A 67,299-nucleotide genomic window follows, 5' to 3' on the forward strand; every position below is an offset into this window, starting at 1 on the left:
GGAGACTGACATTAAAAACGAGCGTGTTGGTAAATATACTTGTGTGTATTCTGCCCGGAGACTAGTTGGGTCGAAGTCAGCCTCCTTGTCAATTATAACCGTTTGTGAAGAGTGGGCTTCTCCCGAGATGAAAAGTTAGCGCAGGCTGACGTGTTCTTTTGAAAAAGGGAAGGGGAAATAGAAAGTTTGAGTAACTGCAGTAACTACCTCGAAAGCTCCTCTCCCGATAAGAGGCTCGAGGCATGTTACGTCTCGGTTACCTTCTCGCGCATCGCTGCTCGAATCTATTCTTCACTTTGTTCCGCGCAACCACTGTTCCGCACAGCCGTCGTAGATGTGCGTAATAGAGTGAAGAACAGATTTGAGCATCATCTGGACACCGTCATCCTGCCAGGCTTCAGTGTCGCGGGACTGGACTCGGCGTCGGTCAGTTAAGACTTTTTTTTTATTTTTTTTTTTTCGTGTGTGTTTCTTCGCCCCGCTGAACTTTGTTTCTCGGGAGCGGTTTTGCTGAACTTTTTTTTTTTTTAATGTTTTATGACTAACTGTTTGTTAGCATTGTTTTGATGGGTTTATTTCTTCATAGTGTAGTGGCCTGATGGTGCTGTAGAGAGCGTGTTCGCACGCATTCGGTTCTGGCCCGTTTAGGGATTGGTTTTTGTTCTTGCCATGTGCGGCTGAGGTTTTTCGTCTTTATTAAATCTTTGTTTCTTTGCCTTACCTTTACGTGTCGTCGACTTATATATATATATATATATATATATAATGGGTGGTTTCATCTCAAATCGTGCAGGCAAAAAGGGTCGAATTCTTAATTTCGCTGAAAAAAAAAATATATATATATATATTGAACGAAGAAGGGATAAGTGATTATTATAATTTTACTGCTTTAATACTAGGCAAAGTAAAAAATTGAGTCCGCCGAAACCAGTGGCCGGGATGGTCTAATCGGTTAAGTCCTCGCCCTGGACAGGCGAAGGTTGCGAGTTCAATCCCCGCTCCTGGCCCAATTTTACGCCAGCTCTCTTTCTCTTTCCCTTTTCCTAACTTTAATAAAATAAAATTCAATAATCACCTTCTCCCCTCTTCGTTCAGAATATTAGTACGGCTGCACTTGTCAATCTTCACTTATGACATAAAAAAAAGCATTCCGCAGCAGGTGAAGGATCATTTACGGAGATGCACCAGCATATTTTTCTCAACCAAAAAATACGTGTCTCGTGCAGCTAATGAAACTGCAAAAAATCTGGAAACATGAGCAAGCTATAAAGATTTCATAATAAATAAGAATACCAAAGCTACCTTATCTAGCCCCGAAAATAAAAATCCTGATATAACCTATATTCTTCTAGACTGCTCACCTATTGAATTTCGAAACACTTTTAAGACTTCAGGGGCGCTTTCTCGTGGCAGAGTCTATGGACCGAGCATGTGGACTATATCATTTATAAACACGCTTGCATTACTGGTTTATTGTATAGACATTGTCATGTTCTTAAAAAAAAGAGCCGAATTGCAGTTGTAGGACTCAATATTTTTGTCGCGAATAAACTACTGTCATTTGGTCTGAGAAACAACAAACACTGATATGCAAAAATATTTCTATTGCAGAAAAATGTTCTAAGAATTGTGTCCAAGGTATCATATGATTATCACACTGAACAACTTTTCGAAGGGCTGGGTGTTTTGAAGACATTTGAATATTATAATTTCAGACTCAGTGTGAAGTATAAACAAGAATATAAAGATAAAAAATATCGTTATAATATTTTTATCGTCACTTAGAAAAAAAACAACGTTTTGTCATATTCGATTCGTTACTCTGATTGCTGGGTGGTAGAAGTATCACACACAACTTTTGACCTCGAAATGATCATAAGGACACTATTGCCCAGATTATGACCTCGAAATGATCCCAAGGATGAAAGCACATTACTGGATCACCAATATTATCGGGTTCTTTCATGCGCTTTGATCTTGATATAGGATCTTGCAACATTGGCGACATTTTGCCATATTATCTTTCAAAGTAAAGATTTCATATATTTATCAATTGTCCAGTCGATTGTGTGTGTATATATATGTATGTGTGTGTGTGTGTGTTTTAAGCATTTGATTTTTTTTTTTACCTGTTGTGTGCTTGTGATGGGGCTGAAGACCGGTCAAGCTGCTTGTACCGCTTTTTCTTCCGCTTCCAACATATATGTATATATATGGTAAATAAAGATATTATTTTTATTATATATTCACATTTTTGAATGTAGTAACAATGCGAAAGTTTCTGTTAAGACAATACATGAATTCATCGTCTGAAGAGAAAAAATCTAGTGCATGTTACATAAATGTTTAAAATTATTTAATAACCTATATTGTTAGAATAGAAAGCATTGTGGTGTCGTCTTTATGTTTGCTCATAGCCCGCCATACAGAAGAAACATTTCTTAAATATTGAAGTTTCTTTTGTATATTAAGTTTTTTGTGCAATTATGCTAGCTCTTCCGTAAATTAGCTCAAAATATAAAGCTACCAAAATTATTATAATTCAATTATATACTAATCTAACGGAAAGGTCTTAACGCTTGCATTATGGGTGGCGAAATGGATAATAGGAATTATGAAGCACATAAGCTGGGTACTTTTAATAGCTTGCCCAAGGTTTGGAGGGCAAATATTTAGACTTTATGTTAGTTGAAAATTTCAAATAATAAATGTCTATTATAATGTAAGCGTTATTCTCAACGTTCTTACGGATTAATATATTTTTAACGTCTTTTGTTGCCATGCTTTGCCATGAAATATTTTGTTTTTATGTAATGTTCTTTGAAGGCTACCATTTTGAGACCTTCAGAATATTTGTGCTTTGAGCATACTATTTTGTTCCGTTCACGTCTGTTTCAGTTTTGTTGGCGGCAGTTTTCAAACTATTCCAATTGAAGGCCTTCACCTCTGACATATTTCTTTACTTCATTTTTATATTTTTATTTATTAAATACTGCAGACCGCACGTGGTCCAAGCAGGATGGGCAGGGTACAAACTCAAGAACCCGTACAAAAACAAAACAACAATACAAGAAATAAGGCATACAAATCAGCAAAAATAATGAAAGAGGCGGTACGATACAGCAAAAGAAAGCTAGCCAAGAAGCACAATACCGAAGCATGTAAGCAGTAAATATAAAAACACCAAAACACATCGAAATGCAAAAACAGCACTATAATAACTGTTCCAATGATGAAGCAAAATCCGAAGATGAAATAACCGAGGAAAAAACGAAAATTTAAACAGTTTTGTGCGTGCAAAGTTGTTAAGGAATGTTCATGATGGTGCCTAGTTCGTCTTGTAGAAAACGGCTTTAACTAGTAATCTGGATCCAAGGACAGTTTTCGTATAAAAAGAGAGTGCAGAAACTTCAAACGGGCTATTCATCGACGGTGCTCTAAAGTTCGTATTTTGTTGGTTTGCATCAAAAGTGAGGGCGAATCAGTTCTCTTAAATTTTCCGTATATAAACCTCACAGCACGTCTTTGAACTCGTTCCAATATTTCAGAATTAGATTTTGTATGAGAATCCCAAGTAATAGTACCATATTCTAGTTTAGATATAATGAATGAATTGTAAGCCACTTATTTCACATTTGGAGTAGCGTATTTCAGCTTATTCCTTAAAAAACCCAACTTCTTGAAGGTTGCCGAGGGTGTATTTTTTATATGGGTCGTCCAATTTAAGTTTTTATTTATGGTCACTCCGAGGTACTTGTAGTGGTCACTACAAGTCACTACTACATTTATGGTCACTCCGAGGTACCTGAGCGATGGAAATGTTATTTAGTCTGTATTGGAAGTTGAATGGCTTTTATTTGTAATTTGCAGATAAACAGTTTTTTTTTTTCAAAATTTAACTTCATGTCCCGCGTACAGCACCAACTTTGAATGTCATTGAGGCTTGAGCTCATTAATTGTTAAACGTCAGGCTTTCTTTAAACAAGACGCAATCATCTGCAAATAAACGTATGTTCACAGACGGGCGTGGGGCGGAAAATATTTCGTTTATATAACTTAAAAACAGCAAAGGACCAAGAACGTTCCCCTGTGGTACTCCAGATGTTACGTCTAATATCTCTGAGCAGCTACTGTTGATTTCTACAAATTGTTTACGACGCTGTAAGTAAGAACATACCCATCTAACAGTAAAGGGATGAAGACCTACACGTTCACGTTTGCTAACTAGCTTTCCGTGGGGAACCAAGTCGAAGGCGTTGCTAAAGTCAAGAAAAATAACATCAACTTGGCCTGATCTGCCTAGAATGGATGCAAATTCATGAGCAGTGGAAACAAGCTGGGTAACCGTAGAGAATCCCTTTCTAAATCCGTGCTGATGAGGTGAGAGTATGTTGTTCGCGTTCAGGAACTCATTAAATTGGTTAGCGACGATATGTTCTAGTAGTTTACAGGCTGTGCGTGTCAGAGAAATAAGCCGGTAGTTGCCTAACGCAAGTCGGTCACCTTTTTTGAACACAGGCACTACTCGCGCCATTAACCAATCATTTGGCAGATTGCCCGAGGAAAATGAAACACGAAAAATGACTGTTAGAAAACGTGCCAGCATTTCAGCATACCGATGCAAAAACGCGTTGGGAATCTTATCAGGACCACAAGCGGTTTTTGCTTTTAAATTTAACAGCATTAAAAATACTCCCTCGTAAGATATGAAATCGGCGTGCATGAATGACGGCGCGCTTTCGTCACGGTTGATAACGTCACGATCGGAAAAACCCGACTGAAAGTAGCCACTGAAGTGCTGCCCAATTTCACTCTGGTCAGTAACCAATGCGTCATTAACCTTGATTTGATCGATCGGCTTTTTCTTGCCACGGAGATAATTCCAGTATTTCTGGGCATCATTGGTTATGAAGCTTGTTAGTGTATTGGAAAAGTAAAATTCCTTGTCGGGGGTGTTGAACTTGGGTGGAAAGTTCGTTATTCAATTCTTGAATCAACCCTTGATTACTGTTTTTTCTTTTCTTTAGTCGCTTAACTCTACGGTGAAGACGAATAATTCCGCGGTTAATCCAAGGATTTGTTTTACCAATCCGCTTGCGCTTGGTTGGAACAAAGTTATCCAAGCAATAAGTACACATTGACTTAAACTTGTTCCAAAGGACATTTACACCAGAATTTTCAAAGTCATCCAAACAGAGCTCCACATAATCTAGAACACTTTCATCATTAGCTCGCGAAAAGATTTTAACAGTGATAAAAGTACATTAATTTTTTTCTGACTGTTTGATTAGAGAGCAACTAAAAGACGCACGTTTATGGTCAGAGAGACCTTGTTCAACTGTTACCTCGTAGTCACTTAATTATGCAACGACTAATAAATACAAGGTCTAAAATTTAGCTACTGGAACCTTGCTCGCGTGTCACATTATTCCCAACTTGAACTAAGTCATAGGCAAATATAATATCAAAAACAAACTCAGCATTTTGGCATTCTTGAGAAAATAAATGTGACCAGTCAATACTTGGGAGATTGAAATCACCAACCACGAGAAACCCAGAGTTACGGTAAGCTGGCATGCGGTTGTATAGTTTACACAAAAAATCAAGGGGGGGAATTCGGAGGCCTGTACACAGCCTATAAAATAACAGTGTTTCCCCAACAGCTCACTTTCAAACATAAACTCTCGTGATCATCTATTTGGTTCAAAAGCACTGCATCAATGCCATTCTTAAGTATAACAGCGACACCACGCCTACGGGAAAGACGATCTCTGCGGAACATTTTGTAGGAATTAGATATGACGCTGTCGTCGCTAATGCCGTCATGGAGCCAGGTTTCAGTAATAAATGCTATATGAGGGTCGTGGGTGAGTAATAAAAGTTCAAGCTGCTCCACTTTGTTTACTATATTTTGGGCATTTATATTCAGAAGCCGTAGCTGCTTTCTTACAACACTCGCTTCTCGTCATTCAACGGGTTAAGGTTGTATGAATGAAGGGAGTTTCACCCGCTCATTGGTTAATTCATCCCACACGTAGAACTCATTGTTTACCCGAAGTTTATCGTTCACGAGCGATACTCTTTTTCCAGTAGTCTTGTCTGCTTTTGCAGTCTCCCACAATAGCCTACGCTTAGATAACGTACACTGTGAGTAATCGGTTCTTATGTAGATTGTAGTACCTTTCCGGGTGTCTGACGTTTAGGAGAGCGGCCTCTTTTTCGGTGTAATCTTTGAAAAACATGATAACAGGCCTTTTCCCACTAGTCCTGCCTAGTCTGTGTATTCTAGCGATCGATTAACACTGTACACCCAACTTGCTGACCAGGACATCAACTATAACCTTGCTTCTCCATTGTTCCTCAGTTTCATCGGGAGCCTCGGGAATGTCGTAAACTAATAGATTGGAGCGCCGACTTCGGTCTACCAAATCTTCAATCTTCTGGTTTTGTACGTTTATGGTTCGCTCAAGAGAAGTTATAGTGCATTCGAGAGCATCGATTTTATCAGCCTTAACCCTGAGCTACCGCAGAAGCTAGTCCATGCCATTAAATGTTTTGTCAAGATCACTGATCAGGCTATCAGCTTTTCCCTGTTGTGCTTTAATATCAGCAATTTCAGTGCGTATGGCATTTTGGCCGTCCAATATTTGGGTAAACATTTCTTCAGTTGTAGGACCAGGATTGCTTTCAACGGTCCCCCCAGACCAGTAGTTTGCACACATTCACGCAATCATACGCAGTACTAAGACAAGTCCGTGGGCACGGCACAGTCAGGAGGAACACATTGCTGGATCGAAGGCAAGAGGTATTATGACTAACCTGTACGAAAAAGAGCGAAGATTTGGCAAACAAGCTCCTGTCGGTGTCGCCGTGCCCCATGAAGACGAACTGGAGAAGAACCTCTGCCTCAAAATCATCGCGAATCGGAAAGAAAATTCAAGTGTAGGACATCTCCACATGTAGGTAATCTCTCTAGTTTACGTTCCAATGTCACGGTTCTACTCAAACTTCAAAGCATACGCAGGTAAAGGCAGATGATATGCCACATACTTTGTGTTCCGCCGAAGAGAACGTTTAAATATGGACGTAAACAATTGAGAATTGAAGGATATTTGTTTTAAGCTTTAGTTTGTATTACGTAGAAAAATATAGAAATGCCGTAACGATGGTGCAGATTCACCTGAAAAATGTGGAAATTATATACATGGCAGGAATATATGTTGAAGCCAGATAAACTCGAAGCGAAATCAAGGCCTCCTCACGAAGTAAATAAAAATGCTTGCGACTTAGCGGCGTTAATTTTGAGAGGGTATTTCTCGCGGTCTTCGCTCATGTAGCAAAGTATCAAATTCAAATCCAGTGTTTAAAGATGTTATTCTTTTTAGTACTCATTATACAACTAAGAATGCTGTAGTTCGATATTTTGTCAGTGACACATCTGAGAAATAAAATGCCACATGGGTTTGCTGTGTTAGTATGTAATATCGCTGTTCAAAATAATGCTTTTATCCTTCCTGCGCTTCTAGGACAAAGTACAAATTATTGTGATCACATGTTTCGTAACTGTTATTTCGGCAAATATGATAAATAATTAAATAGTTCTGTCTAAGGTCAGGCTTTTCAAAAGCACAGTTGACGTGCTAAATAATAAGAGTATGGTTATAGGTACAGTGTAATCCACTTATAACGATACCAGATATAACGATATATCGCTTATAGCGATCAAATTTTTTAGATTTGATCGCTATTTTTTTAGATTTGATTTGATCCAGATATAACGATAATCGGCTATAACGATTGGATTTTGCGGTTTTCTCAATATCGTTATAAGTGGACTGCACTGTACTAACTTTTCATTTCATAAAGCACGCTAGAGATAATATTAAATTCAAACTAGAATACTACAGGAAAGAGAGAGAGAGCAGTTACAGAAACAACGACCTAAATGTATTTAGTTACCACGAAGCATTAAAGTTATTGCCATTTATGATATATATATCATACTTAAATTTAGATGTTTCAGTCACCGCACTGCCGGAACGAGCGGTAGAGAATGTTTTACGTTTAGTTATTTGTTATAAGATTTTGGTTACCACGAAATCAATTATTAATTAACAGGGCAATGTATTTTTACGCCAACAAAATCCACTGTTCAGTTCAGTATACCGCTACATTAAACAAGACAGAAATGCTAATTCTCATTTTATATTAATATTTGTTTTAAAATTATTCGATGCATTAAAATTAACTTGTTTAAATCTTTTCAATACTAGATACATATATGATTTCACTTGGCCGGTATAATTATGCAAATACTTTTCACTCTAGAAGAAACATATAGTTATTGCTGCTATAAAAACATAATATATCAGGCTATGACGTCAGGTTCGACAATTTCTCTTCTGCAATCGAAACCGGATTTCTAACCGTAAACCTTGCTCTAAATTAACAAAATTATTATTCTGAGCGAAAAATAATTTCCCGGGGCAAATTTAGTTTTTGTGTCTGCTGCGTAAGAAACGCAAGTATATTCTTTTAAACAATTTTAACTTGGACGTTTTTTTCTGTTTTTTGTTTTTTTTTTACTCTGCGTTCTGACCCAAGTGTGAGATTAAATGCGTTTCGATAACTTCAAACTAACTGGCCTGAAGCGCCAGAAGAAAATAAACAGTAGCCTTAAATTAAATATATGTAAAACGCGAAAGGCGCTGTAAATATGACTGTAATTGTTTATGATTTTTAATACATATCTTAAAAATACATTTACTTTTAGCTTGTTGCCTCTAGTTTTTATTTTTTTTTTCGTTATCTCTAATCCTAGATCAGACTAAAGGCACACTTCCTATTTTCTGAAGTCCTCTCTCATTTAATGGACATGGCAGCTGCATTAAGTTTAAAACTATTAAATATATGTTCTTAATATATTCACAAGTTACCCCTAAAAAAACCTCCAGTGACAAGCTGTGTAGTATTTGTACCGGTGTGTACTCCAAAGTAGTTTTTTTTTCCATTCTTCTAGCGGCGGGAGGATTTCTTGCAACTTATGATGGATGTCGAGGATGGTAACATTGCAACCACGACTGAAAATGCACAATCAGCTGTCGATAAGCTCTTCAAGCTCGACTTGTAGATAAAGAAGAACAAACTTATTGGAAGTTTTAAAGGTCTGCTTTTCTTTCTTGCTTTCGAGCATAAACTTCAACGCAAAAGCGTTAGCTTTGTTTAGCATGTTTTAGGCATGTGAATCGTGCACGCCTAAGCATTTTTCTTTGTGCATGGAATTTGCTTAGTAGTTCTATTCTTCACATTATTAATTTTATTCAAATGCATTTTTATCATCCCTTCTGTGCTTCTATTTCCCTTTTTTATTTATTTTATTTTCACTCTTCTGTGTAACTTTCCATCCAGCAGGGTCCACTCATATCTCTTTTTTTTTACGTTTTTTGGTTTTTCATTGCAAATAATTTGGCCCTTCACAGTGTCATTTGTTCCTTTTACCCGATTAACTTCCTCTCGCTCTTGCACGTGCTTCAAACTGAACAATAAGGAGGGGGTTGAACCACCTGTGATTACACGAGACGACACGCACCTGCATTTCTGTGGACAGCATTAATGTACCCGACGCAAGAATTTCTTTTTTTTTTTTTTTGCTGCATTTTAGTAGAAGCTAACAAAAAAGGAAACACGATAAAAAGAGCTGGGTAAGCCGACAGAAAGGACCTTCATGGCTGACAATTTTAGAATAAAAGCTAAGAAGGTTACTTATCTCTTTTTTTTCATTTTCTTCATCTCTTTTAGTTTTAACTAAAAAAAAGAGCCATGGAGCAGTGCGTTTTCTACGTTTTCGCTGGTTAAGATACGACGTCAACCAGTGGCGTACCAAATTGCTTTTGAGTGGGGGGGGGGGGGGGGCAAACCAGCGCCCCCCCCCTCCTTCCAGGGCAGGGGGCCGTCCCCTTGGTATCCTTTGGGCGCCGCCGCCAGTGTTTGCCCTGCCCAGCGGTGGCTGTTTCAGGGGGGGGGGGGGCACATGCCCTGCCCCCCCCCCCCATCCTGAGAACTGGGGGGCAAGCGCCCCCCTTGCCCCCGCCCCCCCCCCCCCCCCCGGGTTGGTACGCCCATGACGTTAGCCTTGAACATGTCCGCTATCTACCTTCTCGCTTTGCATCCCGAACTTCAAGCAAAGCTGAGGAAAGAAGCGGATGAATACTTCACACGACATATCGGTTATAAACAAGTCATTTGTCTTGCGATTAAACTGCAGAAACCGCAAAAAAAGGAATGTTTCAATCTTTACCAAGCAATGAAAAAACTCTATCGATGCTATATGAGCGCAGATCTTATATTGCTAGAATATTTATTCTACGCATCACCTGTCAAGATTACATGTAACAAGATTACTTTCCAGGAACGGATACTAAAGTTGTTAACGGTACTGTATTGAAATTGATTGATAGGGCTTAATGTACAGGTTCGTCTTAATGGGTTTGTTATTCAGGTGATGTACATTTATTTGCGTTAATCCAAGCAGCAACTATGAATCGTTAAAAAAAAACGAAAAAAAAAACTACGAATTGTTCAAATAAGATTAGCAACATTTTACAATCCACTCTAATATCTAAAACTGATTACATTACTGAAAAACGTAATGATGCGATTCCCATTGACGTAAGGCAGACAAACCTTAATATTTGAAACTCAAGAATGTGACAACTCCATTATTAGTTAAGAGCTAATTTTTGTTCGAAATTTGAACAAAATCTATTTGAATTGCAGATTGAACTGACCACAAATACATTTACTAGTTTTGCTTTCGGATTCATTAGCGAGCACATTTCAGGTTTTCTTTTTAATCAAATATACAACGTTTTGAAGATGATTTGGATTAAACCTCACGTAGAAAAATATATACTAAAAAAAAACGGTTTATAAATGAAGTGAATTAACGATTCTGACAAATGGTAGTAATTTTCGCTTGGGCTTGAAAGGTTTGACGTGTTTTCATCATGGTATTTCGTCGTGAACGTCGTTTTACTCGTTTTTAAGAATAATATTACGCTTCGCAAGATCACGGCAAAACGAATATGGAAATTTCTAAGATTTTTCGCCAGATATCAAATTCACGTTCATTATTTTAGATCTTGCATCAATAGCTTCTGTGAGATAGTCGGTATGCAAGAAGGAATACTCAGAACAAAGGTGGCTCGATCAATGTCGTTGTTCATTTGCTCTATTACGTGGAACTCTCAAGCTTTTACCTTCCGTTGCCGCTATTCTGTCAACATGTATTATTTTTCTTTTACAGAGGAATAAACTAATCTTTTATTTCTTAAAATTAGTCAGTAAACTAATTAACATGTTGTCATGACGGGTCCAATGAAGTAAGGTACTTGTTAACACTAGTCTCGTTCATATGTGAGCAAACATTTTAGGTAATATAAATAATACTAAAATCTTCAATGCATGTCACAAAAAAAGACTAATATTTTGCCGGTAAACACATAGCGTTAGGCGAAAACTGTATGCATTTTTGTTTCAAGAAAAGTGAGTAAAATTAGTGTTAGCCTATCAGTGCTTTCTAGTTCGCTATTGCCGAAGGTTGCTAAGAACGTAAGCAATCAAAGCACATGGGTACACGCACGTTCTGCTTCCTGAAAAAATAATATTCCAGGTGGATATTAGTCACACATGCCTTTCCTGAATTTATGCCTCTCTGCGCAGTATAGTAAAAGCCTGCGACCTGCCAGAATACCTGTTGTGTACTGAAGTGTAGCGTGAGAGCGCGGTGCGCGCGGGAGCACGGGTCAACGCACCTGCACGTGCCAACGCGAGTCACGGACACTTCTACGCCGAGCCTTCTCGAACAGGACATGTTTGTACATATCTGAGCTAGTGAAGCGGGGCGCATGGCGCTAAGCCCACCAAGGTGTCCTGTCTCGCTCGGCACTTAACAATGTCATATCTAGAAAGTCGCAAAACTCACTCCAAAGAGCAAGAGGTTGGAGACGACACGCTATATTTACGTCCTGCTGGAACAAAAACACTCGTAGCACTTGTACTGATGTAACCGAAAAATGACAATCAGATATGTTTTGTGGGTACCTAAGGTGCGAATGCGGAAGCTCCAATTGCTTAGTAACGCTAGCCCTATCACAGGTACAACTTCCCGTCATCTTTCACTAAAAGGCACGTTTCTGATTGCATTTTTGGCGGATCCACAGTGAAACAGGAAAGAAATCGTATTCGTACGGGAGGGCTTTAAATGAGTCATATAAGAAAACTGCGCGCAACATATTTTATAACAGTCAGGTTTCTCCCCAAGGAGCAAGGTAGATGGTAACAATCAAAACGTCCTTAGAATGAAATGCCATTAAAAAAATGGCCTTGACTAACCATCCTCGGATGACTGTCACTACTCACGGAGTAAATGAGCGGCCATTCGAGTGAGCCTACTTACAAGAAAGGGAGGGCATTGTCAATAAAGAAAGTTAAAAAAAAATCTACAGGCATTTGCGTTCCGTGGCGCATCTGTAGAGCTGAGCAGCATTGTTACCCAAAGGTTAAATATTTTGTGATGAAATTAGATGTTCGGAACCAGTACAAAGTTCATTTTCTATATCCCCCAAGTCAAGAAACTAACGAAGGTATCTCAGAGGTCGTTGCGATTCTACGTAGTTAAAAGAGTTGGACATCGACCGCTAAGTAATTGTAATAAAATTGTTTCTTCATTGCAATAAAAAAAAAAAACTCGTACGATAAAAAAAAGTACCTTCGAAGTGAGAGTATAACAGATTTTGGAAATACATATGCGTAAATTTAAACCAGTTTGATTCAAGTAACACTGACCTTAACTTAAATACATTTTTCTTGTAACTTTGGCATCCCGGCCTGCTCCTCTACGTCCTGAAATGAACCAAGCATCGGAGAAACTGGATGTTTCCGCTAAATCTAGCGAAGAAACTGAATTTCCCCGCTAAATTTAGCGGTGAATTGAATTAGGGTTGAGGTCACGAAACGTCAATTTACCCGTTAAAAATTAGCACGGTTACGCCTACGTCGACGCTGTCGCTGCGAAACACGGAAACGGGCGCCTAAGAGCTGCGCTCTAAAATGAAAGACGTTTACGAATATCTGTAATGCAAATTTAGAGCGCAGCTCTTGAGGAGAAGGGGAGGCTACGGAGGGGAGGTTATACCCCTCCTTCTCCTCCATATCCTCTCCTCCTCCCCTTCTTCTTCTTCGTAGCCTCCACTCCTACTGCGTACTCTCCCATGCTCCTCCTTCGTACCCTCCCCTCCTCCTCCTCCATACCCACTCCTCCTCCCACAGTTGCCCCACTAAATTTAGCTGGAAAATTGGCGCCACGTGACCTCAACACCAATTCATTTTCCCCGCTAAATTTATCGGGGAAATGACGTCACATTACTTGGTGTAATTTCACCTATGAACAAATTTTGTTTGAACAGGTGTTTAGGTCACGTGACGACAATTTTCCCGCTAAATCTAGCGGAGAAACTGAATTTGTCCGCTAAATCTGTCGGAAAAACTGAATTTACCCGCGGCATTCAATTTGTGCTGAGATCACGTGACGTTAATTTTCCCGATAAATTTAGCACGGTTACGCCGACGTCGCGAAATCCGGTAACGGGCGCCTAACAGCTGAGCTCTAAAACAAAAATGTTCGTTGCGCCGGAAAGAACTGAAAACACTGCTCTGTTACATTATTAGAGAAATCTTCTCTATTGTTGCTCGCAACCGACCAACACCCGTTACGGTGCCAGGTGTCCGAATTGAATCTTCTGTTTTACAATATAACATGCGACATGGCCGCCATTTCATTTTTTTCTTACACATAGATCGTACAATTGTTTTATTCAATTACCAGCTCAATGTCCAACGCAGTGTCCATCAGACAGTCTGTTTCTTTATCAACCGGAGAATGGTCGCAGTATTTTGTGAGCATATTTCTTCTCCTCGTCCCTCGTGTATGCGCTGTTGTTGCTTACGGGACATGAACCGACATGCACAACCTCATTACCACACCAACAGGCGGATTGCTCACGAGTCCGCAGGCCGCCCCCGATAGACGTAATGCCCAGCGTGTGCGCAGATAAACACATCTTGCGCAATATTGCGACATCGCTCAATAGCCTGTCCACTTTCGTCGGGGCCGAGGGTGAATCATACGTCGCCGCCGCGCAGACGCATTCAGCCCTAAGCTGACAGTGCGCTGGAACCTACGCGCTCGTTGAACCACTCACGCCTCTATCGCTTCCCCCCGTGATCCTGTTCTTGCCCTTATTTAAGCGCAGAGAGAGGAGCAGGTGACGAAAAATCTTCGGTTGATTGGTCCGGCGAGCCCGTAGCTTCCACCGTACTGTCAGCTTATGGGTGAACGGAGTTTACGTTTTCCTCCTTTCCCGCGCTACCCTTCGCTGCCACCACGTAGCCCTCGCCCATCACAAGTAAATAATGCCACCGGCAGCTCTCCCGCGCATCCACGCTTGACTTAGAAGGCTAGTGGCGTAGTTCTTTGCGGACTGCGCCTGCGGTTTCGCCTGCTGCGTTCATTTTTGGGCTCTTTACTCTTGCCAAGCTCGGTTCTCTTTGCGACGTAAGCGCGAATTAATATTAAGGAAGAGCGCAGGGGAAACCTTATTTCTACTTGCAGAAGCTTGTTCCTCATGATTGTTTCTCTTTCGCGCTAGCTCAACGAGGCGTCGTCGGGTGCAAGATGAACTTCCTGGGCGTTCCGGATTGGGTCATCTTGGTGGTGACGGCACTGGTTCTGTTGTACCTGTAAGTGAGATTTCACTTTCCTTTTTTGCTGGAAAGTCCACAACGTACATTTTCAAGCTAAGGTCCCTCCGCGGGGATCGTCAAAATGCGAAAGCTTGACTTTTTACATTTTGTGTTGAGGTGTTAGAAACATCAAATATCGTTTTTTTATCTAATAAATTCAATGACGGAAAGCATGATAGCAAAGCTGCCTGTGGTGTCTATCATAATGCATAATGAAATCATAACCTGGTTTCTCTCCACTGAATTCTGAACCATTTTAAGCTGGTGATAGGACATTTTGCTACAAGAGTCTCAACCAAACATTAAGATGTCTCCCGAGGGCTAGGGTTATCATTTTTGCGCGTGCCTACAAGGAGGGTACGCATAACGTGAAAGAATGTGATAAGCCAAATTATATGTAGTAACACTTTCCGGGTTTGGTATGTTCTGGGACATAAAATAAAAATTACAGGGTGCCAGTTCGCCGAGATAGTAAAGTGTCCATTGCTGCACTCAGAGTATATCAGGCACTGTATGATTCGTTCTGGCGTTAGTTGACTGACACGGTTAGGCACTCGAGGCGAACACCGCCGTGAACGTAAGGAATAAAAATACTTTTTCGGGAAACAATCATGAATTGTTGTTGTTCGTTTTCTTTTTTTTTTTTTGCATTGAGAGAGTTTAATTAATGGGTATTGGAGAGGCTATGAGGGATGCAAAAATTCCAGAAAGAACAAATGCATTATTGGAGGATAAATGTTAGACATTGCTAGGGTGACGTTCCATAGTTCCATGGTGAGGTGTCCCAAGCCGTACGCGTGAGTTCATGTGATTTGTAAACATATTTTCTTGTGAGGCCATTGTGCGCCATCATGTTTCCTGCTAGTGTCTATATACTACATATATCGCCCGACCTTTAAGCCTTGACAACAGAGCTCCACCGTTGAGTAGCAAATAAAGTTTTATCTCTATTCCTGGAGCCCTGATAAGGAATTCCGGTAGTGGGCAACCAAGCTTTTTTTCTTTCTCTTTTTCAGCGGGAGCATACAAGAGTAGAGACAATACAGTTACACTATTATTAGATGTTTTTGTCTTGACTGCGAAAAGCTCCAAGATAAATGCGAACACGACAGTGGACACTATTGAATTGCACGCTTAATGAACTGAGCAAATTTGCAAACAGAAAAAAATGAAAGACGTTCACAACTCCCTGTAACACCAAATTGGAGCGTAGCTCTTGAGGAGGAGGAAGGGAGGATACGGAGGGGAGAGTAGGGCCCTCCTCCTCTCCTGCTCCCCTCCCATTTAGCGGGAAATTTTCGCTACATTTCCCGCTAAATTTAGCGAAAGAAAATCCTTGCTAAATTTAGCAGAAAACTTTTTGCGCTAAATTTAGCGGGGAAACTTTCCGCTACATTTAGCGGGCTTTTTTCCCGCTAAGGTAAGCGGGGAAATTTTTCCGCTAAATTTAGCGAGAAATTTTTTCGCTATATTTAGCAGGCATTTTTTTTGTTAAAGTTAGCGGGGACATTTTTTCGCTAAATTTAGAAGGGAACGTTTTTCGCTAAATTTTTGCGGGGAATTTTTCCGCTAAATTTAGCGGGGAAGTGCTTCCACTGAATTTAGTGGAGAACTTTTTTCTGATAAATTTTGCGGAAAAGTTCCCTCCTCCTCCTTCCTGACCCTCTTGACGTCACTCGTGACGTCACATGCATACCTCGGCAAACCTCACTCATGAGGGCCCTCACTCACCCTCACTCACCCTCATCTTCACAGGTGAGGTGAGGGTGAGTGAGTTTCTGAACCAGGAAAATTCATGAGTGTGAGGGTGAGTGAGGGCTGTGAGGGCCGTGAGTGCGTGAGGGGCGTGAGGGCTATGAGTGCGTGAGTGGTGTGAGGGCGGTGAGTGCGTGAGGGGTGTGAGGGCCATGAGTGCGTGAGGGCAGTGAGTGGCATGAGAGGCGTGAGGGCCGTGAGGGCGATAAGTGCATGAGGTGGTGTGAGGGCCATGACTGCGTGAGGGCGGTGAGTGCGTGAGGCCCCCTTTAGATCGAGCATCTTTCTCAGCAATTTTGGTGTTAATGGCGGGTTGTTCTCTAGCTTTCCTTAGATCGACACGAATTGCTGAGATCGGGTCCGGCTCGAAATAAGCAAGCAACTCGGAGCAATTCGAATACGTTTGAGGCGGCTGCATCCAATCAGGGACGCAAAATTTTCTCGTGATACCTCGTGCCGGTGATGATGACACCGAAAGACTTGGTTCTGGTTTGAAATCGATCGTTTTTTTTGGAAATAAACTGTTTCAGAAAGGTGCATTAGTATTCTTAACGAGGTTTAAATGCATAAAAACACGTTTAAAACGCGTAATTGTGTCTAAATAGTGCAAGAAAAATAAAACCCATGTTGCTGGTGTTGCGACGTCAAGTTTCTGGGCGAAATTGCCCCATCTGAAGCTGGCCTGAGTGGCGTGAGGGCCATGAGTGCGTGAGGGGCGTGAGGGGTGTGGGGCGGTGAGGGGCGTGAGTGGCGTGAGGGAGGTGAGTGGCGTGAGGGCGGTGAGTGGCGTGAGGGCGGTGAGTGGCAAGAGGGCGGTGAGTGGCGTGAGGGCGGTGAGGGCCGTGAGGGCGGTGAGGGCGGTGAGTGGCGTGAGGGCTATGAGTGCGTGAGGGCGGTGAGTGGCGTGAGGGCCATGAGTGAGTGAGGGGCGTGAGGGCGGTGAGTGCGTGAGGGCCGTGAGGTTCAGTGAGGGTGAGTGAAGGGCTGAAGGTGAGTGTGACTGTGAGGGTGAGGGTGACTGAGGGGCTGAAGGTGGAGTGTAGCTGTGAGGGTGAGTGAGGGGCTTAGGTGAGTGTGGCCGTGAGGGTGAGGGTGAGTGAGGGCGACCTAAAATGCCGACCTCTGGTCACATGTGACGTCATTAGAGGAAACTTCTCATAATGCAACGCGCGCTGACGCCGACGCCACTCAGGCCGGACACGAGCGCCTAGAGGTGCGTGCGCTCTAAAACTTGGTTTGAATCGGTCACCCTAATATCAGTAGCCGGCGAGTTCTTATTAGCTGCACAAAATGAGGCAATATGGGAATTTGCATTGAAATAAATATGTAAATGCTCACATACTCCTTACACAAATGCCCAGGAACTTGAGAATGTATCATATTTGGTCATATTTTGTTATGTTTGTTTTTTATCCTATCGGCATGACTTAACGTGTTCCTCATGGTGTGCTTGAGTTTTTATACACTGAATGGTTGAGAGGAATTTAATTAATATTTCTTTGCCTGCCGTTAAATTAATAAATTTAAAAAGTCACGTTTTATTGAGAAAAGGTATCTTTGAATAGGACTAGATTACAATCAACCTTTAAAAATTCAAAATTTAAAATTTCTTTCTGAAGGTTATTGCTTTTGGCCGTCACACAATCATCCCACGATATGATAGCAAACCTTGCTTCTCTGCCAGCACTATTATAAAACTAGCAATGAAATAAATTGAATTGATCTTTATTTTTCTGGTAGCAACCGAACATAGACAATCAAAGAAATACTCATGCAATAAAGTTATCATTATAGTCATGGCTGCTGTTTGGCAGGATGTATATTTGTCGTGATTCGTATCTTTCACACATATGATACATTTTGATTTGCTCTTTGGACTCTTTCAGGTATGCAGCCAGATACAGAAATTACTGGAAAGAGCAGAATGTTGTCCACGAAAACTTCTCTCTTATATTTGCAGCGGGTAAACGAATGTTGTTCAAGGTGAGCATTGTTTCCTTGATATTCCAATTGTAAAGAGATATTCGGAATGCAACTGTTGTAAGTTTCTAATCAATATGTCCTCGCGTCTGAACGAAAGAATTTTTGATCTGTAATAAGAGGGATTTATAACTGAAATATTGTGTGCACTTCTCAAGAGTGGGTACTGGTATATTTTGAAACAAATATCAGATCATATTAGGAGCCGTGAGCCTTTAAGTGGGCGAGTTCAAGAATTATTTAGAGGGTTAAGGGTGTATTTTTATTTCTTAGGTTCGAATAATAAGCGAACCGTTGTAATAGCATCACTCTTGAAAGAAATTGTATGCACGTTTACCCATCAATATTTTATATTAACATACAAAACTAACACACCTGCAATTTCAAGAATAAAGAACGCAAAGGTCAGTGTGAGGTTTATAGTCATGTTTATCTGCTCTCCCTGTCAGGCGGTGCATAATGGTTGTTGGTTCTCCCATCTTCATAATAATTTTCAAATTGGGGGAATTATTATGAAATAGATCGGGCACACAGCGTCATTAATAGATGTCTATAGTACGTCTATAAGAAAAGGAAGAGCGTCTTGGAATACTTAAAATGGTAAAGTCCGCTATAGTTAATTTTGAAATTGTTATTCATATGACTCTTGTGTGTTATTATGATATACGGGACGCATGGGTGGATGTGGTTGTTCCATTAGAAATTACACGGATAAATCACTATTCACTGCACGTCGAACTTATATTCTTTTATCTTCGAAATGCGTTTAAAGTCCCCATATATCGCAATATTTACAATCTCGAAAAAGCATCGCGTATTTGATAATTTGATGCGAATGTCAAACTGCACGTGGACTCTATTTTTGTATGTGAATTCGCTACATTATAATTATGCCGTATACCTTCTGGTGTTTATGCCTAAAATCGGCGGATGTTTTTCGGTGCTGATTTATTTCCAAAATACCGGTGCATTTCGGTGAATTTTCTCGTGCAGACGCTTAAAACGGCTTTTATCGACGTAAAAAACGCGAATGGCGAACAATTAAGACGAGCAACGGTTCAACATTTATTTAATCTATAAATTATGTTTCGTTACTGTAATCTATGATGACGTGACCAATCGGATAGTGTCAAAAGTGCACCATCATAGTGTTTGGTAAGTTTATGTACGTGTTTTATCATATCAATCATAAACAAAAAAGGCACAGTGACTTGCACTTTTGGCGCTGCTTGATTGGTCCCATTTCCTCCTTGCGTCAGCTGCGTCTGGATCATCTCTTATACCGTGGTCTGGACTTAAAGGGACACTAAGGAGGTCTCTGCGATCTTCTGTTCTTGGTCGTAACAGATTCTATGCGCCATAACGCATCCTAAAAATCCAAAAATTACATTCACGCCACGCCCTTTTCTGAGCGGATTTTTTCCCTCGGGGAAGGTGGGGAAAGATCCGCTCAGAAAAGGGCATGTCCAGACGTTTCATCCGTTTTAAAAAAAAAATCGCCGTCACGTGATTGTATTTTTTTTTATTTTTTAGGATGCTCCGTTTCAAACATCGCGTGCAACGCTGGGAAAGCTACTGAAGTAGTGCGCATGAAAAAACACACAAAATTGTGTTACTCCGCGAGATTTCGTGGACGAGCGGTACAAGGCGCTGCTCCGGCGATGCCGGCGATGCCGACATCTCGGTGGCGGTGGTTCGAATCCACTTAAGGCGCAAAGGTTGTTTTTTTTTTTTTTTCCTCGACCGATTTTTTGTGCAAGATTGTGCGTATTGCGGAAGTGCATATTTCAATTCCTCTTTTCTTGTTGATTTTTATTTATAAGAAGGTAGACTAGGGGCTGGTGTTCCGCTCGAACTTGCGCCGGCCTCGTCAAAACGGAAGAACGGTCGAGATCCAGGGCGTCTCTATTTAAAGCCCTTTATTTACATGGTAGCGTGAAAATCAGAGAGTACCTTGAGAGTGTGGTGGACGGTCCTTTATATAACGAATATTGTGATTAGGGGACCGCACTGCCATTGTTCAGACGGCTTGGCATTCCCTCACGTGATGTGACTTCATGGAAGTTTCCTTCAGAGTCAGAATACTCGCCGGTGTATGAAAGAAGTCATCCAGACGGCAGTATCTCGGTGCTCTGGTGCCGGCGCCCACATGAACCGGGAGTGATTCACAATTGACGCGTACACAACACACGGCACTCGAGATCAGGATCGAGTGTTGTTTCCTTTTCGAGGAAAGCAGGGGCCTCGGAATACAGGCACGGGCATGTGCGTCGTTTACTTAGCCGACCAAGGTTAAGGTGCCTCAGGCAGACGGAGCCGACCAAGGTTACGGTCCCGCAGGCAGAAGAACCCAGACGCTTCGGAATGCAATCACGGGCACCGCCTGCTGTAAGGGCCCGCAAGCAGACGGAGCCGTAGGCACGATTCATCACCGACACAGTTCCTTCTTGAGGCTTGTTTCACTTTGAAGCCATAAGGCCGATTTCAACACCAGACATAACAGGTGGCAGTTCACAACACTGTCCGCGTGCTCGGAACTTTCACGTTGCGAGGTCTTCGCTTCGGGGACGCCACCTTGCCAGACATTCCGGTGTCGTTACTGACCGTCTCCAGGACCTCACGGACCGACGTCTCCGGGAAACACGTTCTTGAACTCGCGTACACGTTGGCGATCACCTGCTTGCACTTTTGCGAGATCTTCACACAACAAATCTTCGAAAATATCCGAGCAGGAAAAGAAAGCTTCCCGCGTAAGACGCCATCTTCACGAAACCGGCGAGGCAGGGGCAGCCGCACAACCCGAAAACCCGAAGCGAGTGCGAGTGCCGCACGAACGAAAACGGAAAATAATTTGGAGTAGTTTACATTATATTTTCCTTTTTATTGAAAAAGAATTGGTGTTCCCTCGAAATCATAACGCCACTATTAGTTACTAGCTCCAAAGATGTACACTTTTCGACCTTTTTTTTTTTTTTTTTCAGGGGCCGCACTATTTTGTGGAGCGAACGTAGTCGCAGTCGGCTGTGCGAACCGGCGCGCTAGCTTTGACTACATTGCACGCTATGTTTGAAACGGAGTATAGGGCCAGTAGAATCTGTTATGTCCAAGAACGGATGATCACAGATTCCTTTTAAGGCCCGGCTTGCTAGAAGCAGCGCCTCGAATAAGACTGCCTTATTTTAGACGAAGAAAGCACTGCCAAGCCTGGGGCGCGCCAGCGTTTGAGACTCGACTTCACGTGCCGCTCCACTCGTGCGTTAGCTTTGGCAGTGCATTCTTTGTCTCAGATAAGAGAGTCTTATTTGAGACGCTGGTTCTAGCCAGCCGGCCCTGTGCCCCTTAAGAGGCTCGGCGGACGTTAGATGGGGGAATAATCATCATGGTAAAGTGGCTAATTAACTAACGTATTTTAATTAACTCTTTTTTAATTATCGGCGTTAGTTGCCCCCTTGCAATAGCGGTATTGACGGCAATAACTAAGAGGCCATTCCAATTGAAAGAAATTGGGAAACGGCAATCACTTATTAGACATTAATTGATTAATTTTCCCGTTTTTTACCCTATTTAAAAAGTTCACACAAAAAGAGCTCCCCAAGCAGTGCCCACAACGACGCTTAGAAGAGTAACATAGTCGTTTCTGTCACGTTGTCACTTGTCTGGTCGGCGCACTCACCAAGGTCGCTGCCGAGATAGTAACGGCAGGATTAAAACGACTACATGACTTCTCCCAGCGCCATTCTGGGCAGAAATTGCGGCGCTCTTTTTGTATTAATTTTTTTTAAATCGATAGCTTCACGGGCAACACTTTGCAGAGATTTCAACCCCGTGGGCTGTCGTCGCCGCGCGCGCGAAGGGAAAAACTGTTTTAATGCGGAAGCATTAACTGTCCCATGGAGCAAGCTGACGTCATCAGTTTGAAGCTCGAAAACGGCACCTACTTTCCGCGATTTCGCCTTCGGTTCCATTGGCTGGCGCGCGTCGACGGGGCTCCCATTGGCCGCTGCGCTCGTCAGTTTCCACGACCGCTCACTCCATGGCGCTGCGTGTCCATCAGAGCGCCGTTAACACGGAGCGTCCAAGGTCACCAGGGGAGCACGCGCGCTGACCGGCGACAAAAAGTACGCAGCAGACGAAAAAGGGAGCGGACGAGCGGCTTGCATGCTTTCGCATTCACAATTCATAAGAAGTTCTTAGGTGTACCTCGAACTTATGTTTTTTCCCCTCTTGTTGCGAGGAGAGGGAGCAGCCCTCCCGTCCCGCCCACAATGGCGCGACGAAGGGAGAATCTTCGTGTCGTCTGCTTGAAAGACTTGTTTTCAAACATTACTCGCGTTATCCGAAATCCCACTTTGGCAGTACCCAGTTGCTACGGGTAATGTTGGATGATTTTAGAAACTTCCAGTGCGCTTACCCACTTCACGGATCACCAAGCACTGGTGGCGGTCGTCAGTGGCATAAACGACGTCAGGCACGACTGCTATGACAAAGAACCACGTCGCACCTTTGTGCTCAGTTACGTTACAACACCATTCCCACGGCATTGCGCGACCGTGCTGCAGATCTCCCTTGCGTTTTTTCGTACATTGTGGGCAAAAAATACAACTTTTATTCGGGTTGGCAAAAATATTTGAACTCATCAATTAATATGTAAAGAAACTATAACATTTTAGCAATTTTTCTTATTAGTGTGGCTCTGATAGTAATTGCCGTCAGTACTACAATGACAACATTACCACTAAAACTAAATATTAAGTTAATTAACAAATTTTAGTTCATTATACCTACTCACCACGACGATTATTCCATCATCTAATGTCCACCGAGGCTGATAAATACACGGTGAAGATGAAACTGGTCTAACTCTCACATCCCCTTCTTAAATAAAATATATTCGAAGTAAAATCAGACACCCTGTTTGAACCGGCACGATAAGTATTTCCACTTGAATGGTGCTCTTGCAGTAAAAATGCAACACAATATAAAGCGCGAGGTACATCTTTCTATACAGGCCGGAGCACAGTTCTCACATTATTTGCAGTTAATCGTCTTTGCTTTTATTTCAGCCATTTCATCGGATGGACCAGGATAGGTACCTTCAATTTGGAAAATTATTTGGGTGAGTTTCCTCAAATCTTTGACTATTTTCTGTAGCTAAGCTTTAAAAATACTTTCCATTCTTCTTTTCTTCTTTTATTTTTTTTATTACTTACATGCAGTGTCTATGAAGGTGGGAAACCGATGCTTTTCGTTGGCGATCCCGAACTTGTGAAACTCGTTCTCGTCAAAGATTTCCCTTCCTTGCCAAATAGAAGGGTGAGTCCATACTTCATGTTTGAGCTGTAAGTACATGCATTTAAGTCCACTCAACAAGAGCTCAATAAATATGAGTCGCCACATACGGAGTAGACATCGTGTAGTCAAGGAGTATACATTATGGATAGTACTGGAAACTTCGTTCTCCTTAGCCACTTAAACACAAACTACGTATGAAAAACTGAACAAAGATTGATTAGAAGAATCACTTTGTAAGTTTGCTTTTTAAAGCAACAGTTTTTTAGTTTTGGGCATAACGCCTCGCTTGTATCAAGAGAAGTTTAAAAAAGTGGCTCACTACTACAAATTCTATGTATTCTCGTTGTAATATCTGCACAGTTGCATTCGACCTTTCTAGCATCATTAAATGGTGCAGCACATGCTTTACTAAGTTGCAGATCACGCTAATACACAGGTGTTCTTACTGAGCTTATTTTTATTTTTCACTGGTCATAAATTGTTTGTTACTTTTGTCATTTGTGTCGCCCCCAGAAAAAAAAAAATGTGACATTCAATTCCTGAGAGCCAGACAGCTAACAAGGACACATTCTTCAACTATACATGCAGGGTGGCTTAAGTAGGATTGATATATTTTTTTAAGACACGTTCAATTAAGGAATAATACTTCAGTGAAACTGTTATAAAGCCGGGTGGACGTCAAGGTACGAGCCTGAGGTGGCATTTGGTGAACTCATTTTAGGGCTGGACAGAGATACTTCCAAGAGTATTGGAAAATACAAATAATGAGATACATAATTTAGTGATAAAAAACAAATACTGAGAAACATTTATCTGCTGTGTAACAAAATATCCCTATGACACTTTCCTGAAAAAGGCAAGAAAGTGTCTCGGAATACAGATACAAATCCATACAAAAAATATAATTTTCCCAAATGGTGGCGGGTGCGGAGGATGCGAAGCCTATGCAAATGGTAGTGCTTATGTTCCTATTTTTCTGCCAAATGACGCACCTTCCTTTGCCACGAACTCTTCATCTAATCACAACCGCCATCCTGACTCTCACTTAAAGAAACATTGGTCGAGCCCCCGGTGACCCACGTAGGTACCGGAGGCAAAGTCTGCATGTCACTCTTGACAAAAGGCGTCTGTCAGAAATAACGCTGTTTTGCCTTGATGGTGCATCGTCTGAAGTGCTCCGAGCCACCCAAGGTATAGAGAGGTTAGACAATACAGCTCGAACGCGTTTTGACGTCCTCGCGCTTTCTCTCGTCTCTGTCCCTCTGTTTCTTGCCACATAGAGCCGAACCTGTCTGCATTAAAGGGATTGTCCGGTCGAAATCGGAAGTACTTAAGTTCTTGCGCTCGTTACGTCGAGGGAGCCTTCATATAGACAAACGTTATTTTTATTTTGATATATGATCTCCCGTTATTAATTAAACCTTTCATGATCCGATGTACGAAACTGCACCCCGAAATTCGCCAGTGTCAATGGCTGACATCCGTAGGTGCTGCGTGACGTCACAAAACGCAAAGGTTTGTCGGATGGTCGGGATAACAAGCGTTGGTCGATGGATGTCTTGTATTTTGTTTCGAATTATATAGTCTCCTAGGCAGCACCCTACTGAAATACGGTTCTTTTAATGCAGTTCCCAAGCACGTGCAAAAAAGTCACGCCTTTTAGCAGGATATTACTCGCAGACAGCCATAAGCTTCGAGCATACGTATGCCGTTTCGCGCAAACACAACTGCGACAGACGCCGATCGAACTAGGGGCGCTTGCAAAGCAAAGGGTGCAGATTTCGCCTCTGAAGCGGCACTTAGGTACACGAAGCGGCATCTGGGTACACATTTCGGCGGATCCACTGGATCCGTGATGAGGCTGCGGGTCATTCCCTCAGAGGCGACGTCCGCGGGTCGAAGGCAAACGGCGAACCGTTCAAATGCATGTCGGACTCGTCACTTGACTTGGACGAGCTTGGTGAATCGTATCTACGCTCCATTTTCACACGCGGGTCAAACAGGTATCGGGCTGCACGCGTGCTAAATACAACTTCTGGTATCATTTCGAGATGGCCAAGCTGTCGGTTTCGGTTTCGCTGCATAATCAAGGTCTGTTCGATTCGGCCAGGAAGTTCTGAACTATAGTCGGTTACAAGTCAAGAAAGTAGCGGCAAATGCCCCTTAAAGGGAATGTTTGCATTTCGACGATAGGTTCGCGGCATCAGGATGATTTTGCGTCGGGAGTCACTGGCGGCAGCGCGCGGTCGGTATACCGGTCACCTCGAAGACGAAGGCCTGACGATAGCGTCTTGGCCAAGACAGTTATCGACCATAACTTTGGCGTCAAGTTGAAGCGAGAATCGGCAAAAAAAAAATGCCGATTCTCGGTGTTTTTCTCAGGCCCGTTAGTGGGGGTCCACAGATACCAGCGGACAAAGCATGCAGTATTATGCTCAGCTACGGGGACATGCGAGTGCCAACGCACTAAATCCCAGACCTCTAATGTATCGGAGTCGTCAATATGCATCCAAGAGCAACTGAAGGCGGAGACTATCAAGAGGGCAATACCTTTCCCGTGTCTGTAAGTAAGAATATCAACACTGTGGATCCCCACATAGCATCAAAAAGAAACAATATACGTGAGCCAATATTTCAACACTCACCACAGGGAGCCAAACGCTTTTAGAATATCATAATCAAGCAAATTCCCACCCTTGGTTAGGATCTCAATTCCGCGTCCACCGCGGGTACGTTATTATCATGAGAGGAAATGCAACCTCCGTATCAGCGTTATTGTTAAACATCGCAGACATTAGAGCAAGCGCTGCGAAAAATGGCACCGCGAGCAGAGACGAACGAGGAGTTCTGCTATCGCCGTCTGCTCTTGTCGTCTGCTTCTGCACGGACGCTGAACAGAGTCCGGAGCCGGTGCAAGATTTTGAGGAACTGGGTCTGAACTCGTTCAGAACTGGGATGAATCGAACGCGCCAGTGCAGCGGTCGTGCAACTTACAATTGAATCGAATATACCAGTTCCTGCACTGCCGAACTAGTTCAGCCAGTTCAGGCGAATCGAACAGACCTAAATTGATTGATCCGATTTGGGCGAGGAGTGGGTGGACGTAGTTTAATATCGTTGGCACAGCACCACACCTCAGCTTACAAGCCTTCTGTCCGCTGAGAGCTCACCTCGTAGCTTTTTTCTGTGAGATGATTGCTGCATAAACAGGATCTCGATCTGGACGGGAACCCAGTCCCTACGCACGACGACGATTCACTTTGCTCGTCACTGCACGTCTCGCGGAAAAGTGTGGAACGTCATGTCTTGGCTCGCATGTGCTACCCGGTGGTTGTGGCACCCAACCGCGCAACAAAAATCTCACCCAACCACGAAACAAGTCGAGCACAACAACAAAAACGAAGCACGCTGAAGCGTTCACTCGCAGGCAAACAACGAGACAAAAATACTCGCTTTGTGTTTTGTGACGTCAGAGCTTCAATGTTCCCAACGAAAGCAGCGTTTACGCTAGAATGAGATATGAGCAGTATAAATTCAATTACTCGCGCAGAGGGGCATATAAAATTTGGATATTGCACGTACGATGCTTCTCGAGGCAATAACAATGATATTCAATTGTTTTCTCGAATACAAAATTTGACCGGACAATCCCTTTAAAGGCTGCACGGTACGTGTTACAACATAAGAGAATTTCTACCGTCTATGATTGATGGTTTCTTGCTCTTCACTCTTCTCCTTTCTAGCGATCGTCCTGCTAAAGTGTAAAGAATGAAACGATTTGTGCGAAAAACTTATCTGCAATTGTTGCTACTAACCTTTCTTCAAATCACTTTTTTCTTGTAGAAAGTTATGCGGCGGGTTCCCACAAAATTAGATTTCCAGTTCATCGTAAAAGCCAGTGACAGTTAATTTTCGACAACAGATTTCAGTAGAGACTATAAATAAGCTTGGCCAAGTATTGTGATACAGCTGATACATCGTTAATGTATTTGACTACTGAGATACAAATACATTTTTCGACCGCATCTCAATAATAAGCTAAAGATATTCGGAAGTATGTCTATAGGATACTAATGCGGTGCATTTGCGTCATGATACTTCCCAGCTCCGCGATTCTTTGCTAATATCTATTTATTTTTTTAAAGATTTGTTTTACGTGTCACATTCTAGTTACAGATTCGTTGTGCGGCAAAAATATTCTAAATAAGTGGTTAAGTGGGCAATTAAATTCAGGTGCCCGCTATTTTCTGCCCAAACTCAGCCGTGAGGAGACTGAGACACAGAAACTAAGATGAGAGGAGTGAAATAGTGATATTGACCTCCACCGTCCAACTACACACCTCGCTAGAAAACGCTCTTTTTTTTCAATTTTAGGAATTGTTACGGCGTATTTTAAGAGCCTGAAACAAATTTCTAATTGAAAAATGCCGGTTAAATCGCACGTAACAAAGTGAACTGGTAGATTTTAAATGCTTATTTCACGAATTATTACGTTACACATCTACCCTGACTTCTGTAGCTGTCGATAACCTTCTGCCGAGCAAATCACTTATTCCTTTGACGTCTTTCCTTAAAGAAATCAACACCCGTCGCGCGCAGAGCACCCTACAGATAAGTCCACAAAGTTACCCTGCCAATCGCATTACGAAAACATTTTGAAGCAAGCACAGGAATAATAGACGCTTAGCAGGTATGAATAGACTTTGAGCATGTATTAGACTCTGCGCACTGATTGGACAGGAGTGTGACGTCAGCGTTCGGCGAGGACTCGGATTCAATCTCGCGCTTCCTGCCCAAGAAATGGCAACCATCAGTGTTGCTTGATGGAGTTCTGAAAAGGGCATATTCTTTCTGGCGAAGCCACTATCATATTGGGCCTTCGAATCAAGAACACTTGTATAGTTTACAACCGCGAAATATAAAAATAATGTTTTGTGCAGTTAATCGTGCAGGGTAGTGCATGTACGAGCCTGTAGGGTTACCTTGCTACATAAATAGATTTTAGGGCGCTTGACTCGCAAACCGATACTACCTTTCGCTTCATGTGCAGTCGAGTCTAAAGTTACAATTGTAAGACGGTTTCATTGAATAACGCTTGCACTGCACAAACCTGGACGCTCTCGGAAACACTTGAAGTGTATCTTTTAATGTTGTGCAGCCTTTATATGTTAAATGAAGGGGTATAAGTGGAATTCTTGTACGCAGATGATCAATTTCTTCGATCCCCTTTTGGATAACATGATGAGCATGGTTCCTGCTGAGAAATGGAGAAGGATCCGCCCAGCAGCAAGCCCAGCGTTTTCCACGGGAAAGCTTCGCAAGGTTTGTGCGGTTACACAATATTCACTATGTTCGATCCCGAGGCTTTTCTGTAAGACGAGCCGGAGAAATCGGCGCCTATATATGGATTCAGCTGAACCGTTCGCCAGAGGTCTGTTTTAGTTAAGATTTCTGCCTTGTGCATTTTCGAGGCTTCGCTCGCTTTATTTCAAAATTTGAAATAATATTCTTAAATATTTTAACGACGAATGCTGGACGTCATGAACGTCAGGCTTGTATATCTTATGAAGAAGTAGCTAGCATGTCACAATTGGAATATGACATTGCGGTGGTGGTCAAATTTCTTAAAGATAATCTTAGTTGAACCTAAATTAATTTAAATTTAATCCTGCATGGTGGAAGTAAAGAAATGTTCAACTAAAAATATAAAAACACGAATATGCAAACCTGCGGCAGCACGTCACTCACTTCTGTCGTCTGCTTTGTAAGACACGCTGGGTCATCTCTGAATAGAAACACCGCAGTTGACTCTGCCTGACTTGGTCGTATCCTAGAATGCTAGTCTTTTACAAGGGCCAGGTGTTATGTTTGGAAATGCTTCGTCACAGGCTACCATCTTTAAATTGTAAGGTCACATATTTTGTATTTGGCGAGATTCGAAAATTTTCAAATTTCATAAACCCATGCAAAAGCTTTCTTCTTTTTTTTCAAAATCTTCTAACTTTTTTTAGGTTGTCATGACAGCAAGGACTTGGTTCTATGTCGAACGCATTAACATTATTACGAAGCGCCCAGCAGGAGTGTCTGCTAAATTACTACAAAACGTTAGATGACTAGACGGTGTTAGAAGAAAAAATTAACACACCTCAAAGGTGTTTCAAGAATGACTGCCGGAATGAACATACGGGCTCCAGTGCAGGGAGCATCACAGAAGAGTATATCTACGTGGGAAGAACGAGCGGGGAGGGTCGAGGAAAGAATTAGAAACTAGTCTGTCCACAGGTTTGAATGAGCCATTTTTAAGACAAGCAATTTACCTTGACGTTAGCGTGTCCGACAAGACACGTACGGAAAGGTAAAGTTCCGGATTTACCTATTTTGTAACGATGCAGTAATTTGTGGAATGTATTATTTTTATTTCTTTTTGTATGTTGTGTTGGTCGTGCGCTTTTAATTTCTTGATGTGCTTCAGTGATGTATTGGCGGTGTATGTATGTGCATGTGTCGCATAATTTGCAATGCGAGCGACTAATCTTTTCTCCTATTGACATACACTACAGCATAATATTAATTATAAACATTACTTTGACCTGTCCGCAAACAGCTCAAGGCCTTCTCTGTAGTAAACAAGAAATATAACACAACTAACAACGATAAAAAAAATTAAATTGTACAAGTTGCATAGTATCGATATTACAGTGAAATGTTGTGCAGCAAAAATATTTTAAGGTGGGGACAATCACATTTGTTAAAGTCAAGTTGCATTCACAATAGGGGATATTGTAAAAAGCATTGTGTGGCAATTCGTGGTTTTCTTAGTACCTGTAAGGGCCGTTAGTGTGAAGCCGAGATGATTTTCCTTTATTCTTATTGAATGCATAAGCAATTTCAATGGTTATATTGCTGGCACCCTCTCTGAACGATGGCCAAAGCATATTTTGCGGGTCAATGAGACCGTGCTCTAACCCTCTCTGAAGCCAAACGACTACGCCAAGAAAGTGCAATTGAAGCTAGTGAATCCGGAGTAATATTAATGTGCAGTGTGAAGTCGCTATCATAATTATATTTGTAATAAATTGTCTAAGAAAACGTTAGATATTATTCTATAACGTTGATATTGTTCACTGACAGCCGGTAGGTAAAATCAGATAAAATAAACACAATCTCGAAAAAAATGAATGACCTTTTGTTGGGCGTCAAGTCAAAGAACCGTCAAACAACACTTTGGCCCAGTGTTTACTACTTTTGTAGCCTCCTCACTGTGAATAATTTCCAAGTAAAAGACTGTGATTTTAAGTACGTGCATAATCCTGTAGAAGAACGAGTAGCATGTACTCATCAAAAATAAGTCGAAGAGGTTGGTGGGTGTATGAAAAATTACGGTCAGTTTTATTTAATCTTTCTATTTTGTTGGTTCATTAGCTTTTTAAATTCGAATTTTTAAAACAACAAAAATCAGTTAACGACATGAGACAGTCAATTTCAGCTCACTAAGCAATTTCTTACAGATGAATAATTTGATCGCTGACTGTGCTCGGAAAACAGCACAGCACTTGGAAGAAACAGCTGAAAAAGAGGGAGAACTAGACCTCAAACAGTGAGTGAACATCTTTATTTTCTTTCCTGAGTCTTCAGTCCTCGCGGTAGGAAACATGGTATATATTCGTTCTGAAGAATAAACAAAATTAAAAAGGTAAATATGTTGAATTAACCTGAGACTGGGCTAGAGAGGAAATACCAAAACATAGAAGAGACAGAAAATACGCCGGACGACGTCTCAAACTCAGCTAACTCGTTTATTTAGTACGCTTCCTTATATAGACTCAATCTCAAGGTCACCTCCACCAACAGAGAAGGACGAAGTCTATACAGTTCAAGCGCCACAGTCTCCATCACACAATGCAAGAATGTGGACAACCTTACGGGTCGGCGCGTAAAATGCTGCGTCAAAATTTGAATGAATCAGAGTTCAAAAGGAGATCTGAATATTATGATATAATAGCTTTCGTTCACTTTTGTCCACTTATTTTCGCAGGTTTTACGGAAACTACGCTCTGGATGTGATAGCAGGGTGCGCATTCGGCACCCGACTGGACTCGCACACCGAGGAGACCAACGAATTTGTCGCCAAAGCCAGGCAGGCCTTTTCAGGAAAAATAACACCGCGACTCGTCTTTTTCTGTGAGTAGCGCAATACATTTCTACTGCGCCAGTGAGCGTCAATTAGAAACAGCATTTTATAGAGTTTTTGATGCTTTGAGTTGAGATATCTCGGGTTTCGAGATTTGAGGCACTTGTGAAAGAGGAAATTCTCCGAGTGAATTGTTTAGCTTCATGCCATACGGTGTAAGAGATACAACTTTCGAAAGAGGAACGCGAGATTTTAAAATAACGAGAGTGGTCCACTGGCTGTACATGCGGTGTAAACGAAGTTGAGCGCGCGCTTTGGTTCACGCTGAGTAACGGTTCCTCTGAAAGTCTTCAAAGGACGAAACATAGCCCACAGAAAGGCCGCCATGTCTAATTCGGTAACGACGGAGCAGAAGTACGTAACGGATGCTGGCGTAATCGCATTGGGGAGTGAACTCGTTCACAAAACCCTTACCTTCATCAAGATTGAGAACCTCGCGAGAATTAGTTGCTAACGTCGTATACATCGCCACATTAACGCTGGGTTCCTTGAAGAATAAAAAGGACACAGGTAGCACTCGGGGTTGCACCTTAAAATAACCGTCTCAAACCATTAAGAACAAATTTGCTGGCAGTGGTAGTCAGAATTTTAAACCGTCGACGTGCATCAATGTTCAAGTTGACCATGGGAGAGATGTTGACAGCCATCGTCGGTGGTATTTTGACGTAATGTTATTATTTATAAAGGTATTTTACTTTTACTGTCCCGATCTGACGTCACAAGTTGCCTTTTTATCTTATCTGCGTGTCACGAATCTCAATCTTGATACTTCAAAATATGTCTGCCCTGTGTATAATACGTTCCTTGATTCACGTGTGTTTCAGTTTTGTTACCGGGACTTGCCAAACTTTTGAAAATGAAGGCATTCAACAGCGATATCTTTCTTTACTTCAAGAACCTCAGTCTCCAGATTATTGAGAATCGAAAGAAATCTCAAAGTGTAAGCATAAGCTCGAGTTTCAGTTTTATTAATTTTACGTTTTAGGATAAGGCTGCACAGGGAATACGCAGGTACGCTGGGGATGATATTCCACCCAGTTCATGTTTCACTTGGGTGTTTCCACGTCAGATCAAACCATGATTGTCCGAGTCATATGTTTTGAATTTATTTTTAAAAATATATGTGAGAGCCATGTTCTTGGGAGGAGCATTGAGCCATGTGTGAACGCCGTAGATGAAGTTATTCCGGAGATAAAATATTTCGAAGCTCGACGCGTGGAGATTGCCAAGGTTTCACTGTGGTACTTTGCTCAGTCATGCTGTCCCTAGCTTACCTCTATATTCGTGATTCCTTGCGTTGCGTACCACTAAGACCCCTCTACCCCCTTCCCCCTCCCCTTCCCGGGCCATTTGCTGACGAATGAATACGTATATCTTTTCCATAAATATAACAAATATGACCCGAATTATCATTGTGTGCCCTAACATGCAGAAATCTACTCCCAAGAATCCAGTTTACACATATAATTTTACATTAATAGGAAAAAATATGACCGGGACCATCATTATGTGATCTAACGTGGAATAGTCTATAAGAAAATACATTCACGCCTCGTTAATATGGATATATGAACACTATTTTAGAGACAAACTGGGAAAATACATGCATTGTTGTCTCGTTATTACGGAGAACTTACATTAACGGTAGTGTCCATATGAACGAGAACGGTGGTGTCAATATTAACGAAACATCGCTGTATAGGGATTATTTCTGATTGGTTACGTCTGTCTGATAACATTTTGGCCAACTTTGCTTTTTTTTAGCGGCAGGAGGATTTCTTGCAGCTCATGATGGATGCCCGAGGCGGTAGCATTGCAGCCACAGATGAAATATCAACATCGATTGACGAGAAACTTTTTAACCTCGACTCGGAGATGAAGACGGACACTTCCTTCGTTGGAGGAGTTAAAGGTATGTGTACATCCCTTGTTTCACGAGACAAGTTGCTCAACACCATGAAGCGATGACATCATTTGATATCTCGGGACATTTTCGTTTGTCCTATCTTTTTGGGGGATGTTTTAATATCTGCCTTGTTTTACCACTGACCTTGCTCCTTTTTGCCCTTCCCATTTCATCACTTTTTTTTTTAACTTTTCTGGCTCTAGTTCTGTTTTTATTTCTCCTTTTTTTTCCCCCGTGACAGTAGTCTTCTCATAACTTTTTTTCCAGTAAACTGTTGCCTTTCTTTATATTTTTAAGGGCGAAGCTCCTTAGGGGCTAGCCATGTCCGTATGTCCGTCCGATGTCCGGCGTCGGGTGCTCGTGCTTACGTGCTCGTGTAGGGAAAAAAAAAGAAAATCGCATCTCCACGTGGTGAATGATGTTGATCGGGTCGAAGCACTGGTGGTGCTTGTCTGCGTAGACGGTGAGCCGCAGCATGCCGAGCCTTTCGTTTGTTTTCATCCATGTCAGAAAGAGAACGTGTGGTATGGAACTTGGTTATATACGCATTTGAGCATTTGACCGCAGCGTGACATGGATGAAAACGAACGAAAGGCTCGACATGCTGCGGCCCAGCGTTTAAGCAGACAAGCACCACCAGAGCTTCGCCCCAATCAACATCATTCACCACGTGGAGATGCGGTTGTTGTTGTTGTTTTTTTTTGCAATTTTTTTTATGCTGCAAAAAGGCAGGTTTTTTTTGTCTCTTGCTCTAGTATATTTCCCTTCACCCTACTTAGTGTCTCTCACTACCATTAGAACACAAGCGTTGCACTGAAGGCTGCATGCTGTGGAACAACGCCTGGTCGCTCCATTCCCACACGCTGATACGTAGCTACACCAGCTCTGCTCACCATAGGATGTTCCTTTATCATGTTTTAGGGAGAACTGTAAGAAACGAAATCATCTATCAAAAACTAGAAAGACCTGCAATTATTTTATCAGTGTTGCGAAGTATTTTGAAGTAACAATATGAACATTATTTTTATTTGCTCATTTTTATTGTTCTCGATTTGTTGTAGCCTTAACTGAAGACGAGGCCATGGCGCAGTGCGTTCTCTTCTTTCTTGCTGGTCAAGACACGACGTCGTCTGTCATCTCATTCACACTTTACCTTCTTGCGATACATCCTGAAATTCAAGCAAAGCTGAGAGAAGAAGTGGATGATTGCTTCAAGAAACATGTAAGACGTCTGATGCATTTACAAAACAAGGAGTCAAAGAGACATGTTTGACGCGTCTTTGTTTCTTTAGTGTTATAATCATTATCTAGTCAATCACTTAGTGGCTTATGTTGCTGCTGAATGTTCCAGGTTGTCCTTGGTGTTTCAAGGTTTGCTGACACCATGTAGCGTGCCTTCGATTAATCCTCTAGCATGACAGACTGAACGAACCATCCATCACCAAATTATGCTTCTACAATTTGTGGTAGCTTCATCACTACCATAGGAGATATTTCCTACACATAAGTCCCGTTTCTGCTACAAAAGTACACTGAATAAAGCTAATAAATTCATTAAGGGAAAATTTCTCTTCTGAAACGATGGTGCCTGCACGAAGCGGAATCTTCACATGATTACTATTATCCAGAAGAACTTATACTGAGGACTAGTCTCCAAAGTCCTAAAGGTGTTTCATTTTTACTTCAATTTCACTTTATTACTTCTTCGAGAATAAAGAAACGGCCAATACTATTGGTATATGTTCTGGATTTACTCAGAATTACTAGCTTTTTTATATAATCAGTTGTTTGTGCATGGCGAAGAAAAATAAATCAGCTTCGTGAAGCAAGTTGCCCGTCATGTCAGATAAATATAAAGGCGTAAATGAATAGAATTAATCGCAATAAATTAATTTAAAGGAGTAAATTAATATATAAACACATGGAATTATGTTGTATTATTTATTTATATATAATAAAGCAAAACAAAAACACATCACACCTTTATTTATTATGGTAAAGCAAAACTATATAACTATTTCTTTAATGAAATCTCTAATCAAAATGAATTGATATGCATCGCACGATAAATATTGTGTTAATAAAGCTGACAAATTTGTTCCTTTTTGGCCAATAATATGTCCAATTATTAGATAAAATATTAATATTTAAGGGCAGATATCAAGGAAAGTTGCAAATTTGCTCTGATACTTTCTTATTAATCTTTACCATGAAGGGACCAGAACCAAGCCTGGATGTAGTATCAAAACTGAGATACCTTCATGGGGTCGTGTCAGAATCACTGAGGATGTTCCCCCCCGCAACAAGGTAGGCGGAGGTTCATTATTCTCCATTCAGAATTGCTTGTTCAATACATACTAAAATATGCGTTTGTCGTTTCTTGCATAAATTTCTGTCTCATTATTTCTTTTCTTTAGGTTAGAGCGATCTGCTCTCAGTGATTATGTTCTGGGTGACACCGGAATCAAAGTTCCCAAAGGATGCGTGGTTGCCGTGCCCGTCTATTCAATGCATTATGACCCAGATAACTTTCCCGATCCAACCACGTTTGACCCAGAAAGGTATGTCTAAACTTTTATTATAATAGTTTTGCAAATATTTTCTAACGTACCTTGAGGTAGGTTGCAAAATTCATCATCTCATTCTATCGGAGAAAACATTATATCGTGTTATTTACTGGATTTATCGTATTACCGTTTTCTGATAAGCGTGTACTGATTGAAGTACAGTAGAACAGCAACTTTCGGCGATTACTTCTCTAGCCAAGAGGCAATTGGTTGAACACATTAGGACGTATTCATTTTTACGCTTTCCTAACAGGTTCAGTGATGAGAACATCGATAGTATTCGGCCGTACACATACCTTCCTTTTGGAGCGGGACCTCGGAACTGCATCGGCATGAGGTTTGCTCTCGAGGCGGTCAAGCTATCTATCCTCCACTCCCTACACAGCGTTGAATTCGTTCGTACCAAAAACACAAAGGTAAGCGTGAATTCCTGCCTCTTTATATTTTATCACCCACGGAAAAAAAAAAATCTATAGGGGCTGTCTTTAGTCTTTACGGATTTGTTTGAAAAACAAAACAATGAAAGATACAATAATGCAGTCTGTGCTGGTGAGTTATACTACCAGGAGGACATCATATATCGGTATAATCGACACGATTAGCTGTATAATTATCTACGACGTTTTAAATTACTTTTTTTAATTTGTGAAAAATATAGTTTCAATTAGAAATTTCCTGAGCGTCATCGCAAACCACTATATAAGTAAATTAAAAAAAAAAAAGATCTGGAGCACGTGGAAAGCGCGGTATTACGCTAAATGTATCACTCGTGTAATGGTCGGAATGCTGGTGGTGCGAAAAAAACGGATAATAAAAGACAAAAACCCTCGCGGGCGCGTTTTCAGACCATTTGCTTTGTGCCTGTTGCAAGAGAGAGAAATTTAACTCACCACGCGTCACAAATCTTTCTAAAGTTTACATATTTGTTTTGATATCGATTACGCTCAGCAAATTTCTGATTGGAACGATATCTTTGTCTTCAATAACTAAAAGTTAATTAAAAATGTGTTATTATTTAACAAATTTATTGCGACGATTATCACCCTATATAATGTCCCGCCCCCCGGGCCTTGTAACGCACTTGCTCAGAACCCTCTATTAAAGCTTTTCCCGCTTTTTAGAACAAACCTGTAGAACCCCCCCCCCCCCCCCCTATAATAAAAACAGAAAAGTGTATTTGCATACGTATATTTTATTTGCAGGTTCCGCTTGACTTTGTCATAGGGTTTGGAGTTCTGAACGCCAAGCACATCACAGTCGGCATAAGGAAGAGGACTGCGTGAAACATCTCGACCTCCGTTCCGTGTTCCAGTCAATTTGTGGATTTCTCAATGGACCAGAAAATTGCATGAATGTTTCCAAATTCAAGGTTTCCTTCATTGGAGTCATATTTCAATAGGAATGCAAGCGCCAAGTGTAGCGCGCCTACGGTGAATAAAGTAATTTAATATTGAATAAATCATGAACTTGAGTGTGACACCGCTGCGCATTAATTTAGGTGATGTCAAGTGAATGAAAGTAAACAGTCAAAATGCCCGGGGCAATGAAAAAAATATTATTTTTGAATTCATAGCGCAAAAAGACACCACCAACGGTCACTAGAACGCGAAAAGTAACCCATGACAAATAAAAAAAAAAAAATCAGCCCAGGTAGAACATGAACTAAGGCCCACGCAGTATTGTAGGCGTTACCGACAAAAAAAGTAACAAAATACGTTACTCGTTATTTGCAAATAAAAGAAACGCGTTACTGTCCTACGTTACCTCAATATAAAAGGAACGCGTTAGCGGTACCGTTACCGTTTAAAAGTAAAACACGTTATTTTGACTTTACTTCTTTTAATTATGAACTGACATGTTATACTTTTTTGACAGTACACGAATGCATAACCGCCATATTTCAAGAAACGTTATGAACATCCAGATACTGAATACTCGTGAGAAAAAAACGCAAATAAAAATGCTAAATCACTAAACATTTCTATAGCCTGACGCCTAAAAACACGAAAAAAAAAGTAGAAATGTATTTTGTAAGTCTTCAGAATATGTAACGAGTAATAGGACTACGCTACACGTTACTCGAAATGAGTAACGTAAGTACGGTACCCGTTACGGTATTGAAAATGTAGCGAGTACTTTACTACATTACGGGAGAAAGTAACGCTTTACTGCTAACACTGGACCCTTGCAGGTGAGCGAAAGGGGTGGTGCGGTGCCTATAATACCCGCTTGGGTCCCTCTAAGGTGCAACGTGGGCACGCCCGATTCGGACATGCCCATGCCATACCCCCGTGGGTTCCACCTAGGCTATGCGAGGGCAAAGGTTGTGTAGATGTGGGCAAAGCGAGGGCGCACACACTTGTGCCGCCGACGCGAAACCCATGAACCCCACAATGGGTACACGAGGGCATGCCCAACTTGGGCCGCTCGTGCAATGACGCCGTGGGACCCACCTCGGCTGCGCAACGACAAAGTTAAGCGCGAAACTCATGTATGACGAAACCGTCCGATCCGACATCCGATCAGGCAATACGACGGTCGGAGGCGAGGGTTTTCAACGCTCTCCGGTGCTACGAAAACCCCCTCCCCCAAGGTCATTCCGGCAGTTGGACTTAGCAAGGATGATGACAAACCTGACTGCCTGGTCACCCGGCTACATAGGACTGGGTGTTCGGTTGTGCAGCTGGTCTGTGGTCTGTGAAGTTGTCCGCCATCTCCGTGGGGTTGTCATAATCGTCTGTTGAGGAGTCAGTGGTGATTGTGAAGCCAGACTGGGATAGCTCTTCCAGTTTAATTTGAATGCTGCACTAACGTAGTTACTCACGTTTGGTCTTCGGATAGCGGAAGAAGGATTTTCCACCACATTGCAAAAACTTGTTTTTGCATTAAGTACAAAACGAGCGTGTTGGTAACAGTAATTAAGCATGAGGAAGATACATAGAAAGGGAGCACGGACAACGAAGACTTCCTTCTGGAAGTCTTCGTTGTCCGCCCCCCCCCCCCCCTTTCTATGTATCTTCCTCATTTTTAATTATTGTGTTTGCAGTGGTAGGCAGGACATGGCATGCCTGCCATCTCCAAGTATGCGCTGGTGTATGCCCGAAGCCGGCCAATTCATCAGCAAACGATGACCCAAACCAGACGTGCAAGCGTACACAAACAAAAATCGGAATAGAAATGTGTAATGAGCTTGCACTTTTTAATACATTAAATAAATACCAAAAAGCACATTTGAAGATTTCGGATTAGAAACCCAATCGACGGCGAAAATAATAGCTTATCGCAAACGACAATGAAAAAAAAAAAAAGTTGCAGACGGTTTTTAAAATGTTTAGGCACAGCGTGGCAGACGAAGCGACGGTAGTAAGCGCCGCCGAAGCAAAGGAAAGAGAGTAAAAACGAAGTTAAACACAGAGGTCGGCATTTTAGGTCGCCCTCACTCACCCTCACCCTCACAGCCACACTCACCTAAGCCCCTCACTCACCCTCACAGCTACACTCACGTTCAGCCCCTCACTCACCCTCACCCTCACAGTCACCTCACGGCCCTCACGCACTCACCGCCCTCACGGCCCTCACGCCCCTCACTCACTCATGGCCCTCACGCCACTCACCGCCCTCACGCCACTCACCACCCTCACGGCCCTCACCGCCCTCACTGCCCTCACGCACTCATAGCCCTCACCGTCCTCACGGTCCTCACCGCCCTCACGGCCCTCACGGCCCTCACGTACTCATAGCCCTCACGCCACTCACCGCCCTCACGGCCCTCACCGCCCTCACGGCCCTCACCGCCCTCACCGCCCTCACGGCCCTCACCGCCCTCACCGCCCTCACGGCCCTCACGCCACTCACCGACCTCACGCCACTCACCGCCCTCACGCCACTCACCGCCCTCACGCCACTCACCGCCCTCACGCCACTCACGTACTCATGGCCCTCACGCCACTCAGGCCAGCTTCAGATGGGGCAATTTCGGCCAGAAACTTTACGTCGCAACACCAGCAACAGGCGCCGCCCGCGATCACACACAGCAACCAATTGCTGCAATTTGCCATCGTCATCATAAAATTTGATTTTTCTTGCACTATTTAGACACAATTACGCGTTATAAACGTGTTTTTATGCATTTAAATCCCGTTAAGAATACTAATGCACCTTTCTGAAACAGTTTATTTCCATAAAACGATGGATTTTAAACAAGAACCAAGTCTTTCGGTGTCATCATCACCGGCACGAGGTATCACGTGAAAATTTTGCATCCCTGATTAGATGCAGCCGCTTCAAACGTATTCGAATTGCTCCGAGTTGCTTGCTTATTTCGAGCCGGACCCGATCTCTGCAATTCGTGTCGATCTAGGGAAAGCTAGAGAACAACCCGCCATTAACACCAAAATTGCTGAGAAAGATGCTCGATCTGAAGGGGGCCTCACGCACTCACCGCCCTCACGGCCCTCACACCACCTCATGCACTCACCGCCCTCACGCCTGTCATGCCACTCACTGCCCTCACGCCACTCATGGCCCTCACACCCCTCACGCACTCACCGCCCTCACACCACTAACGCACTCATGGCCCTCACGCCACTCACCGCCCTCACGCCCCTCACGCACTCATGGCCCTCACACCCCTTGCCGCCCTCACCGCCCTCATGGCCCTCACGGCCCTCACGGCCCTCACGGCCCTCACGGCCCTCACGGCCCTCACGGCCCTCACGGCCCTCACCGCCCTCACGGCCCTCACCGCCCTCACGGCCCTCACGGCCCTCACCGCCCTCACGGCCCTCACGGCCCTCACCGTCCTCACAGCCCTCACGGCCCTCACAGCCCTCACGGCCCTCACTCACCCTCACACTCATGAATTTTCCTGGTTCAGAAACTCACTCACCCTCACCCCACCTGTGGAGATGAGGGTGAGTGAGGGTGAGTGAGGGCCCTCATGAGTGAGGTTTGCCGAGGTATGGTTAAACAAGGCGCAGTAAAATACGCGATGGTTTGAACGTCCAGTAAACAGAAGTAAAAAATAAACATAAACGCAGGACGTGGAAAGAATGCGGCGTCGTAGCGCCGCCTCATACATAAAAAGAAAGTAGACTTTGAAAAATGGAAGGAGCTGAAAGACGGTTCAACGGGTGCCGGCCTTTACGTAGAAGACAACGAAGACGTTAGTCGTCCCGACACTAACAATCGTAATTTCTGCCCCGTATATAACGTGACCGAAATCACCTTTACTTGCACTACGACGCTCTCTTTTTTTTTTTTTTTTCTTGTACGCGATAGAAGTCTGCTCTTTTTTGTAACTCCCCTTTTATTAATTTCAGTAATAGCGTCAGATTTCCATGTGCACAATCGACTTGTTCCAGATCCTACTGACATCGCAGTGACGTACGTGGTACGAAATTGCCTTTTGCTTCATCTGGAGAAGAATTTCACGGGATTAGCCGACTCGCCTATTCGACCAAACGGTTATAACAAGACATTCGTGAGAAATGGGAATTGCAACAACAACGGATTGATTGATCAGAACAGTAAAGTTGAAACGTATCTATGTTCTAAAAGTTTTGCACATTGGCCTTTTCCCAAAAAAAAAAAACAGTGCGAAGGTACACCCGCCGGCAATATGACGGTGAACACCTTACGTGGTTTCCTGCCTGCTTTACGGCTCCCTAAAGCTATATTAACTCTCAACGTCTCAATTGGTACGTGTTTTGGGGTCTGAACTTTGCGTTCTAGCCCTCTTCTGGAACGAAGCTTGTTCCAAAACTTGCAGGAGCGTCAAAAACAAGAAAAGGGCTGTTCACCTTCATGTCGCTCACGGGTGTACATTCGTGTTTTGTCTGACTTACATAACTTCTGACAGAGTGTTTTCTTCGGGAGAGTCCGAAAATTACACCCTGAAAGCTCTAACATCTTTCACACGCAAAGAAAATGTCCGTCACTCATAAGGTGGCACCTATTTTCAAAGATTCAAAGCGGCGAATACCCGAGACATTTTTTTCCCCCATTGGTCACTTTGAACGGAGATAGGCAAAACCAATGCGTTGTGAAGAATTCGACTGCCAGCGGAGACTCCGAGGTCGACAGCGGCGCTGCGATCACTTTTCGCCCGCGCTCTGCGGGAGTTGCCAGCATTCGCTTAGATGGTATTAATGCGAGAGCATTAACAGTCTCATGGAGCGAGCTGACGTCATCAGTCTGAAGCGCGAAAACGGCAGATAGTTTCCTTCGGTTCCATTGGCTAACGCGCGTCGACGGAGCTCCCATTGGCCGCTGCGCTCGTCAGTTTCCACTACCGCTCACCCCATGGCGCTGATGGACACCCAGCGCCATGGGGTGAGCGCCATGGGGTGAGATCTAGGGAAGGATAAAAAAAAACAAAAAACATATAAAAATAGGCAATAAATTCAATTTAAAAGAGAGGGGGAACTGTTATAACAAAATACATACAAAAAAAAAATAGTAGAAGGGATGACGAAATGTTAGGCTAGGTGGCGCAAGCTGCCGCCCGATACAAAGGGTATAGCCATTACCATCCATCCATCCATCCAGCGTCCAAGGGCACCCGGGGAGCTCACGCGCCGACGGGCGACGAGAAGTACGCAGCAGACGAGAAAGGGAGCGGACGAGCGGCTTGCATGCTTTCGCCATCACAACTCACAAGGAATGCTTAGGTGTACCTCGATATGTTTTGTTTGTTGTTGAAGTCACAGCTGATGCTACGAGCCAATGGGACCATTCAAACAAAGTGCAACGTCATGGTGTCTGTCAGGCGTCGTACGTGTTTTATCATCGCTGAACGAATCATGCACAAAAAAGACCCAGTGACGTGTTTTTTACGTTCTTTGATTGGTCCCATCACTCGAGCGTCGGCTGCGTCTGGAAGCACACGTTGCCCCATCTAGCGGCTGCAAAATAAAAAAAAAAATAATAAAACAAATTGGGTGGGCCAGGACGGTGCGAGGCGCGGGGACCGCGGGCGGGCGCATTTAGAAACCACGTGTGAACGCGGCATTTTGGATCGGCGTGAGCCTTTTTGTGACCGTTATTCGCAAAGTGAAGTCCCAACTTTATGTTTCTATGACTTCACCGGGTTACTGTGACATCTCGCCTATTCCTAGAGTTTCCCCCCAAAATAAACGTCGCTCGCTACTGCTGCGTGAAAGAATGCCAGAGTCGGGAAGGTGACTCGAGCGTCAAACTTCACCGCTTCCCTTCGAGATCTCGGGAAGCGGCACGGCGACAGAACTGGATTACTGCAGTTAGACGCATCAAGTAAGAGAATTTACATTAAGTGTTCAAGTGAATGAATATAGATGTGCAGGCTTGGAAAGCGGTCTGACGAACTCGTTTTGCAGACTACTCGGCAAAATAACATATTTTTACGAGATGTTTTTTGAGTCAGTTCGGCAGCCACATAGAGAAATGCGGTAGGAACAATCGGGCCGATTGTTGCTTCGCTGTGACGTCCAGAATCAGGCGATCAGGTCTTCAAGCGAGAGGCCCGTGTGCCCGTTCTGGCGCTGGTATAGTTGTACGCGTGCATAGCCGTTCGGCACGAGCGGTCGCAACCAAAACCTTCCAAACCTGCGAGTTTTCAAATAGTGGATTTTCGTAGCACATAAGGTTTGTTTGTTTCGGCAAGTAAATTTAATGCTGAGTCTGGTAACAAATCTGACGGCGTGCAAAAAACAGGATGCAAACGTTTTTCTATACAAAAAGCTCATGCGAAGCGTGAGTATCCTTCTCGCACATACACTAATTATTTGTCGCCTTTTTACACCCGGCCATTGCATTGCGCGTGCTGTTCTCTAGCATGCAGAGTTTGGTTCTATAATTACTCACATCTTACTCTATTGTCTCTGTGTGTGTGTGTGGGGGGGGGGGGGGGGGGGTTGCCGGGAGAAGAAAGGGACGGCCGAGCGACGCATGAGCGGGAGCCAGCCGGCGAAGAAAGAGGAAGAGCGAACTGCACGAGGCTATGGTCGGCCAGGAAAGACAGAGCCGTTCTGGCTGGTCTGGCCCGGAGTATTCCACCAGCGAGCTTCGGTACAGGACCGGCGGAAACGGCGAGCCCTGGCCATACCGGCCTAGCCACGACGATCCCGTAGAGGTTCCGCAGCGAGATCGTCCTTCCTACCAGCTAGCCTAGGCAGCGCTGGCGTGGGAAGGACGATCCGCAGGCCTGGACACGGACTCCGACTGCGAGCTCTGAACGACGTTCGACAACTAGGGTCGGCGGGTCCGGACTGCCGGCTCTCGAAGTCGGGCAACCGGGAAGTACAATAAACCCATTCGCTGCCTTCTCGTTGTGTTGTGTCACTTCCTGGGAGACGAGCGAAGCACAGACCTATCGGGTGGCGATTATTACGGAGCGACCCCGCTGTCAAGCCGTAGCAATATCAGGCGGCAAATGACTGCACGAGCAGAATAAAAGAGAACAACGAGCGTGGCTTGAGCACTTTTCGCAAACGTGTGTATCGTTTCTTCCGGGTCTTAAGCCCGACAAACGAGTAGGATTGTCACACTGGCGACGAGGTTGGGATACGCCGCAGCCCCAGAATAAGAAGGAGCTCCAAAGCTATTCGGGGCTTTCTGGACGCCTTCAGCCACTTCATTTCCTGCTACGCGAGGGGCAAGAGTGGACCTGGGGAAAGCAGCAGAGACTTTGGAGCTCCTTCTTATTCTGAGGCCGCGCCGCATCCCTCACTGCCTCATGCCTTCTGGGGAGCGGGAGCCAGGCCGTCCTTCGTGATGACGTGGCCTAGGTACTCCGTCCTGGGAGCCGTGAGAACACATTTTTCACCCTACATGCACGTCCTACATTCTTCGCCCTACATACACGGGCAAAGTGCCCTTGCTTACCACGCAAGCGGCCCGAGTTCTACTTCACTACCGAACCAGCGCAACCAGTGTCGTTCCGCTTTTGTGGTAAGCAAGGACACCTTGCTCGTGTATGTAGGACGAAGATGTGGCAGTCCAGCGGTCCGACGCACGTTGAAGGGTCGGCCCCAGGTGGCAGCCGAGGCAACCGCCGTCGGACCGGCGCGCAGCCACAGCGGGGTCGACATGCGGAAAAAACGTCTGGCACCAATACAGCTCAACTTCACATCGCCTGGCCCCCACTAGCCAGTCGGTCCCACCTTTCCTGGTCACCCTCGAAGTTTGTGGCCAGCCCCTTTGCACGGAGCTGGATACAGAGGTCAGCGTTTCGGTCATTGCGGGGGAGCTTTTTGTAGTGTGCTGTAAATAATCTAGATGGCGTTTTCAGCTGCATTTGAGATGGTGCCGCGCGCCGCGTGCTTGACAGCGGCACGCGCTGATTGATGTAGATATTGAAAATAAGAACAGTCTTCACAAAAACTCCGAGCTGGTGTGACGTCTCTTCCTTTCGTCGGGGTTCCCGCCTTGGGCCCCGCACCTCGGCACCCCGCTGCCCACGCGCCGGCAATGTAAGCCTTTCCAGCATCTCTACAGGCCTTTCGGGGCGCTGTCTTTATCCTAGCTTTCCCTGTCTCTTTCCACCCATTCGTAATGGCCCCATGCGACCACAACATCTTGGCGACGAGCTATAACCACTACACTTTTCAAGAAAACCTTCCAGTACGTGCCAGTCCAGGCCTCAGACGCCATGCTGCGCAGTTACTCAGGCCAACTTTCCCCTGTCCAAGGCATGGCCGAAGTCAGCGTCTGTTTTCGCAACAAGGAGGCATGCCTGCCCCTCTTTGTTACAAGGGGGTCGTCACCCACGCTGCTTGCCCGAATCTGGATCCAGGCTTTGGGAATTCAGCTGTCGCAGTCCAAGGAGGCTGTTGTCTCTGCACTGACCGCTGTGCCAAGGCTACTGCACGACTTCGAGGCGCTGTTCAAGCCAGATGCGGGCACCTTTCTGGGCACTGCAGCGAAACTACACGTTCCAGCTGATGCCCGCCGCACATTTTTCACCTTTGGAGTTAGTTCATGTTAAGGTGAGACGAATTATTGCGCCGGTAGAATCGATGTCGGCTGGCTAGCAAAATAGGCCTGCAGTTCTCTAGTTTCGAGCAGCTCCCCAGGCGAGCCACATGAATTATTTCGAGGTCGCATTTTGATTGTGCGTCATTAAGTTCCTCAAAGTTTCTTACAATGCGACAAAAGAAAAAAAAAATGAAAGAAATATTTTCTTATCTTGATAACGCGATAAAACCTCAAGCTACACGTTTGTTGTTGTTGTTGTTGTTGTTGTTTTTTCTTTTTCAAGCGCTTTGCTATGACGCGAGGACAGATGTACGCTGCAAGTCGCTTGTACGTCACCGGGACTTGTACAAAATCGGGCACTACGGCGCTGCTTTCGTAGTCGCGTCTTGCGAATGCTCAAGCGCTATACCTCACACCGGCATTACATGGACACGTTTGGCGGGCTCACTCGCACCACACTAACTCATTACCGACTGCATCTGGCAGACCTCAACTTATTTTACATGCACTCCATGGTCGACACTCGAAAGTAGTCGAGATCTGAAGAAACGATGCGTTTTGTGCTACCTGGGTAAGCGCGGCCACATCTACACCAGATGTATTTATTTTTAGTTTTTCCTGCGTCCTAAGCCACCAGAAAGGATTTCACAACTGTAATTGTAGTGCACGCAGAATGTTGTTGCCTGAATTTGTTCGTTCTTCAGTATAAAAATCTTCCCAATTCTGACTAGTAGAACACTTTGTTCTCTTCTTTGCACCATTCTTTTTTCTCGCCTAGCCCGCTATAATATTTTAATATACGTATGCCTAGGCCTATTGTAATTTATAAACCGGAAGGATTTTATGCAAAATTCGCAAAGCAAATATTCTTTATTACAGATGAATGATTTGATCACTGACTGTGCCCGGAAAACATCCGAGTACTTGAAAGAAACAGCTAAAATCGAGAGAGAATTCAGCAGTGAGTACAAATGTTTATTTGATGATATATGCATTCAATCATAATGATTTTTTCATTCAAATTCATCAGCCCCATAGTCATGGAGAAGAAGGCAGTAAAAAAAAGATACGCAGTGTAACTTGATAAGTTTTTGCTTCTTATCTCATAAAATATGACAGTTTCGTGAGCACGTAAATTATTCAAAGTTAGGCAAATCAGACGCTGAAGAAATGCAGCTTAACAAATATTCACGAACAATAAGTAAAAACAAGCCTTAAAGATCCAGGGTTCTTTTATGATCTGTTGTTGGTGAAGTGTCACCTTATCTGACAGTTTGATAGGCAGTTCATGTGAATAGTTTTTTTAATCGCTTCATTGATTGTGTAATGAGGCACTGTAATAAAAAATTACAATCTGTAATTTATATTTATAGCATACTGAACTTTACATTTCAATATCAGCAGGCGGGTTTATTCGAATAGTATTCATGAAGAGTGATAATTGTTACAAGCGGCCGAACGATTTTAGTTTTCTTACAAAGAATGACGAAATGAATCATCTTTAATTAAGGTTTCCTTCCTTTTCTGGAGTCCCCGGACCTACAGAGTCCATAGTTGAAAGAAGGTTTTATCATCACGCGCCAGAATGGAGAATAATGAAATTGCGGCAAAATTATCTAGTTTTTAACAAAGATGAACACAAATAGCTTTCGGAGTAAAACTGTTTCTGAATTGCTAATTGTTGATCAGATATTTTAAACTGTTGAGATCACGGTCGGTTCAGCCTATTATGCAGCAAGATAAAGAAGTTTATGACTCGGGACAGGAATTCCACAATTTATCATATTTTTAAAGCTATAGGCCTGTACTTATCAGACGAGCATGTATGCTGGGCCTTTGAGGCCAGAAGTAACAAGCCGATCCTCTCGTTCGGCTCTGCACATTCTAAGGTTGTGAAGAGAGGAATTGTGAATTCATGCTTTAATTCTGCCCTTTTTAGATCGTGTCACCATCACATGTCGAATAGCTTCTCATAACAAGTAGACATACTTGCCAATGTCGGCTACCCACAAAAGATTCTAACTTCAGTGGCCGAAAAATTGCCGAAAAACTTGAGAAAGCGTCCAACAAGTGACGAATGCCCGAGAGCCCGTAGCAAAAAAGTGTCCGTCATTCCGTACTTGCGCTAGATTTCACACAATTTAAAGAGAATAGGAAAAAGGGCAGAAGTTGAGGTAGCTTGTTTTGCTCTAAAGCGTTTGTCTGCCCTCTGCAGGAAGGTGAATAAGATGGGGGAAGAGAAGGAACATTGCACGAGAAAGCACCGGCAGTCTTTCGTTAGCTGTCGAGAATGCGTCGTGTATTCTATACGCCTCGCAAGTGGGCTCATTTTCGTCTTCTGCGCATGAGAAAGGAAGTAGCGGTGACGTCAGAATGCCGAGCCCTGATTGGCTGATCGCGACCCCTATCTGAGCGTCGTCTGCTCCTTTGCAACGTCGTCTGCTCGCAACGTCGTCTGCGTCTGTCTTACCTCTCCTGCGAATTTCGGAAGTGCAGGTCTTTACGAGCGAGCTCGACTTCGTCTTTTAGAGAGGGCAGGCGAAATAACTCGAGCGGTACGTTGTTTTTGTCTAACAACGAGCAGACGCGCATCAAGGAGAGAAATCAAAGGACTCACTGGCAAGGTGTCCCGAGGCGCCGAGGTTTGTTTGCTAAGAACCGAGAGTGAGCGTCCGCAAGTTCCCTCTCAAATACTTTTTCCCTTCTTTTGTGTGCGGCGAGACTCCTCACTCTTCAACGGCGTCGGCAGGTTGGCGCAGTTAACGTCGTCTGCTTTACGTCTGCTAGTCAAAGCGATGGCTGCTTTACCTTTCCTGCGTCTGTCGGCGATTCACCGCTTTTTCACCGGCGAGAGTCACCGTTGCCTCGGGAAACAAGGAGATAACAAGAGGAAGAAATTGACCTCTTAATCTAAAATTGAGATCAGCGATCAAAGTATAATACGGGAAGGGTTCACAAGGGTCGCGCGGGCATATTCCATTCAGCACGCCAGCCGATCGTGGGCAGACGGTCGCCAAGTCGCGGAGTGCCTGCTAGGCCTAACTGCCGTGTTCGCTTGGTCGCGTTCGGTGGAATCGTGGCCGTTGGAGCTTTTCCCGGGTGTTTGTGGATCCATCGTTCCTGTTCGTCGTGGTCTCTTTCAAGTACTTTTTACTTTTTTCTTCCCGCTTGAAGTCGGGACGCGTGAGAAGCGCATGTAGAAGAATAAACGTCCGTGGGTCGTCGCGACCGCGACGCTGTCGGCCATGCTGATTTGATCGTAAGAAGTGCGTAAGACAGCTTCGAAGCTGTCGTAAGATTTCGTCGTAACCTGCGCAAAACTACGAAAATTTCGTTTCGTGAATACGAATTTTTTAAAGTTTTGTCTTACGCACATGTTTGGCGTAAGATATTTTCGTGAATCTGACCGAAAGTCGCAGGAAAGGTAAGACAGACGCAGACGACGTTGCGAGCAGACGACGTTGCAAAGGAGCAGACGACGCTCAGATAGGGGGTCGCGATCAGCCAATCAGGGCTCGGCGTTCTCAGGTCACCGCTACCCCCTGCGCAAGGAGCAGACGAACTTGCCCTCCGCATTCCTTTGTCGTGTGACAGGTTCTACATCGGACAAACCGGACGGTGCATTAATGACGGATTAAGGGAACATTCGTATAATGTAACAAAACAAATCTCCGGTCATCTGGGGATTCACTGCCGTAACTGTGGATGCACCCCTGACTACCAAAAAAAGCGAAATATTGAAAGGGGCGGTGACAAACTAACTCGAGGGATAATAGAAGCTTACAAAATACACAAACTAAAAGACAAATGTATCAGCACGGCCTCCGTTGGTTTGTCCGATAAAGATATTTGTTTTCTTACTGGTGCATGTTACGGACGGACTATGACACAGCACTTTATAATCTAACTAATAAGATGCTTAGACTCCATGCATTTTTGTGTTTTGTTTTGCACTCTGTTTATTTGGCTGTTTCCCACGTGTATATGTACTGGGAGCAGTGGTAATAAACCTTTAGTTGATAGTCAGCGCTGTCGTCTGTTTCGTCTTTACTTTGTCCTTGTCCTTGTCGCGCTGTTTAAACAAAAATGACCATCAGCCAATTAGCCCAAACATACCTCTTAGCAAGCTCCATATGATCACCGTGGCAGGCATATCTAACAGCCTGGATTTCGTTCAAAGCAGAGCCCTTCGTTTTATTTATTCTGACTACTCCCCATCTGCTAGTAAAACAGGATTTCGGCAATCAGCTAACCTGGACACACTTTCTCACCGCCGCAGAGTGTCTCGTCTCTCTCTCTCTCTCTCTCCTCCATCAGATATTTTATCGCAACAATCATCTGAGACAATGTTTGCCTCATCGTACATTTCCTCGTTTCGAGAATTCTTGGAAGCTCCGTCCGATTTCAACATCAACCCTCATTCATCAAATGTCAACCTTATACCATTGGCAATTGACGACTGGAACGCACTCCATGGGTTGTGGACGCATACGTGGCGTCTGATAATGAGCAGAAAAAAGCTGAATATCAAAACGCGTCCCATAGCCCAAAAGACAAAGGCGGAAGTACGCATGAGGCAGTTTTTGGAATGGTCTTTACCTTCGGGGCTTACTTGTACTCCCTTCGCATAGCATATGGCTTCTGGAATGAGACCCTGAAGAAGCTGACTTTTACCTAAACGCTGGGCACTGGGGAAGCGAATGTCTTTTGGGGAAACGTAGGTGGTTACCCTCAAAAATTGAGCGAGTAGACAAGCGAGCTGATTTATGCTAGACATTTTTGAAATATCGGAGACGGCAGACGAACAAAAGGGACAAACACGAAAGTCTCAATTTGAGAAGTTTTATGTTTGTCCCCTTCTTTCGTCCGTCGTCTCCGGTATTTTTTTTTTATTTTTTTTAGGCTGTCACTTAAGTTTTCACGAGACTCTTTCTCAAGTTGTTTCATTGTACTGTAACTTCGTGATTTATATAGACTAACCCCCAAGATTCAGATGGATCCATCGTCGTACCTTTTCTTCCCCCTTCCCCTTCTCCCCAGTACAGAGTAGCCAACCAGAACCTACGTTCAGGTTAATCTCTCTGTCCTTCCTTAATAAACCCTTCTCTCTCACTCTCTCTCTGGTATTATCCCCAAAAAAAAAAAACTATTCCTTAGCCAAACGCCGGGCCCCGAAGGAGCGGCTCCCTCTTAGCAAAACGTAGGCCGGCACTGATGTGTCTTAAAATAGGGGACACCAACTCTTCGGGTACCGCGAGAAGCCTGGGGCGTCGCACCGAGCATGCGCAATGCGACGCCCGAAGCTGCTTGGGTTACCCAAAGCGATCCCTATCCCAAGTATGCCCGCTGAAGCTTCTAGGATGTGTCCTTTCCACGCAATTCCGTTGATCGGAGCCAGAATCGCTGCACTGGGATACGACGCAGTGTCACGGGGGAAGTCTCGGAGGTCGTTCACAGCCACCTGACGTTGGCGAGGTCGGGCAGCTCGTGGAGCGACATGGGGCAGCCAGCGTAGGCGAGGTCGCACTGGCCCAGGGTCCTGCCCTGCTTCGACGCCCTGTAGTACGAGCTCAGCTGCGTCGAGTTCGCCTGGCCTCGAGGAATCCTGCTCCCGGAGGGAAAAAGAAGCGCATCAGAACGCCGCGTGTGTCTCGTGGTACGCTGCGGCGACACAGAAACCTGTGTCGGCCTTTGTACTCTGAAACGAAATACCTGTGGTGTTTTTGTTTAATCGAATCGGGTAAATTTGAACGGCTACTGTTCGTCCGTTTGCTTTTGTTTCGACCCTTTATTAATTTTTTTTACTCGCTTCCTAATTACTATTTATATCGCATGTTTAGGTCGGTGCTTTGTGTGCGAATAATAGTTCGAATCGAATAGCGCAGCGTCATCCCTGGCTTCTCCACTGCTAAAAAAACTGGCCGTCTTGGATTTTCCTTGCATTGTCAAGGCTATGGATAACACTGCGCTTTTCGCTTCGAACCACTATTCGCACAACCCTATTTTATAGTGTTTCTTGTATAGCGCCTCTTCGCAAACATTTTAGTTTAATATTATAAGAGTGCTTTCTGTATGGAGTATATTTCTATATTACGTAAATTTCTTCATTCATGTTCTGGTTATACAGGGTGTCATTTTAGCTGCATCATATTTCTAAGAAAATAATAGTTAATTGCATTAGGACACTCTTATATTTGGGATTAGCTTACCCGACTTGGCGATCTTTAGAAGCAAGGTTGTTTGCGCAAGTAGGCTCTAATTAACGAAGATACCTTAATTAACTTCTTAATTATGGGCTTTAGAGGGCATTTTGCAATTTCGAATTTGATGTCCATGCAGCCTCCAAGCTGTATGCTCCAACCGCAAGCTGTAATATACATGTAAGCATTTGGGCGCTACCGGCCAAATTAGTCTAGTTCCGCAGGCTTCCTCAAACCGACACTAATGTAGAAGAGAGCGACAGTGATGTCGCTATCTCCGTCCTCGCGTAGCGTCACAGCAACGACGTCACCTGCGATGCGGGCGCCCCCGCCGGCACTATCGCACTGTTCATATATCGTTGTTGTTGTGCTTTTTCTTGCTTTTCTTTTTTTTTTTTTACGTAGAACTACGTCTTTCTCTGCGCTTGGAAGGGGGTGCGAAGTTGAGAAATCGATGGTCACGAAAACTTGGTCACGGAAGTGATGTCACGCACGTCAAGATATATGAGCCGTTCAAGCAGCGCCAAAACGTTCATCGTCACGGCATTCATTGCGCGTGTGGTATCACCGCACAAACCAATCGCGCAGAGAAAAAAAGGGGCGCATTCCCAGTGATAACTAGGATTCTGTGTTTTTCGGAGTTTATTCTTCGTGAAATTCAAACGGTGTTTTTCAGAGTTTATTGTTTTCCGAAAATTCGGAGTTTATAGGAGTTTATTTTTGTTTGATTCCAAAACCTGCGAAATTCGGAGCATAATTTCGCAGTGTTTTCTATGAAAAATAATAAATAAATAATATCCGGGTGTAAACGTATGCTTGATGAAGAAAAATAAAACGCGCTTATATCCTTTAATATTTCTTCAGCTGAATTCTGTGTTGGTGCCACTGCAATTGGCAATACTAATTTGTCCCACGGCAAAAGTTGCACACATATGTGGCTTCGATAAACGTCAATACCTTAAAAATAAACTCCCGGAGGTAGCTGCTGGGAAGCCCGTATTCATCCCATCCTATTCCATGCTACCCCACGGCCACGCGAGGTGGAGTGGTAAAGGATCTAACAGGGAAGTTTCCACTTCCCCTCTTCCAAATTTATGAAATCTCTATGGTCCATAACTGTTACAAAAACAGAACCACTCCTTTCTTTTAAAACACAAATAGTATCGCCCAAACTGTCGTGATAATTCGGATTGACCACACAGAGAGAGACAGAACAGCACCAGCGAGCTGGGTTAAGCACGCGCCCCCAACTGGCTGCCCCCTCTCGGGGTTTTATTGAAACGCATAAACCTGATTATTACCACATCCTCCTTTCTCTACAATGGGCTTGAAACTAGTTTCTGAATCTCTGCGGCCGAATGATTCGTCGCCCAGCTCTAGTGAGAGTGTAGGGCTCCTCTTCCCTTGTGCCGGAGTCGACGACAGATTCTTCCGGAGCGAGAGCCGGAGCTGGACCTCCCTCTGGATCAAGTACCTGTTCCGATGTCGGAGTAGATTTTTCCGGACCGAGAGCCATAGGTGGACCTCCCTCTGGGTCGAGTACCTGTTCCGATGTCGGTTCTTTGTCCTTAACGCACGGGGTCTGGACATTCTCGCCTGGATTGATCACTTGTTCGCATATCGTTTCTTCGTCTCCATTGTATCCGGTTTGAGCACTCTTTCTCGGTGTTTGTGCTGGGACTAAATGGTAGGTATTCCGGACGAGTTGTCTAGACGGTGTCTCCACCACGAAGGATCTAGGGTTGTTCGTTTTCCTCACAATCTGCCCCGGCGTGCCAGGGTCTCTGACCCAAACAGAGCCACTGATGGACGGCTCCTTGTGGCAGCTTACTCCGTGCCGTTGATTGTATCCTTGGGCCTGCCTTCTTTTCTCTTCCTTATCTTTTCTTCGGAAATCCGCGTGGTTTGGCATTTTAGGGGTTAACATGGATGGCAACATGGGCAAAGTTGTACGTAGTTGCCGTCCCATGAGTAGTTGAGTTGGACTATATCCGCAGGGGCCTGGTGTAGTTCTGTAGATCAAAAGTGCCAGCTCTGGGTCTTCGGCCTTTTTCAGGATGTCTTTGGCAACTTTTACCATGCGTTCTGCTTCCCCGTTACTCTTGGGATAGTGTGGGCTGCTTTTTATGTGGCGAATCTGGTACTTTCTTGTGAATTCGTCAAAACTCTTGGACGCGAACTGCGGTCCGTTGTCTGACCTGAAGACCTCCGGTATCCCATGGCGGGCAAACACAGACTTTAGGTCCGCCACAATCGCTTCCGATGTTGTTTGCTTCAGCAGACACACTTCTATAAATCTGGAGTAGTAATCTACAACTACAAGGTAGTGCTTGCCGTTCAATTCAAAGAGGTCGGCTGCAACACGTTGCCATGGATAGTCGGGGAGCTCCGATGCTATCATAGGTTCCACTTTTGGGATGCGCTCTTGGATGCAGCTTGTGCAGTTGGTAACCACTTCTTGCAACTGAGTGCTGAGTCCTGGCCACCACACTGACATTCTTGCTCGTTCTCTGCACTTGGACACTCCTTGGTGCCCTGCATGTAATTGGCACAGCACTTTCTCTCTCAATAACTTCGGGATTACTATCCGATTGTCTTTCACGAGGAGATCGCTCTGTACCGTGAGGCTGTCTTTATTCCTGAAGTAAGGAGCAATCTCAGGTGGGATGTCCGTCTTGTGGGGCCAGCCCTTTGCACAGTACTCTCTTAACTTGCAACATACAGGATCTTGACTCTGAGCAGTGCGTATTTCGTCCAGATAGTGACTCGTAGCTGGCAGGAAGCTTGTCACAAGCTGGACGTACGCCTCTAACTCCTCTTCCATCTTCTCAGGGGGCTCTACTGGGGATCTCGAGAGAGCATCTGCCGTCCATAAATCCTTCCCGGGTACATGTTCTATGGAGTAGCAGAAACGCATGAGTCTGAGCTTGAACCTCTGGATTCTTGCAGGAATGGTATTCAACTCTCGGTCACCCAATAACGCAATTAGGGGTTTGTGGTCCGTTTGCACATGAAACTTGGTTCCTATCAGGAACTTTTCAAAGCGTTCGCATGCCCAAGTGACCGCATAAGCCTCCTTTTCTATTTGCGCGTACCTTCCTTCCGTCTCACTCAGTCCTTTGGATGCAAAAGCGACCGGGCTCACCAGTCCTTGTCGATCCTTCTGCAACAGCACTGCGCCTAGCCCATACGCCGAGGCGTCTGCCGACACTATCAGCTGCTGTCGGGGATCATAGAGTGTCAGCGTTGTAGCTTCCGTGATGTCTCGCTTCACCTGGTCGAATGCTCCTTGCTGCTGGGCGTCCCAGTTCCATTCTGCGTCCTTTCTGAGAAGATCTCGAATGGGTTTTAGCTTCTCCGACAAGTTGGGTATAAACCGTCCAACCTGGTTAGCCATGCCGATAAACTGACGAACTTTAGTAACGGTGTCCGGTGCCCGGAAGTCCATGATTGCCTTCACTCTTTCGGGGTCTGGCTGGATCCCTTCCGCACTCAGGATGTGTCCCAAGAACTTCAAAGATGTTTTTGCGAACTCGCACTTGTCGTTAAGTGTGATTCCCGCAGCATTCAGTCTCGAAAGGACCTCCTCCAGCCTCTCGTCGTGTTCTTTGAGATCTCTTCCCGTTATCAAAATGTCATCCATGTGACACAACACTCCAGGTATCGCCTCAAGAACTTGATTCATACGTCTTTGGAAGTGCTCAGGCGCCGAGGAGATGCCAAAGGGGAGCCTTTGGAAACAGAACCTGCCAAAAGGGGTTATAAAAGTTGTGAGCAGCTGTGAGTCTTCAGCTAATTTCACTTGCCAGAAACCCGCTTTGGCATCCAACTTCGAAAAAACCTTAGCGCCAGCGAGACGCCCCAGTGTTTCTTCTACCGACGGGAGCACAAGCTTCTCCCTTTCGATGCACTTGTTCAGGTTTGTCAGGTCAACACAAATCCTGACTTCCCCACTTGATTTGGGGATCACCACCATAGCTGAGCACCAGGGAGTCGGCTCTACGACTTTCCTAATAATGCCGTCTTTCTCCATCTCCGTCAGCTGAGCCTTGACCTTATCCAACAAAGCCAAGGGCACTCTCCGTGACGTGTTTACTGACACTGGGCTTGCACCTGCCTCGAGCTTGATGAGGTAGTCACCTTTCATTTCCCCGAGACCCTTGAACATTCCTGGGAACTTTTCTTTGTACTTGGCACCTGGGTCTGCTGTAACCGCTTGCAGCAGCTGTACAATCTTTAGACCCGTACTCGCCCGACGGCCCAGCAGAGGTTCTTCCAGCCCTTGGATAACATACATCTCATCTCGGACGCTGTTGTTTCCACAGCTTAGGGTGGCTTGAACCTTTCCCAACACCTCCAGTGGCTGTCCGCCGGCACCGTAGAGTTTCACTGCAGTGGGTCGTACTGCACTCACATCTCTAACAGCCCTCAGTGGCACCGCATTTACATCTGCCCCGGTGTCAATCTTGAAAGTGATTGGCTTTCCATTGACGCTGAGCTCTTTTCTCCATGCTGATGCACTGCTACCCTCCTTGAGTGCGCCCAGTGACCATCTTTCCAGTAAAGGTTCATTCTTTTCTGTGGTGACTTCACGTAGAGTTTTCTTGTAGCACATCTTTTGCCAGTGGCCTTTCTTGCCACATGAGTGACATTTGGACGTGGATGCTGGGCAGTTGCTCTTTTCATGAAAGCTTTGTCCGCCGCACTTCCCGCAACCGTGTAGCGGGCTCTTCCACCCCGCAGTCTCGTTTGTTTGGTCTCCGGAACTGGAGCGGCCTTTACTCGACGTTTTCCGGAGGGCGTCGACAGACAGTTCTTCTGCTGGGTTCTCCTGGCGCACGACAGCCTGCTGCCTTCGTACGGCTTCCTTTTGTCTCGCCTTTTGTAACGCCTTCTCCAGGGTGAGTTCGGGATCAGTTTGTAACCTCTCTGACAGCTTCCCGTCCTGTAAGCCGACCACCAGGCGGTCGCGCACCAATTCTTCTTTGAGCGCTCCGTACCCGCAGTGGGCCACCAGTCTGTGTAGGGCCGTTACGAAGGCCTCGACGGTCTCGCCAGGTTCTTGCTTGCGTTGATGAAACCTCGCTCGCTCGTAAATAACGTTTCTTTTTCCGATGCAATGATTTTGGAATACTTCCAGCACCTTTTCGAAGTCCACTTTGTCTTCTTCCGTCAGCGTTGCTGCGGCGAGTATGTCCTCGGCATCTCCCCCTAGGCAGTAGATTAGAGCGTCTACTTGAGCTGCTCCTTCTTCCTCCATGAGTCGCGAGACCCTTCTGTACCTGAGGAAACGACTGGACCAGGCCGTCCACTCCTCTGGGCGTTGAAAATCGAACGCCGTCGGTGGCGCGAAACCGAAGGCTGGCCTGGTTTCCCGATGCTCGCCCGCCGCCATCTTGACCGGTTGCGGTTAAGTGTTCGCAGCTAGGCTTAGCTCTTTGCCTCTGACGTACCCGGACTTCCCGACCGTTTTCTTTCTTCCCAGTCGGACGCCTCCTCCGCTGTGACCGCCGCTCGTCACGCCTGCCCTTTTCACTGCTGTGGCCGCTCGCACCCCACTTCTGACACCATGTCGTGATAATTCGGATTGACCACACAGAGAGAGACAGAACAGCACCAGCGAGCTGGGTTAAGCACGCGCCCCCAACTGGCTGCCCCCTCTCGGGGTTTTATTGAAACGCATAAACCTGATTATTACCACACAAACTGGAAACCGATGCAGAGGCTTTTGTCGCGACCCGAAAGTACAATGACATGTCGTCCTGAACCTTGACGAGCCAGTCAAGGTTTGGGACGACTTTTGTCAGTGATCCGAGATTTGAAAGATAACTGTGATGGCATTTTTCCGGGACCATTGACCCTGTGCGCTGATCAAACAACTGTAAGATACCGTCTTTATTTAGTGTATTTGGCCGGGGGGAGGGGATTCGCACATTAAAATTCGGAGATTATCGGATAAATACGAATTGACCGAAATTTTACCGGCGGGTGCTTTTCGGAGTTTTTCGGATTTATCCGAAAACACGGAACCCTAGCTGATAACCGGTGATAGCCCCAATGGATGCCGTGACGATGCACACTTCTGGGGCTCTAAACCCGTCAAACACAATGCTAATTGGCCGAAGTTCACGGAGCGCGCTGATTGGACTCTCAGGACGATGACTCTGCGCTTTTGTCGCCGGCGTCCAATCGGCGCGCTCTGCGAACTTTCGGCTCCAAGTTTGCGTTTGACGCGTTTAGAGCCCCTGGCTTGACTGGCTCCATCGAATCGCCGGCTGCGGTCGCACTTCATAGACCTTTTCTGTGTACTCTCGTCTGCATAGACCTTTTCGCCGCATAGACCTTTTCTGTGTACTCTCGTCTGCAGCCAGCATATCCGGTATGGGCGACGAAAAAATATTAAAACGTTCCAACCTGCAAATAGTGAAAAAATAGAGGGGAGACAAAAGGAGAATGGGTGACGGTTACGCTTATTTCTTAAATGCATTCTATTGGCGTCGCGACGCCAAAATAATATTTTCGCCCATACTGGAAGTGACAACAATTCAAGATGGCGGCGCCCTTGAAGAAAGGGTCTAAATGTCCCATTACGCGAAAGGGCGTCAGTGTTGTGCCCTAAAGATGACCATAAAAATACGTCATCAAGCACGCGCCGCTCGAGGCCAAAGCGGATGCGCCTCAAAAATAAAACCCAAAGAAAAGCACAGAAACGCATAGGCGTCGTCACGGCTTCCCTGAAGCTGCAGGCGGGCTGCACCGCGACTACGCGCCGTTCCAGGTCAAAGCGGACGGACCTCAGAAATAAAACGCAAAGAAAAGCACAGCAACACAGATGCTTCGTAACGGAAGCTGTGAAGCCGGCGGGGACGCCGCGTCCGCCGGATATAATGCCTTTCGCATCCCTACACGTAAGCAATCTTATATGTCTTCGGCGTGTTTCTTTTTTTCAGAATAGCGCATCCGAATTTAGCAAGTTCCATTTTTTTTTGTATGACGTAGATTGAATTGCGTTTTTCGCCGCGCGTGGAAGAGGGTGTTACGAATCGATGCGACGGAAACTTGGTCACGGAAGTGGCGTCTCCCCCCAGTGACGTCGGGTCCCCTTGGCGTCAATTGATGTCACGTGGCCTGACGTCACCTGATCTACACACCAATCCAGTTTCCCAGCTAAATTCGGCGAGGAAATTGATGTCACGTCATCTCACGTCGAGTGAACTATACGCAAAGTTAGTTACTCCGTTAAATTTAGCGGGAAAATTGATGTTACGTGATCTAAGCACCAGTTATGTTTCCCCGCTAAATTGATGTCACGTGAGCTGACATCACGTGACCTTTACACCACTTTATTTTCACCGCCCTTCCTCCTGCTGCCGCTAGGACGGACCTCACCCATTGAACGACATGTTTTCGCTCACTAATTTTTCCCGCTACATTTGTTGGGAAAATTGATGTCATGTGACGTGACGTCGCGTGACCTATACAACAATACAGTTTCCCCGCTAAATTTGGCGGCAAAATTGATGTCACGTGACTTGACGTCACGCGATATATAGACCAACCCAGTCTCCCCGCTTAAATTTGCGAGGAAATATGTCACGTGACCTGACGACATCTGAACTACGCGAACATTTAGTTTCCCCGCTAAATTTAGGGGGTCACGTGATATCAAAATTTCCGCCAAATTTAAGGGGGAAACTGAATTGGTGTATGGGCTAAGTTATGTCAAATCAGGGCCTCTCATATATCAGCTTTCCCATTTCTTGTGCCACGGCACCCACACGTATGTACAGATGCAACGGAAAAAGAGTAGCACAAGTGAGCGATCACCGGAGCGGCAAAATCGCGATACGCGGCGCTATTGCTTCCGATCGCGCCGATAGCGAGAGTGCCAGTCACGTTCCATATCTCAACGCGGGGGCGGCCGGCAGAAAATTGAGGGATAATATAGCTTTCAATATCCGGGTTTAGGATAAGCTGCTTTCTGATAGCCACCCCCGCGTTAAGACATGGAACGTGACTGGCACTCTCGCTATCGGCGCGCTCGGGAACAATAGCGCCGCGTATCGCGATTTTGCCGCTCCGGTCATCGATCACTTGTGTTATTCTTTTTCCGTTGCAGCTGTACAGCGATTTATGCAGCATAGTACACCTATGCACTACCATTTTTTCTTAATATCGGTGTCAATTGTAAGTCTTGGCACCCGCTGTCGGCGCTGACTGTGCTGTGTCTTCTAAAATAAAAGGTGCGGTTGACGCAGCGTTCATCGATTCCTAACGCCATTTGCACACTTTTGCAGAACAGCTTTTGTCATATCGATAAAAGGTAGGGGTCGCAGCGCCTGCGGGATGACACGCCGACGGCAGACGCCAGAATTTACAACTTGCACCTAAAGCAAAAAAGAAAAGATAAACCTACTGCGACAGTGCCGGCGGGGGTTCCCGCATCACGGGTGACGTCGTTACTATTACGCTACGCGATGGCGGAGATAGTGACGTCACTGCCGCTCTCTTCTACGTTAGTTTCGGTTTGAGGAAGCCTGCGGAGCTAAAATAATTTCGCTCCTCAGGCTTCCTAAATGCCTCCGCAGGGCCTAAATATCTCAGAGAGAGGTGCACCGCTTTTGGCGGGCTACAATGGAAGCCTCATATCAATATTTTCGGCATGGCGAAACAATAAAAATGCACTGGCGACAGAAAAAAAAAATTATCTTTTTTACAGTTTGCGCAAGAAAGTCTAGAAGACTGTAGCAGAATATTTAAAAAAAAAAGTTTTATATACAGTTTTTACACAACCTGCCAGTGATCGCCACCAGGGTTGTAAAGTACCTAAGTACAAGTAACTGGAAATGGGTATCTAGGTACTTTCGTTGTACCTGAGGTACAAACCTAGGTGCTTTCATTTCTCGGTATATGAATATGTATCTTAGGTACACTTTCCAGAAACTTGTAACTAAGTGAAGTTACTTTTTACAGATACTTTTCTATTCACGGTGTTTAAAAGGTAGAGACTGTAAATCTTGAAGCATTAACACACTACCGTGTGCCGTGATTAATGTTCTGTTGGGCATGACCTGCGATTACAGACTTGGGAAGTAATCCGTTACTTTTTAAGTGATTTTGTAATAGCCACGTTACTTCTTTTCAGAAGTAATTTGTAATGTAATTTCGTGACAAAATATTGGTAACAAAATTACTTTAATTACGCGTTACTTTTTAAAAAAATATGAGCATAATGGGTGTATCTCAAAACGTCCCATTCGCATTTGAACCTTGCACATTTCGACCCATTCTCATTTGGTCCTTCTCGTTTGAACCTTCTCATAAGATCCGAATCGTGTTTTTCGCAACTGGACCCATTCTCATTTCACCCGTTCGCGCTACGACCGAATGGCACTAGTTCGGCATGCTTCTGACGTCGTTATGCCTTCGCGGCTTTGTTGATGTGCCTTACCTTGCTTGGACCCCCAACATACCATCAGATATGTGTTATGTGTAGAGGTACGCACTGGAGAATCGTATATTGACGCCTGCTTCCCTTCCTCTAAGCAAATGAGAAAAAAAAGCGATGAACATTTAATTTGGGAACTTTGTTTGAACAGAGATAGCATACATAATACCAGTGGTTCTCAACCATTGATGTTTTGCGGAGCCCTTGTAGAAAGGCGTAGATGATGGAGGACCCCGTTCGGGGTGAGGGGAATAGAAAGGTATAGGTTATCATGATAATGATTTAATAAATGGATATAATTAATAGCTAGTGTGAAATAGACTTATCTCATTGACATACATACGAGAGTACTCTCCCGAAAATTAGAACGTTTCTTCTCAACGTGAAGAAAGGCAACTAATATTGCCGTGCCTGACTGATGAGACAGGGCTTCGCAGACCCCTAGGATGCGTTCGCAGACCCCCTTTTGGGGACCACTGCATTGTAGAAGTGGTGGCGTTGTCCCAAGTCGAGAGACCTCAAACAACGTGACATTTCAGAATATGATCTGGCTGCGATAAATAGTTGGTCTGTTTTATTGTCAGCTGGTAGCTTTTCACGACGATCTCGACGCGCTGCTAAAATCCTTAGCAGGGAGAGTATGCCTGTAGCGTGGCACACACACACACAAATTATATCAATGTATTTATTAATATTATCCTAAAAACAATTTTGGTATAGAAAGAGTCAAGTGCGACAGGTCAAAGCGAGATATTTTTGAGAAAGGCTGTTTTGAAAAAGGCCAGGTGAAGAGGGCGAAACGAGAACGGGCCCAAATGAGGAGGGTTGGAATGCGAAGGACGAAACGGGAAAGGACCAAATGCGACAGGTCCAAGAGAGGAGATATTTTTGAGAATGGTTGTTTTGAGAAGGGCCAAGTGAGAAAGTCGAAAAGAGAACGGGCTCAAATGATAATCACCCGATCATAATACAGTACCTGGAGCAATACGAGCATAACATTTAAAAGCATAACGAGAGCAAGTTAAAAGAAAATAGAAGATATCAAGAAGGATAGCCAAAAAAAAACAACACGATTTTGTTATATGACCGGTTACTAAAACACATAGAAAAACGGCTAAAGTATGTACAAATGTACGAAAGACAAAGATTAAGTAAGACAACGCCGAGTAGGTTGTCCGTGGCCTTCCCAAAGTTGGCTTTGATTTCTCTGACCGTCGCCGTCGCCTCCTTGGCCATCCCTTAATGAGGTGTTCAAAATTCAAGGCATTAAGGAGAATGGAAATCTAGAGTTTCAGTGCATACTTTGCTGACCAAAACGCACACATTGACATCTGCAAGAACAACAAACTCTAATCTACAGAAACATATCAAGGTAAGCTGGGACACCTGCATTCTGCATTGGCTATACATTGTAACGTTAGAACCAAGTTTTTCTTTTCTCGTGAATAACAGGCGAAACGCCCGAGCCAAAGGGAGCTTTCGTAGATCGCTTCTTTAGCTCCGAATCTCGTAGCGGAGGTAGACGCTGCAACTGAGCATGAGCACCGCTAGCTTTGTCTGATCAATTCCAGGGATCATTTCCAGACGCCGTAAGCTAGCGGGGGGGGGGGGGGGGGGGGGCGGGGGGGGGGCAGCTTTTGGGGCCTTGGCAGCCTACAGGCGAACTAAGTGCACCTACGCGCTTTCCCTTAGATACAATATTTTATTTTTAACAAGGACTACCACAGCACGGGCGTATGAAAAATTAAAAGTAGTGTTGATGAATATTTTTTTCTTAAATATCAAAAATGTTTCTATTGCTTTTCTGGATAAGTGTACGGAAAAAGGAACGTGAAAGTAATTTGTAACGCAACGAGTAAAGTAATCCGTTAGTTTTCAGCGAAAGTAATTTGTAACGGAAATCCATTACGTTTGAGGCTCAATAATTTGTAATTGTCAAGCATTTCATTTTTCAAGTAACGAGCACAAGTCTGACTTCATCGAACGGCGTTTAAGCGAACGAAGCCTCGCCCATGATGTTTCATCGAACTACACTTTAGCGAATGGTTAGTGTTCATTTGATCGAACGGTGGATTAGCGATGCCGCTCCAGTGACACCAATTTATCGAATCGCTTCTGAGCTCTGTTCGCAGAAGCTTCCTTCATCTCAAATTGAAATCGACTTTCATTACGTGCTTGAAGCTCCTCTGATGTGAGCTTTTCTGTTGATGTGCGCAGTTTCTGTTGAAGTCTGTGTATCTGGAAAAGTAGCGCATTCTCATCCCTCCTCCCCCAAACAACCCCCCCCCCCCCCCCCTTCTTTACAACCCGTCTAACCTCCGGGTTGCGACCGGAGGCGCCCTCTGGAAGTTCGCAAGCGTCTCGACGTCTCGGCCTCCTGGAGTGGCGCGATGGCGGTCGTGTGGACCTTTTTCGTCTTATAAGTGTGGCAATGAATTCATTTAGAGCCCGCATTCGCATCCAACCGCCTTGAAAGCCGCTCGAGATCCGTTCGTCCGACCGTGGATCCCAAAAGTGCTTTGGATAATCGTCCCAATCGTCCCAACCGACTTGCATTATCGGTCAGCGTCTCGGGGGTACCTGTCCGCCCCATCGGCTTCACAGGGATCGCCAATTCTTTTTATTTATCCTATCCAATCGCCAAATTGCAATCATATTCTCCACGATTTCAGATGATTCACTACTCATTTTTATTGCGTGGAGAGAAAGCATACTCGTGCATGCTTGTCTCACTGGCTTCGCTCGCACTTCTGTTGAAACGGGGTAGAGATGCATCCACATGCTCGCGTCAGCAGCCGCGAGAGCGTTGCAAGCTTATGGACTTTATGCGAAACAAAGCATGGTACGGAAGCACGTTCGCCAAACTTGACGAGCGAGCGTACTCTGCACCTCCGCAAGCACCCGTAAGTGGGAGCGACGCCGATGCTCCAAGCACGAGCACGAGCAGGTCCGCAACTCGTTTTTGTGTGAAATCCTCAGTAAAAACAGCTTTACTTCCTATATATTCTGACAAATTTGGGGAAAATGAATAAGGAAAGTATCTTTGACGTAACTGTACCTGGACCTAGGTACATTTTTAAGCGAGTATCTAGGTACGTACCTAGGTACCTTTTCGTATGAGTAACTGTAAGTGTATCTTAGGTACATTTTTTGAAGTAACTTTTACACCTCTGATCGCCACACACTTCGCAGTCCACTACACCAAAAGTTCCCCTCCTCCAAGTACCACTTTGTCATGGTTCTTTTGACTTGTCTTTGTTGTGGTAATGCACGAAATACAGTCCCCGCAATGGTCGCATGTAGGTATAGAGAACATAAAAAGCACCTTTATTTTAATTTATTTCAGTGCCCTCAGGGCCCGAGGGCATTACAGACGGGAGGGGCAAGTAACAAAACATAACGCAAAAATTAGAATAAATATAAAAACTTAACGAGAGAAAAACCAGTCAGGGTACCTGCTGACAAAAATGGCTGGTTATTGCAGTTCGAAAAGTATCAATTCATTATATAGATACTAAAGACGCGGGAAGGTGTTTCTACTCCGATGACGACTTGGGAATAAAAGAGTCGAGGGAGGCGGAGGTGCGACAGTGGGGAATACCAACTTTATACTATGGATCAAGGCGAAAGGAGATGTGCGGGGAAGGGAGAATAAGTTTTCTTGTAGAGTAGGAATAGAGTAGTACATTTTATGAAGAAGCGATAGACGAGATACTTGACGGCAGAGAAAGAAGGAGCAGAGATAAGTTAGATTTCGTGGATGACACACTGGCTGAACGATGATAATTACAAAAGATAAAACTGCGCGCCACGGTTCTGAATGGCTTCAACGTTAGATACCCGAGCGTGGTGTGACCGGGATCCCAGATTGCTGCTGCGTACTCCCAATGTAGAGCGTACCAGGCTTTTGAATAAAAGTAATTTCAGTGACATTAGTGCTAAAGCAAAATTCCGTTTTAAGTAACCGAGCATGAGGAGTTAGCTTTAGCGGTGATATGATGAATGTAAACGTGTTAATGCAACGCGAGTGCAAAAAGACACAATTAAGCCAGGGTCAGACTCAGGGCCGTACCCAGAAGAAAACTTCGGGGGGGGGAGGGGGGGGGGGGGGGGTGTTTCGGGGACAACGGCGGCCATTTTGTCTTATTTTCGCTCTATGAATCATGTGCATCGGTGGCATATAATGGAGAGTTATAGCAAACCGAAGAACCGGTCCCGGTTTGGGTTACCCGGTAAGCCGACCGGTGCCACTGCGCGTGCGCAGAGGTGGAGATTAAAATCGGCCGGCTGCAAGTGCACCGACCAGGGCCGTACCCAGAAAAAAATTTCGGGGGGGGGGGGGGGGGGGGGGTCGGAACCCCCTATCCCCCCCCCCCCCCCCCCCCTGGTTACGGCCCTGGACTCAGACTGCTGCTTATGCATCATACACAACAGAGTCTGCATAACAGATTCGAACGCGAGTCACCGCAAGATCTGTGCTTCGAATGCCGCATGGCAATATTTTCAAGAAGAGACTTGGCACGCGGCATTCGAACCCCGGTTATTGCAGTGACTCGTGTTTGCAGGCTCTCTTTTTGTAGGATGTATGAGCAGTTTGACCCTGGCTTTACATGGGACGACGTGTTTTTTTTTCCCCCAGGTCATCATGAGTCGGGGGCAACTTTCTGGGGCGATGCAGTCAAAGGTATGGGCGCAGCCTGCCCCCTCTCTTTTTCAGCAACTGATTGAAGCTAAGCATGCTTTCCAGCTCTCCTCCGTTATTGCCAGAGAAAGTTGAATCCGAGTAGTATGGATGGCACAAATTCTGCCGATCTTGGGTTTTTTTACAGCGGAAGCTGTATATGGGGGGGGGGGGGGGGGGGGGGGGGGGGGGGGGGGGGAGGGCTATGGCTTTTTCATTTTTGCATTTTTGGTATTCGTGTGCAAAAAACAAGTCATAAATTGCATGTAAGCGCGCTCTATTGTATGGAAATGCATATACGCCCGCCACATCGATAGCATTTTGATAAGGAAAGACGTCGAAACGTGTGATAAGGGAGATACATCCAAGAACAATGGGCCTTCTCCGCTAGAGCCCGGTGACGTCCCTGCTTTACACATATAAAGCAGCAACTTTGTATATGTAAAGCATTATATGCGTAAATTAAATTTAGCAAAGAATGTCACAAAGTTGCAATGGAACCTAATAGCGTATATCAGGCAAG

The 67,299-nt window shown here is 44.5% G+C and overlaps 2 protein-coding genes across 2 annotated transcripts in view; one reads left to right on the forward strand and one right to left on the reverse strand.

The window, feature by feature from the left end:
• The first annotated feature begins 14,479 nt into the window (after positions 1-14,479).
• Positions 14,480-37,952, forward strand: LOC8030843 (cytochrome P450 3A24). Its single transcript, XM_029979956.4, has 15 exons — positions 14,480-14,614; positions 14,709-14,799; positions 18,444-18,540; positions 23,601-23,653; positions 23,754-23,850; positions 29,035-29,151; positions 31,338-31,426; positions 31,865-32,010; positions 32,845-32,960; positions 33,785-33,932; positions 34,988-35,148; positions 36,142-36,233; positions 36,344-36,487; positions 36,747-36,909; positions 37,696-37,952. The coding sequence occupies exons 2-15, from the start codon at positions 14,735-14,737 to the stop codon at positions 37,774-37,776; spliced, it is 1,569 nt and encodes a 522-aa protein (XP_029835816.2). The 5' UTR covers positions 14,480-14,614; positions 14,709-14,734; the 3' UTR covers positions 37,777-37,952.
• Positions 37,953-51,636: 13,684 nt separating this feature from the next.
• The window catches only part of LOC121836097, a 74,792-nt gene continuing 59,129 nt past the window's right edge, over positions 51,637-67,299 (reverse strand). The window contains exon 2 of the mRNA XM_042290815.1: positions 51,637-52,052. Coding sequence (XP_042146749.1) covers positions 51,899-52,052 — 154 coding nt within the window. The 3' untranslated portion in view covers positions 51,637-51,898. The remainder of the gene's footprint in view (positions 52,053-67,299) is intronic.

The sequence above is a fragment of the Ixodes scapularis genome, unplaced genomic scaffold, assembly GCF_016920785.2.
Source record: "Ixodes scapularis isolate PalLabHiFi unplaced genomic scaffold, ASM1692078v2 PGA_scaffold0__279_contigs__length_252992795, whole genome shotgun sequence".
NCBI classification, from domain to species: Eukaryota; Metazoa; Arthropoda; class Arachnida; order Ixodida; family Ixodidae; genus Ixodes; species Ixodes scapularis.

Bases quoted from the DNA above. Each gene is read 5' to 3' on its own strand.
- LOC8030843 (XM_029979956.4), top strand. From the start codon at position 14,735: ATGAACTTCCTGGGCGTTCCGGATTGGGTCATCTTGGTGGTGACGGCA. The intron at 31,427-31,864 runs GTGAGTGAACAT...TTATTTTCGCAG, and splicing joins GGAGAACTAGACCTCAAACA to GTTTTACGGAAACTACGCTC. The intron at 32,961-33,784 runs GTAAGCATAAGC...GCTTTTTTTTAG, and splicing joins ATCGAAAGAAATCTCAAAGT to CGGCAGGAGGATTTCTTGCA.